The following is a 72,089-nucleotide window of genomic DNA, read 5'->3' as shown; positions in this document are numbered from 1 at the left end:
TCAGGTGACAGCAAATTCCACTAGAGGGTCTAGCAAGGAAGTCCTTAGCCCTTAATTATACTCCCCTTTCATTCACAAAAAAATGATTCAATTATCTTGAGTTGGTTTTTGGAGTTTGCTATGGAATTGACATGCCCAGAGGAATGAAAGAAAATATTTAACACCTTCACGACATATGACGTAAATTTACATCATATGTTGTGTTCCAGACTTTGATGTGGGCTCCGGCTCTGAGCCCGTATCTTTCCCCAAACATGACAGCTGATTTGATCAGCTGTCATGTGCCCCTAACAGCCTCGGGTGGATCCAAGATCCACTATCGGCTATTAATCAGTTAAATCCCACTGTCAATCTCTGACATTGGGATTTAACATACACCAGATGGAAGCGCGCCACAAATCTCGCCTATCGGTGCCACTGTCAAGTGATTGGGGGCTGCCGATGGGTTGTCATGACAGTGGAGGTCTACAGAAGACCCCCGTGCCTGTCATTGTGTATCTCCTATGAACACCGGTCCGTGGAGACAGTGATTTTTGCTATACATAGCAATGCCTAAGCACTACTATGTATAGCACAGGCGATCGGAAGATTGCAGCTTCAAGTCTCCTAAGGGGACTATTAAATAAAGCGAAGAGTGAAAAAAAAAAGTTTTTCAAAATATGAAAAAAATAAAAAAAACACAAAAGTTAAAATTACCCCTCTTTTGCCCCATTCAAAACAAAACAATTAAAAAAACTCCCACACACATATTTTGTATCGCTGCTTTCAGAAATGTCCGATCTATCAAAATATTAAGTAAATTAATCAGATTGGTAAATGGCGTAACAAGAAAAAAATAGAAACGCCAGAATGACGTTTTTTTGGCCATCGCAACATTGCAATAAAATGCAATAAAAGGTGATCAAAACATCACATGTGCCCCAAAATGGTATCAATAAAAATGTCAGCTCAGGGCACAAAAAATAAGCCATCATCCAGCCCCAGATATCAAAAAATGATAACGTTACGTGTCTCGGAATATGATAGCGAATGCAAAAACTTTTTTTCAAACAAATTTCAGAATTTGTTTTCACCACTTTTTTCTAAAAAATAATAAACTATACATGTTTGGTATCTGGGCACTCGTACTGACCTGGTGAATCAGTTTTACCTTATAGTGAAAATGGTAAATAAAAAAACCAAAAAACAATTGTGGAATTGCACTTTTTTTTGCACTGCACTTGGATTTTTTTTCCCTGTTTTCTAATACACGATATGGAAAAATCAATAAAGTCATTCAAAAGCCCTCATATAGCTATATTGACGGAAAAATAAAAAAGTTATGGCTCTTGGAAGAAGGAAAGGAAAAAACTTCAAAAAAACTCAAAAACGGAAAATGGCCATGGAGTGAAGGGGTTAATGCAGGTGCTGTCATTGGTCAGATTTAAACCAACCTAATAACTTAGTATTGGAAGGCAGCATTGCCAACCACTGAGCCACTGTGCAAAGCACAACACTTTTTTGATTTATGTATTCAAGATAAAACCCTGCTTGGCGTAGGCATGTACACTCCTAACCAATACAGAAAAATATTCACTGTTTCTCTAGCAAAACTGTTCCCTGTTGTGAGCGCATAATAAGGTGTTTCTAAGGAGCACTTCACTGTGAGATATTGCCACTGACAGGGCATGGAGCACTTTTGTGTGGCACGTGGCATGGCCCTTTTGAAATATATTAACACCATATTTGGGCTCCACAAGTTCTGCGTATAAGCCGTAAGGAAATGTGATGTTTATTACTCTGGACAAAGAAATTCTCTGGAAAAATTTTAATTTGAAATAATTGAAATAGTTTAAAAACTTTTCACATAGAAAATATCCCCATACGCACTCCCACTCTGCATATAGCTGTGTGGGGCGATTCTCTCACAGTCCAGTGTTTTCTCATGTCTCTTGCTGTTTATCTTCCTGTCAGGTGTTTTATCGGGCTGTCCAGCTGAGGAAGATTTGACCTGCCATTAATATGTTCCCTGGGCTGTACAAACTGTTAGTGTGTTTTCACAAGTGCACTGAACTACCACATGGCTACGACGTGATTAATAGCTCAATGAATCATTCAGTCATTACGGGCACCCTAGTACCACTTATGCCCCCGGAAAATAAATATATGATATATTTTTCCTATGAGTCTGAATTTCCTATATACTTTATAGTGTTATGATATTTGTGATCTTATGACCTACTTCATATCATGTACATATTTCTCTATGTTGCCCTTTTTTCCCTCATATTTATAAACAGTCTCATTAAACGCATTAAAGCAAACAGAGCTAATAAAATGTAAATCATTAAAAGGGTTGCTTTAGGATGTCATGTCCATCTGTTCTTTTAATTTCATCCATGCGACATCATAGACCAGAGGTGGGGAACTTTTTTCATGCCAGGGGCCATCTCCATATTTATATCATCAGTCAGGGGCCATACAAAATGATCAACTTGAAATTCGCCCAGCTATATTTGGTCAAGCATTTAATTACCTCATCCCTAATGTGACGGCTGGAGCTATTTGTCTTTGTTGTGGCTGTGATGTTAGGTGGTATTGATGATGTAGTTACTCGTTATTGCTTTTCCAGATTTGTGTCGGTCTGGAGCGCAGTCGACTCTTCGCGATGAGTTTTGAAAAGAACTCGCAGCAGTAAGTTCTGAACACAGGTATATATTACACTGCAGGTCTCCTCACAGGGGGAATTCGTTGCTCACGTTACATTTATAGAACTCAAGCAGTGGGAGATCTGTAGTATATACATCACATAGGAGACTCCGAGACTGCTGTATATACATCACATAGGAGACACCAAGACTGCTGTATATACATCACATAAGAGACACCAAGACTGCGGCATACACATCACATAGGAGACCCCGAGACTGCTGTATATACATCACATAGGTTACACTGGGGCATGTACATCACAGGAGACACTGGGGCTTGGGCATATAAATCACAGAAGACACTGGGGCATATACATCACAGAAGACACTGGGGCATGTACATTACAGGAGACGCTGGGGCATGTACATTACAGAATACCCTGGGGCATGTACATTACAGGAGATGCTGGGGCATGTACATCAAATGAAACGCTGGGGGCACATACATTACAGGAGACACTGGGGCATATACAGTACAGACCAAAAGTTTGGACACACCTTCTCATTTAAAGATTTTTCTGTATTTTCATGACTTTGAAAATTGTACATTCACACTGAAGGCATCAAAACTTTGAATTAACACATGTGGAATTATATACTTAACAAAAAAGGGTGAAACAACTGAAAATATGTCTTATATTCTAGGTTCTTCAAAGTAGCCACCTTTTGCTTTCATGACTGCTTTGCACACCCTTGGCATTCTCTTGATGAGCTTCAAGAGGTAGTCACCGGAAATGGTTTTCACTTCATAGGTGTGCCCTGTCAGGTTTAATAAGTGGGATTTCTTGCCTTATAAATGGGATTGGGACCATTAGTTGTGTTGTGAAAAAATCAGGTGGAAACACAGCTGATAGCCCTACTGAATAGACTGTTAGAATTTGTATTATGGCAAGAAAAAAGCAGCTAAGTAAAGAAAAACGAGTGGCCATCATTACTTTAAGAAATGAAGGTCAGTCAGTGCGAAAAATTGGGCAAACTTTGAATGTGTCCCCAAGTGCAGTTGCAAAAACCATCAAGCGCTACAAAGAAACTGGCTCACATGAGGACCGCCGCAGGAAAGGAAGACCAAGAGTCACCTCTGCTTCTGAAGATAAGTTTATCCGAGTCACCAGCCTCAGAAATCGCAGGTTAACAGCAGCTCAGATTAGAGACCAGGTCAATGCCACAAAGAGTTCTAACAGCAGACACATCTCTACAACAACTGTTAAGAGGAGACTTTGTGCAGCAGGCCTTCATGGTAAAATAGCTGCAAGGAAACCACTGCTAAGGACAGGCAACAAGCAGAAGAGACTTGTTTGGGCTAAAGAACACAAGGAATGGACATTAGACCAGGGGAAATCTTTGCTTTTGTCTGATGAGTCCAAATTTAAGATCTTTGGTTCCAACCACCGTGTCTGGTTCCCACCGTGAAGCATGGAGGAGGAGGTGTGATGGTGTGGGGGTGCTTTGCTGGTGACATTGTTGGGGATTTATTCAAAATTGAAGGCATACTGAACCAGCATGGCTACCACAGCATCTTGCAGCAGCATGCTATTCCATCCGGTTTGCGTTTAGTTGGACCATCATTTATTTTTCAATAGGACAATGACCCCAAAAACACCTCCAGGCTGGGTAAGGGCTATTTGACCAAGAACGAGAGTGATGGGGTGCTACGCCAGATGACCTGGCCTCCACAGTCACCAGACCTGAACCCAATCGAGATGGTTTGGGGTGAGCTGGACCGCAGAGTGAAGGTAAAAGGGCCAACAAGTGCTAAGCATCTCTGGGAACTCCTTCAAGATTGTTGGAAGTCCATTTCCGGTGACTACCTCTTGAAGCTCATCAAGAGAATGCCAAGACTGTGCAAAGCAGTCATAAAAGCCAAAGGTGGCTACTTTGAAGAACCTAGAATATAAGACTTATTTTCAGTTGTTTCACACTTTTTTGTTAAGTATATAATTCCACATGTGTTAATTCATAGTTTTGATGCCTTCAGAGTAAACGTACAATTTTCAAAGTCATGAAAATATAGAAAAATCTTTAAATGAGAAGGTGTGTCCAAACTTTTGGTCTGTACTGTACATCACAGGATGCATGGGGGCATATATACATCACAGGAGGAGCTGGGGGCACGTACATAACAGGAGGAGCTGGGGGCATGTACATCGCAGGAGACGCTGGGGGCACATGCATCAGATGAGACGCTGGGGGCACATACATTACAGGAGGGCCTGGGGCATACAGTGCCTACAAGTAGTATTCAACCCCCTGCAGATTTAGCTGGTTGTCTCATGTGGAATTAACTTGGCATTGTGACATTTGTACTGTAGATCAGCCTGGAAGTGGGAAATGCACTGCAGCAAATTTTTTTTTTTTTTTTTTTAAACGTAAAAAGTTAATTCAGAGTGTCATTTATTATTCAAACCCTCAAACCACAAGAATTCTGTTTGGTCCCCCTAAAGTATTAAGAAGTAGTTCAGGCACCAAGAATAATGAGCTTCACATGTGTGGATTAAAGATCTCTTTTGCCAGCCTTTTCTGACTATTTAAGACCCTCCCCAAACTTGTGAACAGCACTCAGACATGGTCAACATGGGAAAGACAAAGGAGCATTCCAAGGACATCAGAGACAAGATCGTGGAGGGTCACAAGGCTGGCAAGGGGTACAAAACCCTTTCCAAGGAGTTGGGCCTACCTGTCTCCACTGTTGGGAGCATCATCCGTAAGTGGAAGGCTTATGGAACCACTGTTAGAATTCCACGGCCAGAACAGCCTTTGAAAGTGTCCTCCCGTGCCGAGGCCAGGCTTGTCCGAAGAGTCAAGGCTAACCCAAGGACAACAAGGAAGGAGCTCCGGGAAGATCTCATGGCAGTGGGGACATTGGTTTCAGTCAATACCATAAGTAACGTACTCCACCGCAATGGTCTCCGTTCCAGACGAGCCCGTAAGGTACCTTTACTTTCAAAGCGTCATGTCAAGGCTCGTCTACAGTTTGCTCATGATCACTTGGAGGACTCTGAGACAGACTGGTTCAAGGTTCTATGGTCTGATGAGACCAAGATCGAGATCTTTGGTGCCAACCACACACGTGACGTTTGGAGACTGGATGGCACTGCATACGACCCCAAGAATACCATCCCTACAGTCAAGCATGGTGGTGGCAGCATCATGCTGTGGGGCTGTTTCCCTGCCAAGGGGCCTGGCCATCTGGTCCGCATCCATGGGAAGATGGATAGCACTGCCTACCTGGAGATTTTGGCCAAGAACCTCCGCTCCTCCATCAAGGATCTTAAGATGGGTCGTAATTTCATCTTCCAACAAGACAACGACCCAAAGCACACAGCCAAGAAAACCAAGGCCTGGTTCAATAGGAAAAAGTCAAGGTGTTGGAGTGGCCTAGTCAGTCTCCTGACCTTAACCCAATTGAAAACTTGTGGAAGGAGCTCAAGAATAAAGTCCACATGAGACACCCAAAGAACCTAGATAACTTGGAGAAGATCTGCATGGAGGAGTGGGCCAAGATAACTCCACAGACCTGTGCCGGCCTGATCAGGTCTTATAAAAGACGATTATTAGCTGTAATTGCAAACAAGGGTTATTCCACAAAATATTAAACATAGGGGTTGTATAATAATTGACCCACACTTTTATGTTTAAAATTTAATAAAATTCAACTGAGCAACATAACTTTTTGGTTTGTAAGATTTATGCTTCTGTTCATAAAACCTACTCTAGTTTGTAGTTTGAAGGCTCTAACTTATTTGCATCTTATCAAACCAGCTAAATCTGCAGGGGGTTGAATACTACTTGTAGGCACTGTATATACATCAAAGGAGGGGCCGGGGTCATATACATCATAGGAGACACTGGAGGCATAAACATCACAAAAGTCGCTGGGGGCATATACATCATGGGTGGGGCTGGGGGCATATATACATCACAGGAGGGGCCAGGGCTGTTGTTGTCAGTGGGATTGGAACGCAGAGCACACTGAATATGAAGTACGCCCTGACGCTGGCACGCGTCAGAACGTAATCCTTCATTTCACGCGCCACAGCATTCAGTAGTTAACTCTGCGTGCATGTGCACGAAGTGTCAGGAGCTATTAAAGGGAAGGCAGATGGTGTTTTGCCGGCTGCCGGCCCGAGCACTGCGGTACCTAATGGTTTGTTCCTTGGTGACTCGAGTCTATGCCTTACATGTGCAGTCTTTCATTTAAATGGCTTTTTTCAGGTACATCTCAGAAAATAAAAAGGGATCAAACACTTAATTGTGCAACTCCGGTAATATAACCCACAACTTGCTGGTTTGCTCAGAACTAGGGGAAGGCGGACCAGTGCAATTTCAGGATCTAGTACCTGACCCAAACTTTATTTCTCTCCCTCTCTCTCCGTCTCTCTCGCTCTCTCCCTCTCTACTTACCCCGGAATTGCGAACATTGGTACGGACTTCCGCGGTAAGTCCATGTTCAGCATTTAGCACCGGACAGCAATTGTTTGGTGCAAACACTGAACTCATAAGTTCAGGTTCGCCCTTCTCTACTCAGAGCATGCCAACTTTTAGTGCCTTTTTCAAATAGTGGAAGTAGTGTCCACTGCAGCTGTAATCCAATGTCTACTTTTATATCCATGTAAAAGGGACCTTTTTCTTCTCATGTGTCATTCGTTTTGCCTTCATGTTGCATGTGTATTGTTCTCATCCATTTTAAAACATCAAAGCAGGTAGACTGAAGTTGTATTTATCCACTGACTCCTAACAATGTTTCAGTGTAAGGCCACATACACACATTCAGTATTGATCAGTATTTTGTAACAGTATTTATAAGCCAAAACCAGCAGTGGAACAATCAGAGGAAAAGTATAATAGAAATATGTCACCACTTCTGTATTTATCACCCACTCCTGGTTTTGGCTTATAAATACTGAACGTGTGAACGTGGCCTAATACTGAGGCACGCAGAGAAAAGCGACTTCTGATTTATACATAGGGTAAGATTTCCTTGAGCTGATCTTTTCATCACTTGATGCCATAGATCAAGTGGAAAGGAAAATAAATACCGTATTTTTCGGACCATAAGACGCACTTTTTACCTCCAAAATTTTGGAGGAAAATGGCGGGTGCGTCTTATGGTATGAATGTTGGGTGGGGGGGGGGGTGTATATTTATGTGTGGTGTGGGGGGAGCGGCATCGGTGGAGGAGCGGGGCACAGGAGGCAGCAGCCGCCCGCTGCAGCCTACACTGTCGCCGCTGCTAAAGAAAATGAATATTCACTGCTCCCCACGCCCATGGGGCGTGGGGAGCACTGAATATTCATGCTCCTTAATAGCAGTATACATAGTAGCTGCGCTGCGGCTGCTGCCGCCGGCTATCTCCTGTGCCCGCTGTTAAAGGCATGAATATTCAACCTCTCTCCACGCCCATGGGCATGGGGTGGGGATGAATATTCATGCCCTTTAATGAGCGGGCACAGGAGATAGCCGGCAGCAGCAGCCGCAGCGCGGCTCCGCTGTGTGCCGGCTATGAAGGAGAGTGAAGTCACTGCTCCCCGCGCACACAGACCCGGCGTGGGGAGCAGTGACTTCCGGCAGCTGATCTCTCCTTGTGAGCCGCGCATGGCAGTGACGTCATGCGCGGCTCACATGGAGAGATCAGTGCAGGCAGACAGGACACAGCGCTGGAGGAGAGAAGAAAGGTAAGTATGAGTGTTTATTTTTTTTTAATGTGCAGCCTGATGGGGATTAGGGGTGCCATGCATACCAGGACAGGGATTAGGGGTGCCATGCATACCAGGACAGGGATGAGGGGTGCCATGCATACCAGAACAGGGATTAGGGGTGCCATGCATACTAGGACAGGGATGAGGGGTGCCATGCATACCAGGACAGGGATGAGGGGTGCCATGCATACCAGGAGAGGGATGATGGGTGTCATGCATACCAGGATAGGGATGATGGGTGCCATGCATACCAGGATAGGGATTAGGGGTGCCTGCATACCAGGACAGGGATGAGGGGTGCCATGCATACCAGGATAGGGCTTAGGGGTGCCATGCATACCAGGATAGGGATGATGGGTGCCATGCATACCAGGACAGGGATTAGGGGTGCCATGCATACCAGGACTGGGATTAGGGGTGCCATGCAGACCAGGACAGGGATAGGGATGCCAAGCATACCAGGACAGGGATGAGGGGTGCCATGCATACCAGGACAGGGATGAGGGGTGACATGCATACCAGGACAGGGATGAGGGGTGACATTCATGCCAGGACAGGGATGATGGGTGCCATGCATATCAGGATAGGTATGAGGGGTGCCATGCATACCAGGATAAGGATGAGGGGTGCCATGCATACCAGGACAGGGATGAGGGGTGCCATGCATACCAGGACAGGGATGATGGGTGCCATGCATATCAGGATAGGTATGAGGGGTGCCATGCATACCAGGATAAGGATGAGGGGTGCCATGCATACCAGGATGGAGGGATGTCAGGCATACCAGGATGGGGATGGGGACCACATATAAAAGGAAGGGGGGCGGCATATATACCAGGATGGGGGATATTGTCAGAATTGGGGGACATTACCTTATACCAGTGTCAGCAGAAGACCCCCTCCCTTTTAAAAGTGCATCATGACCACATTTTTTGCTTACATTTTTATTTTTTTTATTTTCCTCCTCTAAAACCTAGGTGCGTCTTATGGTCCGATGCGTCTTATAGTCCGAAAAATACGGTAACTAAGTAGAAGGGTTAAAACTAGCAATTGTAAGTACACAGTGCTATATAATATGATGATTGCAATATACCATATTATATTTTTCAAAAATGGTATCCATGTCCATCTTAAAAATAAAATAAAACGTTGCCCATAGGGACTAGTTAAGTAAAAAATGTAAAAAAACACTTGGGCTATGTTCACACGTTGCGTTTTTGCGGCATTTGTTATGCAAATTTATGCAAATTAAAAGCTGTGTTTTATAGTACCAGCAAAAGCTATGAGATTTCAGAAATCTCATGCACACACATTGTTTTTTTTCCAGACCAAATTAGAAAACTGCTGCATTTTTGAAAACTGCAGCATGTCACTTCTTTCAGCGCTTTTTCAGCATTTTTTTTCACCCATAGAAAGCAATGAGTAAGTGCAAAAACGAAGCAAAAATGCAGCAAAAAAGCAGGTATCAGGTTTTGCTGCGTTTTTAGTGAAAAAAAGCAGGTACAGCAGTATTCAAATAACATTTATTTTTTGTGATTTTCCCAAGATTAAACAATAAGGCGTTGACCATGAGAATGATAGTATTAGTACAGTTTGACTAATTTAATGATGTGTGCAAACTAAACATTGGCTGACCAATGTGTGAAATTGAACAATGCCTGACCAACTCAAGGGCTGACCAAAGTGTGAGAGTAAACAGTGTCCTACAAACAATGCTCCTCCAATGTCTTAGGTAAACTATTCCAAACCTCCCCCACTCTTACTTTTGTAATTGAGTATTTTCATGAACTCATATGAACTTTTTGGTTCAGAATAGTCACTATTTTTCAGATATAAAAACAATTTTCCACTACATAATTTTATCAAATTGACCTTTTTTCCAAAAATGGTTTTATGGTTTCAGACATATCTTGCATTGGTGACCTAACTCCTTGCACTGTTCATGCTTCCGTGGTGGAAGTAAAGCTGAACTTTGGGATCCTGAAAAATGCAGCAAAAAATGCAGCAAAACCTGCTTTTTGTAAGCAGCTTCTTTACTGTCAAGAGAGCATGTTATGACTGCAAAAAAAAAGCAGCAAAAACGCAATGTATGAACATAGCCTTACATATTCAGCCCTCTTGGAAAACTCTAATTTCCCAGGACAACCAGTTAGGCAGCACGGTGGCTCAGTGGTTAGCACTGCAGCCTTGTAGCACTGTGGTCCTGAGTTCAAATCCCACCAAGGACAACATCTGCAAGGAATTTGTATGTTCTCCCTGTGTTTGCATGGGTTTCCTCTGGTTTCCTCCCACACTCCAAAGACATACTGATAGGGAATTTAGATTGTGAGCCCCAGTGGGGACAGGACCTATATTGTCTGTGAAGCGCTGTGGAATTAATGGCGCTATATAAGTGAGTATAATAAATAACTAAATAAATACCTTGAATGCATCAAACACCATAACAAAGATTGGAGAATGGTTATTATCATCTCTGTTTAGGAGTGCACAGCTCCTCTGTTATCCAAGTTTTTTACAGGATGGTGGGCATGGTCCTGCTTGAGTGACATTGTTCAGGGCAGCAGCATCTTCAAGTTTCTGGTCTCAAAGGATGGGCTCGCAGTTGGAGAAAGGTGAGCAGCACTGTAGAACTACTGCAAGACTGCTGTGAATGCCCAGGATCTGGACAAGATTTAGGAGCTAGGATATGTACTCCTGAGATCCCTCAATGACTTCAGTGAAAACATGCTAATAGCAATTGTCACTGGCCCTATTGTCAAAGAGTTGTTAGCAAGAGATAAAAAGAAAAATATTAGAAGAATGGCGGCATATTTATATATTCCCTAGAATTGTCAGTAGACATTATTTTCCAGTAGCCATTGCTAAGTCTCTTAGATTCTGTCTGTTAATGGCCACAATGTGAATGTGCACCTACACAGTGCACTTATATAAACATATGTTCCAGCTCAGATTTTTGGTTTTGGTTTAGTTTTTTGTACTTTGTACATAAGTGACTCCTCCTTTTTGGGGAGGTGCTTAAATAATGAGGTATCAGTCATGCTCTTACCCCGTCTATTTTGAGACCTGCGGGCATATAGAGAGGTAATCTACAAGAGTTAGAGACCATCCCATTTGGGGTACACCTTGTCACAGTGGGATGCCTTTTATGCTCTTTTGATCAAAATTGTGCCAACTAAGTACTCAATGTTATTTATATGTACTATTACTAGTGATGAGTGAGCATACTCGCAAGTACTCAGTACTCGCCTGAGCATCTCAGTACTCGAGATGCTCGGAGCTCACCGAGTACTTGCGAGATGCTCGGGCGGGAGCTCGGGTCCCCTCCTTGCATGTTTGGCACTCTTTACAGAGCCAATGAACATGCAGGGATTGCCTGCAACTCACTGTAATGCCACAGCCATGTTGGTTGTGGCATTACAGTGATTGGCTGGCCACACAGCATCATCAGGTCTATATCAGACCTGGCGCCACCGTGCTCGTCAGTCTACAGCGCAATTAGACAGTGTAGGGAGAGGTGCTGCTGAGCTAGGAAGAGATTTGCTTGTTTATTAGGTAGTGTAGGTAGAACAGAAGCTTCTTACACATATCCATCTCAACAAACAGTCCTTCTGAGGACTAATCCATCTGCAGAGATATCAGGCAGACAGTGCATATAGGCAGGCAGGCAGGTAGTGTAAATAGCAGACTGCAGTGCATATAGCACAAGAGGCTCCATTCCAGTTCTGTCTGCTGCTGCTGTTAGATATTTCTAGACATAGGCCCAGGTCTCAGGGGCCAGGAATAATTTTTTTTGGATCTTAATTCTCATTATTTGCTTAAAAAGCAATCCAGAGAACACCGTTTTTCTGTGCCATTTGCTTGTTGGCAGTGCAGAATACAGCCAGGTCCTTTCCATATTACAGTGCTAAAAATCCAGCTATTTAAAACTGTGGTTTCTCCAGCACATGGATCACATATACGTTTTCAGAAAATACTGCCATATCTGGCCTCCATTAAATTTTTTTTCAGTATGTCAGAGAAGTTTTTGACACCGGTTTGCTGTTCAAAATAGTTACTTACAGGCCAGGTATTTAAAACTGTGGTTTCTCCGTCACACGGATCAAATATAACGTCGCTCCAAATTCAGCTATTTGTAGTGAGCGTGGAAGATATTTTCCCCCATTTCCTCCATTGGTGGACAGAATGTTCTCTACCTCATAAAAGTCCTCAGCGGAGACCGGAGCTGGGGAGGTACCTGGATTGTTGGAAAAAGAATTAAGCACAACTGGTTTGAGGAGAGATACGTGGAAGGAGTTGGGAATCCGTAAGGTGGCCGGGAGTTTTAACTTGTAGGCTACTGGGTTGATTTGCTTGAGGATTTCAAATGGACCGATGAACCGTGGACCCAACTTATAGGAGGGTACTTTGATACGAACATGTTTGGAGGAGAGCCAAACCTTGCCTTCCGGACGGAATTGAGGCGGATCCAGACGTCGCTTATCAGCATGTTTCTTCATCTGCTCGGAGGATTGAAGAAGTGCGGACCTAGTGTCTTCCCAAATGGTGGAAAATTTGCTGACCAGAGACTCCGCGGCAGGGTTGTCCACTGAAGCGGAGACGGGAAACGGAATCCGGGAATGTTGACCGTAGACCACAAAGAACGGGGACTTGGAAGAAGATTCGCTCTCATGGTTGTTATAGGAGAACTCGGTCCATGGTAGGAGCTCCACCTAATCGGTATGGTGAGCGTTGACGAAGTGCCGGAGGAAGCTGGTAAGGATCTGGTTGATACGTTCCACTTGGCCATTGGACTGCAAATGGTAAGCAGAGGAGAAATCCAGGGTGACATCCAGCAGCTTACACGTAGCTCTCCAGAAGCGCGAAGTGAACTGGACCCCTCGATCAGACACAATGTGGAGGGGTAGGCGTGGAGATGAAAGATGTGATGGATGAAGTCCTTAGCCAGCACAGATGCAGATGGGTGACCAGGCAGAGGGATGAAGTGGGCCATTTTAGAAAAGCGGTCAGCAACCACCCAAATGACCGTACAACCGGCAGAAATAGGGAGATCAGTAATAAAGGCCATAGCAATGTGTTGCCATGGGGCAGCAGGTACGGGAAGAGGCAGGAGACGGCCGGCTGGAAGATGTCTGGGAACCTTGTTGCAGGCACAGGACGAACAGGCCGTGACGAAGTCTACCACATCCTTGCGCAGGGTAGGCCACCAGTAATGCCGGGTAATGAGCAGGAAGGTATTCTTCTGGCCAGCATGGCCGGCTAGTTTGGATGAATGACCCCAGTGAAGAACCTTCTTATGATCCGGAACCGCTACAAACGTCTTACCTGGTGGGAGACGAGACAGGTCCAAGGGGGCCACATTCATCACTTTGGAAGGATCGATGATATGCATAGGCTCCTCCTCTTGATCAGAAGACAGAAAGGATTGGGACAAGACGTCGGCTTTAACGTTCTTGTCCGCAGGGCGGTAAGGTAGGGTAAAGTTGAAGCAGGTGAAGAACAAAGACCACCGGGCCTGACGCGGATTGAGTCTTTGGGCATTCTGTAGATATGCCAGGTTTTTGAGGTCAGTATAGATGACCACCGGGTGCAGAGTCCCCTCAAGCAGGTAACGCCACTCCTCCAGCGCCAATTTGATGGCTAGCAGTTCTCGGTCTCCTATGGAGTAGTTGCGCTTGGACGAGGAGAAGAGCTTGGAGTAGAAGTCACAGGTTACCATTCTCCCGGATGGAGATTTCTGGGTGAGCACCGCTCCGGCTCCGGAAGAGGAAGCATCAACCTCCAGAAAGAACTGTTTGTTGCTATCCGGACGGTGCAGCACTGGGGCAGAAGAGAAGGCTTGTTTTAAGGAGAGGAAGGCCTCCTCTGCTTCGGACGGCCATTCCTTAGGATTTGCTCCCTTTCGAGTGAGCGCAGAGATGGGAGCAGTCCGGGAAGAGAAATGTGGGATGAAGAGAAGGTAATAGTTGGCGAAGCCCAGGAATCGCTGAATCGCCTTCAACCCATCCGGATGGGGGCCACTTTAAGACGGCAGAGACCTTCTCGGGGTCCATCCGTAGACCTGTCTTAGAGATAGTATAGCACAGGAACGGAACAGAGGTCTGCTCGAAGAGGCATTTCTCAAATTTTGCATATAGGTGATTCTGCCTGAGCCTAAGCAGGACCTGACGACCATCCCTCTGGTGTGTAGGAAGATCCGGTGAGAAGACCAAGATGTCGTCCAGGTACACCACCACGCAAGAATATAAGAGGTCACGGAAGATGTCGTTAACTAATTCTTGGAAGACGGCGGGAGCATTACAGAGACCAAAGGGCATCACACGGTATTCATAGTGACCATCCCGGGTATTGAATGCCGTCTTCCACTCGTCTCCTTGGCGGATCCGGACCAAGTTATACGCCCCACGAAGATCGAGCTTGGTGAAAATCTTCGCACCTTTAAGGCGGTCGAACAGCTCAGAGATGAGCAGCAGGGGGTATTTGTTTTTGATAGTAATTTAGTTGAGTCCTCTATAATCAATACAGGGGCGTAGTGAACCGTCTTTCTTTTTTACGAAGAAGAATCCGGCTCCAGCCAGGGAGGTAGATTTCCAGATGAATCCCCTAGCCAGATTTTCTTCAATGTACTCCGACATGGCCCGGGTTTCGGCCAACGACAACGGGTAAATACGCCCACTGGGTGGAGTGGCACCGGGTACCAGGTTGATAGGGCAATCATATGGCCTATGAGGTGGCAGTGTCTCGGCCTCCTTCTTGTTGAAGACATCTGCATAGGACCAGTAAGGTGCCGGTAGACTAGGTAAATTAGCCGGAGTAGACGGAGGTCGAGCCTGGCGAACCGGAACCAGGCAGGTCTCATGGCAATCCTGCCCCCAATGGAGCACCTCACCAGATTGCCAATTCAGAATGGGTTCATGTCTCTGTAGCCAGGGTAGACCTATCAAAAGGGAGTGAGAGAGTCTGGAAAGCACATGGAAGGAGATCCTCTCTGAGTGCAGCATTCCCACCTGAAGGGTTACGGGCTCTGTGACGAGCAAGATGGTCACCGGAAAGAGTCTTCCATCCATGGAAGTGACTGCTAATGGTTCAGCCAGAGGTTTGGTGGGAATCTGATACTTCTCTACAAGGGACTGGGAAATGAGATTCCCAGCGGCTCCGGAATCCAGATGTGCGGTTTCAAAGAAGCGGTTCTCTCCACAGGAGATAGAGACGGATAAAGTCAAGAACGGAGAGGATTTACTCTTGCCTAGGATGACCTCTCCGAGCGGTCCTAGACACTGGAGTTTCCCAGCTTCACCGGGCAGGAATGGATAAGGTGCTCCTTACTACCACCGTAGAAACAGCTCCCCTCGGCTCGGCGTGTTTCTTGGCGAGACTTGACCATCTTGGTCTGGTCGATCTGCATAGGTTCGGGCGAGCGTGCCCGGAGAGTTGCTGGTTGGGAAGCAGGTTTGTGGAAAACAGGAACAAAAGACGATAAAATCTTCTCTCCCGGGTAGTCTCCTTAGCACGTTCTAGGAAACGGATGTCAATCCGGGTAGCTAGTGACACCAGGTCATCCAGGGTGGTAGGAATGTCCCGGCCGGCTAACTCGTCCTTAATCCGACCGGAAAGACCCTCCCAGAACGTGGACACCAGGGCCTCATTGTCCCAGTCAAGCTCAGGAGTGAGGGTACAGAACTGTATGGCATACTGGCCCACGGTGAGACTCCTTTGGAGGAGATGGAGCAATGAGGAGGCAGTAGAAATCTTTCGTCCGGGTTCATCGAATACCCTCCAGAAGGCAGTGAGGAAAGCCGGAATATCAGACACCAGGGAATCCCCTCTCTCCCATAGAAGGTTTAGCCATGCCAATGCTTCCCCGGTGAGGTGAGACATGATGAACGCCACCTTGGCCCGGTCGGAGGGAAACTGATGTGCCAGAAGTTCAAAGTGCAGCGTGCACTGGTTCAGAAAACCCTGACATAAGACGAGGTCACCTCCAAAATGAGGAGGCGCAGAAAGCCGGGGTCCTAGGCTGGATGCCGTGGTATTGGTAGGCAGCGGCGCCGCCGGAGCGGGTGTCGCTCGGCTCGAGGCGGACACAGGTGGGACAGACAGCGTGTCCAAGCGAGAGTTGACAGACCGCAGGTAGGTCAGGATGGTTTCCTGTTGGGACCTCTAATGAGAAACCTCCTGGTACAGGTCAGCAAGCGAAGGGGCCTGGGGGCCACCGGGTTCCATGGCCCGTGCAAGCTGTTATGGATCCGGGTGGTGGAACCTCTGTGCTGCGGTGCAAGGTGGGACCAGAGGGGCGTAACTGGGTATCAACTCGGACTGACCAAGGTCGCACGGCGGCTCAATCGACTCCGTGAACCAGGGAAGGACTGAGCAGAGGGACCTGTCCTTGTATGAGAGCAGGTGACTCCCACGGGTAACTGGTAGGAGCCTCCGGGTAGGCACGGCAGGTAACTGACAGGAGCCTCCAGGTAGGCTGACAGATAGGCATGGCAGGTAACTGGTAGGAGCCTCCAGGTAGGCTGACAGATAGGCAAGGCAGGTAACTGGTACGTTCTCCGGGTAGGCAGGCAAGCCAGGCCCATAGACAGACTGGCGGGTTTGGATCGTAGGCAAACCATCAGGCTGGAGAGTACACTTGGCTGGCGGAGACAGGTAGTCAGGCTGGCGGGCTGGACTGGTGGTCAGGCTGTCGGACAGGACTGGTAGTCAGGCTGGCGGACTGGACTAGTAGTCAGGCTGGCGGACTGGACTGGTAGTCAGGCTGGTGGACTGGACTGGTAGTCAGGCTGGCGGACTGGACTGGTAGTCAGGCTGGTGGACTGGACAGGTAGTCTGGCTGGCGGACTGGACTGGTAGTCAGGCTGGCGGACTGGACTGGTAGTCAGACTAGCAGTGGGATCTGAGGGTTGAAGCAGAGTGTAGGACACAAAGCTACAACCTTGCACGGGCACCTCCATTTTGGAGGAGGTGCCTTTCATATGAGAGGTCCTCCGGCCCTAAGCACAGTGCCCGGGAACCTGCGTGCGCCGGCAGCAGCAGCAGCAGGAGCGCCGGGGAATACCGGGTGGGGAGCACTGGGGTAAGAGGGACGGCGTCTCTGCCTGTCAGGGGGCAGAGACGCCGATACTACATTATCTTTATTTAGAGGCCACACATCGCATAGCTGCAGTATGCTATTCTGATGTTTTTGCGCTACAGCTCCCTGATTTTGCTTACAGCCCTGGAAAACTACATATACATTCCTGGGCCGATTTGGTCACTAAACATATGGGTCCCGTTACTGTCGGACTTCACAATATTTCATATTTCATATCGGAGTCGATCTGGATATGGCTGGTGGCCGGGAATTGTTTGTGAGTGCCTTTGAACTTAACGAACCATTTCCTCTTTTCTCCAAACTCTGGCCTGGGAGAAGATGTCAATCTATCTCACATCTGTGTTAAGAGGAAATACATTTGCATTTTAGCTTGTAACACTTCATGGCCGGCATGTTTGTGTAAGGCCTTTTGGCTGTGGGTGATAATTTGCAGGAGGACACTGTATAATTGTCATCTCTCGACAAACACTACAGGAGAGAAGGGGCTAATATTCTGTTAATATGTTCCTGACATTAATGTGTTCCTGACACTCCCGGCGTGCCATCCCCACATTACACAAGCCGTGTGTAGCGCTGGCGTCCCTGCCCTCTGCTAGGCAGGGATGCTGCTCCCCTCACCGCTCTGCTGTCAGCGCGCGCTCCGTCCCGGCGTCCTCTCCCCGCTCTGCTGTCAGCGCGCGCTCCGTCCCGGCGTCCTCCTCCTGCTCTGCTGTCAGCGCGCGCTCCGTCCCGGCGTCCTCCTCCTGCTCTGCTCTCAGCGCGCGCTCCTTCCCGGCCCCTGTGCTGTTTGCACCTGTGTCTCACCTGTGCTTCAGCCCTCAGGTCCCGTTGCCAGTTACCTGCCAGTTACCTGCCAGTTTCCTGCCAGTTTCCTGCTAGTTACCTGCCTGATTCCTGCCTGAATACTTGTTACCTGCCTGCCTGCCTGAGGTCCGACGGTCTGCCTTACAACTCCGGTCAGTCTGTCTAAGGACCAACTTGTCCGCTCACCTGGGAGCGCACATCAGCTACCTGCCTGCTTGCCTGAGGTCCGACGGTCTGCCTTACAACTCCGGTCAGTCTGTCTATGGACCAGCTTGCCCGCTCACCTGGGAGCGCTTCTCCGCTACCTGCCTGCTTGCCAGCCCGGAGGTCCCGTTGTCACGTGCGGTGACCACCAGCTATTCCAGAGACTCTTGCCCGCTCACCTGGGAGCGCTTCTCCGTTACCTACCTGCCTGCCAGCCCGGAGGTTCCGCCGTCACGTGCCGTGACCACCTGCTATTCCAGAGACTCTCGCTTGCTCACCTGGGAGCACACATCTACCATCTGCCTGCTAGCCTACCCGGAGGCTCTGCCATCACAGGTCGTACCTACCCCTTACCCAGAGACTGCCCTGATCACTTGCCGTAACTCCCTGTCCGTTCACCCAGAGACTGCCACCCGCTCCCTTACAAGGGCCGCCCCCTTGTATAGTAGCTCAGAGGTTCCGCCTCCCGGACCCGTTACAGTTTGCTCGGGCCATGGAACCCGGTGGCACCCAAGCTCCCTCGCTCACGGACCTGTGTCATGAACTGTCCCGTCAAAGGTCCCAACAGGAGTCCATCCTGGGTCACCTGCGGAATGTCAATACTCGCCTGGATACTCTGACAACACCACCTGCAACTACGGCCAGTACCATGGTATCCTTTTCCGGACCCCGGCTCTCTGCACCTCCTCGCTTCGGAGGCGACTCCGTCCTGGCTCGGGGCTTCATAAATCAGTGCACCTTGCATTTTGAACTATTGTCCCACCAGTTTAACTCCGACCGAGCCAAAATTGCATTCATCATGTCCCATCTCACCGGGGAGGCTCTGGCCTGGCTAAATCCTCTATGGGAGAGAGGAGACCCCCTGGTGTCCGACTTGCCTGCCTTTCTCACGGCTTTCCGGAAAGCCTTCGACGAACCCGGACGGAGGACCTCATCCGCGTCATCTCTGCTATGCCTCCGTCAGGGAAGCCTCACCGTGGGTCAATATGCCATACGGTTCCGTACCCTTGCCTCGGAGCTGGCCTGGGATAACGAAGCTCTGGTATCCGTCTTCTGGGAGGGTCTGTCCGGCCGTATTAAAGATGAACTTGCTGGTCGGGACATTCCTACCACTCTCGATGACCTAATAACTCTTGCCACCCGGATTGACCTACGGTTCCAGGAACGTGCCAAAGAGGTCACCCGTGAAAAGGGGCTTCCACGTCTGGTTCCTACTTTTCTGAAACCCGTCACTCCTTCCGTTTCTCCCCAGGTACACTCTCCTGAGCCTATGCAGGTCGACCAGACCAAGATGGTCAAATCCCGTCAGGACTTTCGCCGTGCCGAGGGGAGCTGCTTCTACTGTGGCAGTAAGGAGCATCGGATCCGTGCCTGCCCGGAGAGGTCGGGAGAACGCCTGTGTCTAGGTTCGCTCAGAGGACTTGATCTAGACAAAAATAAATCCTCTCCATCCCTGCTGCTGTCTGTCTCAATCATCTGCGGGGAGAATCGTTATTCCGAACTAGCCCAACTTGACTCTGGAGCAGCCGGAAATCTTATTTCACTGTCCCTGGTGGAGAAATACCGCATCCCCACCAAACCTCTGGCTGTACCCTTGTCTGTTGTTGCCGTGGATGGGGGCCTCTTATCTCGCCCCATCCAATTCATCACCGAATCCATTACTCTGCAAGTGGGTATGCTGCATTCAGAGAGTATCTCCCTTCACGTTCTGCCTGGACTCTCTCACGCCCTCTTGCTAGGTCTGCCTTGGCTCCAGAGACATGCACCCGTGCTTGACTGGCAAACCGGAGAAGTCCTTCGCTGGGGACAAGACTGTCATAAAACCTGTCTGGTTCCCGTCCATTCCGTCCGTCCCTCTCCTATCCCAGCTAATCTACCTGGACTTCCGATTCCTTATTGGTCTTGTGCTGATGTCTTTGATATGGAGGAGGCAGAGACATTACCACCTCATAGACCATGTGACTGCCCCATCGATCCCGCCAGAGTAATGCAGGTGGCTCCCGTGAGTCTAAATTGTCTCCCTCCTGGTAAGACGTTCGTATCGGTACCTGATCGGGAGAGGATCCTACACTGGGGTCATTCGTCTAAACTAGCTGGCCACGCCGGTCAGAAAAAGACCCTCCAGCTTATTACCCGGCACTACTGGTGGCCTAACCTGCACAAGGATGTTATGGACTTTGTTTCTGCCTGTGTGTCCTGCGCCCGCAACAAGGTTCCGAGACACCTGTCGGCCGGCCGCCTTCTTCCTCTGCCAGCACCTGCTGCCCCCTGGCAGCATATAGCGATGGACTTCGTAACTGATCTGCCCGTCTCTGCCGGTTGTACGGTCATTTGGGTGGTCGCTGACCGCTTTTCCAAGATGGCTCACTTCATTCCCCTGCCAGGTCTTCCGTCTGCACCCGAGCTGGCTAGAGTCTTTATCCGCCACATCTTCCGTCTTCATGGCCTGCCCCGTCACATCGTGTCGGATCGAGGAGTACAGTTCACTTCTCGTTTCTGGAGAGCCACTTGTAAATTGCTAGACGTCACTCTGGACTTCTCCTCCGCTTACCACCCACAGTCTAATGGTCAAGTGGAGCGGATCAATCAGAACCTGACCAGTTACCTCCGGCACTTCGTTAATGCTCACCATTCTGACTGGGTGGATCTCCTGCCATGGGCCGAATTCTCGTACAACAATCACGAGAGCGAGTCTTCCTCCATATGGGAGAGTACCCGGTCCGCACTCCTTCTGTCATCCGAGCGTATGAAAAGGCACGCTGACAAAGGACGTCTGGATCCTCCTCAATTCCGTCCTGGGGATAAAGTCTGGCTCTCGTCCAAATCTGTCCGGCTCAAGATCCCTTCCTATAAGTTGGGGCCTCGGTTCATCGGCCCACTGGAGGTTATCAGTCAGATCAACCCGGTGGCCTATAAATTGAAACTCCCGGCCAACTTACGGATCCCTAACTCCTTCCATGTATCTCTCCTCAAACCTGTGGTACTTAACTCTTTTTCTAAGTCTACAGGTACGCCTCTTGCTCCGGTTTCTGCTGAGGACGAGTTTGAGGTAGAGAACATTCTTGCCACCAAAAGGGTAAGAGGAAAGACCTTTTTCTTGGTAGATTGGAGGGGGTTTGGTCCTGAGGAGAGAACGTGGGAGCCCCGGGAGAATATCCATGCCCCTCTCATCCTAGCTAAATTTCTGTCTGGCCTAAAAAAGGGGGGGCCTAAAGGGGGGGGTACTGTAGCGCTGGCGTCCCTGCCCTCTGCTAGGCAGGGACGCTGCTCCCCTCACCGCTCTGCTGTCAGCGCGCGCTCCGTCCCGGCGTCCTCTCCCCGCTCTGCTGTCAGCGCGCGCTCCGTCCCGGCGTCCTCCTCCTGCTCTGCTGTCAGCGCGCGCTCCGTCCCGGCGTCCTCCTCCTGCTCTGCTCTCAGCGCGCGCTCCTTCCCGGCCCCTGTGCTTAGGGCGCGCGCGCGCTCCCCTCCTCTTAAAGGGGCCGCGCGCGCCGCCCTAAAGAGTCCCCGGCCAATGGCCGGAGGACTTCATCATATATAAGGCACCTCCTCCAAAATGGAGGTGCCCGAGCAATGTTGTTTGCACCTGTGTCTCACCTGTGCTTCAGCCCTCAGGTCCCGTTGCCAGTTACCTGCCAGTTACCTGCCAGTTTCCTGCCAGTTTCCTGCTAGTTACCTGCCTGATTCCTGCCTGAATACTTGTTACCTGCCTGCCTGCCTGAGGTCCGACGGTCTGCCTTACAACTCCGGTCAGTCTGTCTAAGGACCAACTTGTCCGCTCACCTGGGAGCGCACATCAGCTACCTGCCTGCTTGCCTGAGGTCCGACGGTCTGCCTTACAACTCCGGTCAGTCTGTCTATGGACCAACTTGCCCGCTCACCTGGGAGCGCTTCTCCGCTACCTGCCTGCTTGCCAGCCCGGAGGTCCCGTTGTCACGTGCGGTGACCACCAGCTATTCCAGAGACTCTTGCCCGCTCACCTGGGAGCGCTTCTCCGTTACCTACCTGCCTGCCAGCCCGGAGGTTCCGCCGTCACGTGCCGTGACCACCTGCTATTCCAGAGACTCTCGCTTGCTCACCTGGGAGCACACATCTACCATCTGCCTGCTAGCCTACCCGGAGGCTCTGCCATCACAGGTCGTACCTACCCCTTACCCAGAGACTGCCCTGATCACTTGCCGTAACTCCCTGTCCGTTCACCCAGAGACTGCCACCCGCTCCCTTACAAGGGCCGCCCCCTTGTATAGTAGCTCAGAGGTTCCGCCTCCCGGACCCGTTACACCGTGCCCTCAACAAAGCAGTTATCGGGAAAGTCCACCTAACCACAGACACATGGACAAGTGCTTGTGGGCAGGGACGGTTCATCTTGCTGACGGCACACTGAGTTAACATAGTGGAAGCCGGGACCCAGTCGGACTTTGGGGCGGAACACGTCCTCCCAATGCCAAGGATTGTGGGCACTAGGTCAATCAGGGTTGCCCCCACAGTCTACAGCTCCTGCACCTCATCCTCCTCAGCCTCCTCCTCCTCTTCAGCCTCCATCTCCGAAATGACCACATCAGTCACAAGCTAGAAGCACTGCAGCACTGCCTCGGCAAAGCGGCAACAGACTGTGCAGAAGCTAATATGCTTAGGTGACAAGCCGCACAATGCTGAAGAGTTATGGCTCACACCGCTGAACCTACAACCAGGCATGGTCGTGTGTGACAATGGCCGGAACCTGGTGGCAGCTCTGAGGTGAGGCAAGCTCACACACGTACCATGCCTGGCCCATGTGCTTAACCTTGTAGTTCTGCGGTTTCTCAAATCCTACCAGGAGCTGCCGTATCTGTTTGTTAAAGTTCACCGCCTGTGTGCCCATTTTAGAGAGTCACCTACAGCTTCCGCTGCCCTTGCCGTGTTTCATAAGCGTTTGCAGCTTCCGGCTCACAGACTGGTGTGTGATGTCCCCACGTGTTGGAACTCTACACTGCAGATGTTGGGAAGGATTTGTGAGCAGAAGAGGGCAGTTGTTGAGTACCAGCATCAACAAGACCGTCGGTATTCAGTTCAGACTCCACACATAAGACCTCAAGAGTGGACATGGATGTCAGACATACTGTATGTACCATCCTCCAAAACTTTGAGGACTCCACCAAGATGGTGAGCGGCGATGATGTCATAATTAGCGTCACTATCCCGCTTCTCTGTCTTCTGAAACGCTCTCTGCTCACAATCAAAGAGGATGCATTGCAGGCGGTGTTATGATAGGCTACAAGCACTAAGGAAAGACAGGAGATCTGTCCCTACAATAGAACTAAGCTAGATCCCTACGATGTAACGGGGAACCTGATCCTGCGATCAGACCCGCTAAAGTCCTCAGCTAGTCTGAACGAAGACCTATAGATGTGAGGGAGGGATCCCTACAAGAACTAGGGACTGGGAGAAAGATGGACACCTCCTAGCAGAAATTGTAGCAGTAAAAAGACAAGCACACAACATAGAACATAAAGGTCAAAAGACCTAGCTAAACTGACTGAGAAAGGTTACAAAGCACCTGGCTAGCTTAAGAGTAGAAATTACAATGAAGTCCAGCATGGCCAGAAGGGCAGAGCAGGATTAAATAGACAAAAAGGTCATGTGACCAGCAAAATAGAAAAAACCTAACAGGAGAGTTCTAACAGGCGGAGCACGATGACATGGAGGAAAGAACCATACAGGGTGATTACACACAGCCCAGCCTCATCTCATCCCAACTTGGATTGGGTAACAATGAGGATGAGGAGGAGGAGGAGGAAGAACAAGTGCTAGTCTCATGCGCTATAGACGGTACTACCTGCACAACTGTCATACCGTCTGTTCAGCATGGATGATCTGAGGACAGAAAGGAGGAATAGAGCATGGTCAGTCGTCCTCTTGGTGAGGACACGGAAGTCTTGCCTGTTAGCAGTCTGGCAAGCATGGCTGAGTTAATATTACGCTGCCTTTCCCATGACTCTTGCGTTCTCAAAATTTTGGGTAACAGTCATTACTGGTTGCTGACACTTATAGACCCATGCTACAAGGAGAACTTTATATCTCTTATTCCTGAGGCGGACAGGTCTACAAAAATGGGGCAGTACCAGAAGACCTTGTTGCGGAACTATTTAAAAAATTCCCATCTGAAAACGCTGGCGGTAGAGGTCACAGTTCGTTTGACTACAGGTGAGAGAAATACAACTCCAGTCCAGCAGAGGCAGGGGAACACTGTCAAAGTTCTGGGAGAATTTTCTCAGCCCCTCCCATCGCACAGGCCCTGAGGTGCGGGGAACTCTCACAAGGAGTGCAAAGTTTGGGAAGACGTGGAGAGAGTACCTTGCCGACCGTCCTCCGTGATTCCTCTATGCCTTATAATTATTGGGTATTCAAGCTGGATACATGGAATGAACTGTCTCTCTACACCTTGGACGTCCTGGCCTGCCCTGCCGCCAGCGTTTTATCAGAGCGGGTTTTTAGTGCCGCTGGTGGAATTATAACTGATAAGCGCATTCTCCTGTCAACTGAAAATGCTGACATGCTGACTCTTATAAAAATGAACAAGGGCTGGATTGGGCCAGACTTCTCAACACCACCGAATGATAGCAGCGTAACATAAACTCAAATCCAGTTTCTTTTTTTTGGGTGGTGTATTCCCATGCACCTTTTCACACCCACACATGGGTATATGCTTCCTGATTTTGGCTATTTGCTCTTGTCCTCTATCTTCTCCTCATCCTCATCCTCCACCACCATATCACCAGGGTGACTGTGGTCCGTGATGCAACACCCACATAATTTTTTTAAAGGGTGTTTATGATGCTCTTAAAAAAAAAATGTATACAGTATGTTCATGTATACCCCCCAGGGGTAAATGTTTGTCAGCCCATACACTTAGTGCATGGGCATTACAAGTATAGGAGACCCGTTCCTTTCTAATGGGAACATTTTTTTATGAGGCACTCATCCACGTCTCTTCCAAGGGGCAATGGAGTGCCTCCCAATTTTTGGCAGCCCTTGCATTCACTGCATAGGCCAACACTAAGGGAGACCCACTTCCTAATAATGGGAACATTTTTTCATGAGGCCCTCTACGTCTCTTCCGAGGGGCATTAGAGCGCCTCCCAATTTTTGGCAGCCCTTGCATTCACTGCATAGGCCAACACTAAGGGAGACCCACTTCCTAATAATGGGAACATTTTTTCATGAGGCCCTCTACGTCTCTTCCGAGGGGCATTAGAGCGCCTCCCAATTTTTGGCAGCCCTTGTATTCACTGCATAGGCCAACACTATGGGAGACCCACTTCCTAATAATGGGAACATTTTTTCATGAGGCCCTCTACGTCTCTTCCAAGGGGCATTGGAGTACCTCACAATTTTTGGCAACCCTTGCATTCACTGCATAAGCAAACACAATGGGAGACCCACTTCCTAATAATGGGAACATTGTTTTGAGGAGGCCCTCTGACCTCCACATCTCTTCCAAGGTGCATTGGAGTGCCTCCAAATTTTTGGCAACCCTTGCATTCACTGCATAGACAAACACAATGGGAGACCCACTTCCTAATAATGGGAACATTTTTTTTCAGGAGGCCCTCCTCCACGTCTCTTCCAAGGGGTACTGGAGTGCCTCTCAATTTTTGGCAGCCCTTGCTTTCACTGCATAGGCCAACACTATGGGACACCCACTTCGTAATAATGGCAACATTTTTTCATGAGGCCCTCTACGTCTGTTCCAAGGGGCATTGGAGTACCTCACCATTTTTGGCAACCCTTGCATTCACTGCATAAGCAAACACAATGGGAGACCCACTTCATAATAATGGGAACATTGTTTTGAGGAGGCCTTCTGACATCCACATCGCTTCCAAGGTGCATTGGAGTGCCTCCAAATTTTTGGCAACCCTTGCATTCATTGCATAGGCAAACACAATAGAAGACCCACTTCCTAATAATGGGAACATTGTTTTCAGGAGGCCCTCTGACCTCCACGTCTCTTCCAAGGGGCATTGGAGTGCCTCCAAATTTTTGGCAACCATTGTATTCACTGCATAGGCAAATACAATGGGAGACCCACTTCCTAATAATGGGAACATTTTTTTTCAGGAAGCCCTCCTCTACGTCTCTTCCAAGGGGCATTGGAGTAGGTCCAAACTTTTGGCAGCCCTTGCATTCACTGCATAGGCAAACAGTATGGGAGACCCACTTGCTAATAATGGGAACATTGTTTTCAGGAGGCCCTCCTCTAAGTCTCTTCAAAGGGGTATTGGGGTGCGTCCAAATTTTCAAAGGGATATTGGGGTGCGTTCAAATTTTGGGCAGCCCTGCCACTCACTGCATATGCAATAACAGTGTGAGAACAGCAAAGCATAGCCGGCTGATGGCTCCCTAAGAATAGTGAGGGCCGACTGCTGGCCCTTTAAGAATAGTTAAGGCAGCCTGATGGCCCTATAAAAATAGGCTTTGTAGCTTTCAGGGTCCCTCCTTCATAAATGAAACAGGATGTGTCTGATCATGTCTCACACACCACATGGCCAGATAAGGTTGTAAAATGTTAAAATTACATTTTCTAGTGAATGCATTTGTCACGGTTTAAAGTAATACAAAAGTGCAAAAATGCATCAAAAACGCTACGTGTGAACATAGCCTATGGTGTGGAGGAGTATTTTTGTTTTTGGTTATTTATTTTGCCTTATATATAAGTCATTACCCCGGAAAGGATGTTCCTTAACATATTTCCCAGAAAAATCCATTTTGGCTTCGTTTTTGTATATTTTATTGTGAGTCCGTAAAAGTGGTGTAATACCTCTGACAACGTTGTTGACAGCTGTGACCTGGGAGTCAGAAATGCTTCCAGGGGTCTTCCCCATGCTGTTATCTTGCCATTTAAGCACTGTTCCCATCGATTTGGGCAATTTTTAGGTCCTCTGCAGACCGCCGGGGGGAGCCGCCTGAAAAATGCTCGAGTTTCCTGTAGACTTACATTGGGCTAATTGCTCGGGTCGAGCACCCGAGTATTCCAATGTGTTCGACCCGAGCAACAAGCACCCGAGCATTTTAGTGCTCGCCCATGACTAACTATTACCATTTATTTATTTACTTACTATAGGGTATATGCTCATTTTGTTTTTAACCTAGGTTCTGTCTGTTAGTGGCCACAGTGTGAATGTGCACCTACACATTGCATTTATATCGTGTGTTCCGACTCACTTTTTGGGTTTTGCGTAGGTCTGCACATAGTCTAATTACAATCCTTAGTTTTATTTTTTTTCTATTACATTGCCATTCACCTTCAGCACTATGTGAACTCTCCTACAGGAGGATAATTGCTTATACAGCTGGGAGGTCATCCGTCACAGTACTGTTTGATATTTATATGTTCTTCTTGTAGGTTGACAAGTTTTTATAATTGTAACTTTTTAAAGGGGTAATAAACATTGTAACACTAAATACATGTGGTGATAAGGTTATAATATAAACACAACATTAGAATGGACAATTGTCACTGTGGAGAATATCACTCTCACTGCTGAGCGCACCATTAGCCAAAGGGTGATATCCAGTAGCTTAATAACGGGATATTCGATTTTACAATACGTGACTGAATATGTACTATAAATTTGTTGGAATTATCTCCTAACAATAAAATCTAAATAATCCTTAATAAGCCAGTTGTGGTGACGAAAAGTTAATGTTATTTAAAAAAAATATCATTATTTCTATGAAACCTCATATCTACAGAGAAATCATTTTGACCCCTAGTTACATCACTTTGTTGGCAGAGTCTCATGTCTCAGAATTAATTGCTGTTAAATTTGACCCAAGTGATAAATGATCCATTGTCATAGTTATAAAGTGTCAGCGTGTTCCATAGAATTAAACAAATAGAGGGACAAACACTGAAACAATGGAGACGCATAAGCCCCATTTTATGTCTTGTACCTTCAATGCCACTTTAATGACACTTCTTTTTATCTGAATTTCCAAAATGCATTATGTTCTAGGAATATATGATAAAGAATTAAGAAATTACTAACTGCTGACTGAACCAGGGCCTACATATAATCTGGGTTGAGTTGGATCACTGAAGTATTAAAGGATAGAGATGAGCGAACTTGTTCGGAAACATTCGTCAGTCTCAAAGTTGGCACGAACATTGCACATTCGGATTCTTGTTCGGATCTCCGAACATTTATCTCAAAAACTGCAAAATTCGGTCAAAGTTCAGTAAATGATCAAGTTTCCTCTAATGCTTTTGTTAGGACTTTGGCTAGGATAGTGGTTCTGTATGATGAGCAAGGGGCGTGTTAGATGAGGAGGGGAGAGGTCAGAGGTGCGGCAGACTGTGTTTTTTTATAAACTTAATGTATATAGATTCCGGAAGCCAATCAGGGCGCAGAAATCATCCACAACATCTAGACACAAGTGTCTTTGGCTGCCGAAGTCACATGTCCATCTCCATATAAAGAGCGGACATGTTGTTTTGGCATGATTTTGTCAGTGTAACAGTGCAGAGATGCTGCTCCTGCTGCTGCTACAGGATAGTCAGATAGTTATCTAGGCAGTTGATTGTCAGTCAGCTAGTTCAGAAAGATAGGATCCTGTGTGACTGTGAAATCGCCTTCTTTTGTGCTAATATCTAAATTATTTGTGCTAATAGCATGGTCCAGAAACCAGGTCACATTTCAGCATATAAATCTTTTGTGCTAATATTTTTGCTCCAGCCAGGAGTCCACACCTCAGAATCTAAATCCTTTGTGCTAATAGTATGGTCCAGAAACTAGGCCACATTTCAACTTTTAATTCTTTTGTGCTAATTTTGTGCTCCAGCCAGGAGTTCACATTTCAGAATCTAAATTCTTTGTGCTAATAGCATGGTCCAGAAAGCAGGCCACATTTCAGCATTTAAATCTTTTGTGCAAACACTCTTGCTCCAGCTAGGAGTCCACATTTCAGAATATTAATTCTTTGTGTTAATAACGTGGTTCAATCACGCTATCTCAACAAATAAATATTGATTGGTAATTTAGTGACAGGTGACTGAAAGGTATGGGCCTAGGGTTGTGAAACAGCTGGTTATAAGAGGGGAAGGGTACATTCAACATGAGTGGGAAAAAGCGAGGCAATGGTGGAAGGGGGAATAGGCTTGGTGTTCAAGGTGTACGTGGGGTAGGTGGTAATGTTGCTGAAAGCTCTACTGAACAAACACCATCTCATCCTATCCAAAGACAACTGATAACTTCTGTTACTGGAAGGGCTACTGCACTCCCTTTCTTTGGCAGCCGCACAGCGGTACGCCTTGTAGATGAGGGCCAAAAAGAGCATGTCTTCCAGTGGATGGCAAGCACTGCATCAAGTGGCCTCTCCTCCTCTTCTTCCACCTTAACATCACACACAGCACAGTCCTTAGAAGTGGCAACCCAATTACCCTTGAACCACAGATGGGAGAGTCTGCAGAGCTGTTCACATATTGTATTCCATGGGCATCAGAGGTCTGCTCCAAAGACTCACAGACTCAAGAGGAGGAAAGCATCTTCTCCAAATTTTTTTCAGTTGGATCTGGGACCAGACGAAGTAGGGTCCGAGCAGAATCCAGACCATCGTCACCAGACATTAACCCCCGGGGGTGGAGGTAATCCTGATGAGACTCAGATACCCGAGAAGCACGAAGACTGTACTGTGCTGTCAGGGCAGAAAGAGGAGGAGGGTGACTGTAACATCCCTGGCGGCGTGCTTGCATGGTGCACCACCTCCCACCATGCAAGACCGCAATCTTACCTGTCAGTCCAGGCTACACACTTTGCTCCAGTACCTGCTGTGTCCATGTCTCTTGTCTGATTGCTTAGGGCGTCGGCGCGGCTTTTTGCTTGTTTCTTATAGCTACTGTGTGCACAGTCCTAATGCGTCCCCAGCCTATTGCTGTGAGTCACTGGATACTTAAACCCCCTCCACCCAGTAGGAGGCGCCTGAGCAACACTTTCACTCAGTTTGTTTCTTGGAACTGAGTTGCCAGGTCCTGTCCTGTAGCTAGTCTGTTTCTGCCACCCTGGGGGCTGAGTACCCAGGCTTGTTACCTGTAGCTATGACTCCTAGTTTGTTTCTGCCACCCTGGGGGCTGTATACCCAGGCCTGTTATCTGTATCTGTATCTGTGACTTCTAGTCTGTTTCCGCCACCCTGGGGGCTGAGTTCCCAGCCTAGTTCCTGTATCTTGTTCCTGGTTCAGTTTCTGTCTGTACTGTGTCCTAGCCCGTTACCTGTTTGTCTCTATGTCTGAACCTTCCCTTTTCCTGCAGTGTCTGAACCTGCACCTAACTCCAAATCGTTGTCTCTGTACTTCTGTTTGGGAGTTTTGTGTCCACTCACTACTTCATTGTAAGTAACTTGTGTGTATCTGGTTCTGCTCGTTCTGTTTCCCTGCCTCTGTATTTTCCTCCTGTGTTCTAGCTATCTTCATGTATTTTCCAGTCTGTTCCATGTGAACAGAGCCCAGTCTTGTCTGCCTTCACCTTCTGCTCTGTTCTGCTCTGCTTGTTCACCGCTCCGGCGGTTCCACTCTGCTCTGCTTGTTCACCGAGACTGCGGTTTTGCTCCGCTCTGCTTGTTCAACACACCTGCGGTTTTGCTCCGCTCTGCTTGTTTACCACACCTGCGGTTTTGCTCCACTCTGCTTGTTCACCGCACCTGCGGTTTTGCTCCGCTCTGCTTGTTCACCGCACCTGCGGTTTTGCTCCCGTTTGCTTGTTCACCGCGCCTGCGGTTTTGCTCTGTTCTGCTTGTTCACCATACCTGCGGTTTTGCTCCGCTCCGCTCTGCTTGTTCACCACTCCTGCGGTTTTGCTCTGCTAGTCCACCGCACCTGCGGCTCTGTTCCTGTATCTCAGTCTGTACTGTCCCTATCCAGCCTGCATTCATGCCTGCCTGTATCTGTCTGTCGGCATTCCAGCCGTGCCTGTCAGCACCCGCCTGCCTTCATGCCAGCCGTGCCTGCCAGTACCCACCTGCCTTCATACCAGCCGTGCCTGCTAGTACCCACCTGCCTTCATACCAGCCGTGCCTGCCAGTGCCCACCTGTCTGCATACCAGCTAACCTGCCTGTTCCTGCATTCCCCGTTGTGGGTCAACAGCTGTGACCGGGGTCTGACCTGGAGTAGCACCTGGTCCCTCTGCTCGGTTCCTCCCTGGTTCACGGAGTCTACTGAGCCGCCGTGCGACCTTGGTTGGACCTGGTTGATACTTAGTTACGCCCCTCCAGGCACTCCTCGGTTCATGGTCCAGTGGGATCACTAATCACGCTCACGCCAGTCAGTCCGGGCGCTAGCGTAACAGTTTGCTCAGGCCATGGTCCCTGTTGAGCCCACGGCCCTTCGCTCTCGGAGACATTTGAATCCTTGTCTGGCAAATACGTGCACCAAGGAAGTTTTTTTTCTCAAGCTGAGGTCCAGGCGATTTATGCACCAGCCCAAATGGAGCTATCAGCACTCGTTCCTGCGGACCCACCACGGTACTATGGGGATCCAAAACAAAGCCGTGCGTTTGTGGAGCAATGTATGCTGCATTTCAAATTCTATGCTCACTATTTTACCACTGATCGGGTGAAAGTAGCATTCATGATGTCCTACTTAGCGGGTGATGCCTTGAATTGGATCACCCCCCTATGGAAAGCATGGGATCCTATCGTCTCTGACCTGCAGGCCTTCCTGGTGGCCTTTCTAATGGTCTTCGATGACCCTAACCCTCAGGCTTCTGCTAAAGCTTCCGTTCCCAGTATCCTGGAGCAGCCCCGATGGGTAATGTGTGTAGGTAGCCTACCAGTTCTCCAATCTGAAGAGACTGCTGCCCACACAGAATCCACACAGGATGACAATGCTCCACAGAATACTTCCCTTCCCAACCTCATGAGGCAGTCCAGACATGCAAGGTGTAGAGGTAAACCGTCATGCCAGGTTCTGTCCTCCCAAAGACCTCCTGTTCCCCAGCCTGTAGAGGCAGCTTACCGCACAGAATCCATTACTATGTTCGTCAGACAAAGCAGAGGCCAGAACTCAGTCACATAATCGGATTGCGGTTCCGCTGCGGTTGTTTGGGACCCCCTGACGATCGTTGTCCAGCGAAGGTTGGCGAATCCCAAGACATTAGGTCTGTAGGAGAGGCTGCCCTTGGCTTTAGTGTTTCCTCTCCACAGATGACCATGACTGTTGCCGTGGCAAGTTAAGGCCTCGGATTAACCGGAAGTTTCGGGCTTAAAGCCTTGAAGAGTCGGTGTCTGATTCCCGTCCGACAACTCCAGAAGCCGGTTTGGGCATTGTCAGCGGAAGGACGAGCTCTACTTAGAAACAGTCAAAATATGTCTGTACAAATTAAGCTCCAGATTGGAGCATTACACATGAAGAAGTTCACATTCCAGGTGCTGTCTGGTTTACCCACAGGTCGTCCAGAGCCGAGAGATCTAGTGCCTGCTCAGGTCTGGAGATCCTGCATGGTGTTTCCTGGGGGACTGCTGAGGTACAAGGGGTGTCCAGTCCCCATATCTTCAGGACAGTCAGCAGTTTCTTCTTCTTCTTCACCAGATCTGCTAGTCGCTGACTCGCTGTGCGCTGAAGTCTCCGAAGGAAGGGAAGCGGAGGCAATGTCCCCACACAGTCTCGACGATTGTACCAATGATCTGGCTTTAGGTACTGCCCCGCCTCGCAGACGTGTCATCTCAGAAACCAGACTGAAGTTGGTCCCTAAGCAAGGATCCTCTATCTCTAATAAATCTGGAAATACATTCATCATGGCGGTGGCTACCTCCAAGTCTCTGCACCCCTCCAACCAGGCGGAGGACCTCCAGTTGTCTCCTGAATCCTCCAGGGTGCTACCTGATAACAAATGGAGAGAGACTTTCCTACACCCGGTACCTGGTACTTCGTCCACTTCATCCAGTAAGCTTGGCAAAGTGTACGTCAAGGCAGTGGTTATCCCCGAGTCTCTGCACTCCTCCAACCAGGCGGAGGACCTCCAATTGTCTCCTGAATCCTCCGGGGTGCTACCTGATAACAAATGGAGAGAGACTTTCCTACACCCGGTACCTGGTACTTCGCCCACTTCATCCAGTAAGCTTGGCAAAGTGTACGTCAAAGCGGAGGTTAGCCCCGAGTCTCTGCACCCCTCCAACCCGGTGGAGGACCTCCAGTTGTCCCGTGAATTCTTTGGGGTACTATCTGATATTAACAAAAGGAGAGAAACTTTCCTGTGTCCTGTTCCTGGTACTTCACCCACTTCATCTGTTGCTGAGGGTGGCTCGATGGGAGGAAGTATCCTAGTCACCAAGATGATGAGACCAGCTTTGTTCCCTCTAGTGGACAGAAGAGGAAATCTTCTTGAGGAGACGGATCGGCTTCCAAATTCTCTGCAGAAAATCCTTGCTGGCTGGAGGAAGAGGGGGCGTAAAGGGGGGGGGTACTGAAACATCCCTGGCAGCGTGCTTGCATGGTGCACCACCTCCCACCATGCAAGACCGCAATCTTACCTGTCAGTCCAGGCTACACACTTTGCTCCAGTACCTACTGTGTCCATGTCTCTTGTCTGATTGCTTAGGGCGTCGGCGCGGCTTTCTGCTTGTTTCTTATAGCTACTGTGTGCACAGTCCTAATGCATCCCCAGCCTATTGCTGTGAGTCACTGGATTCTTAAACTCCCTCCACCCAGTAGGAGGCGCCTGAGCAACACTTTCACTCAGTTTGTTTCTTGCAACTGAGTTGCCAGGTCCTGTCCTGTAGCTAGTCTGTTTCCGCCACCCTGGGGGCTGAGTACCCAGGCCTGTTACCTGTACCTATGACTCCTAGTCTGTTTCCGCCACCCTGGGGGCTGTATACCCAGGCCTGTTATCTGTATCTGTGACTTCTAGTCTGTTTCCGCCACCCTGGGGGCTGAGTTCCCAGGCTAGTTTCTGTATCTTGTTCCTGGTTCATTGTAAGTAACTTGTGTGTATCTGTTTCTGCTCGTTCTGTTTCCCTGCCTCCGCATTTTCCTTCTGTGTTCTACCTATCTTCCTGTTTTTTCCAGTCTGTTCCATGTGAACAGACCCCTGTACTGCCTGCTCTGTTCTGCTCTGCTTGTTCACCGCTCCGGCGGTTCCGCTCTGCTCTGCTTGTTCACCTCGCCTGCAGTTTTGCTCTGCTCTGCTTGTTCACAGCGCCTGTGGTTTTGCTCCGCTCTGCTTGTTCACCGCACCTGCGGTTTTGCTCCGCTCTGCTTGTTCACCGCACCTGCGGTTTTGTCCCGTTCTGCTTGTTCACTGCACCTGCGGTTTTGCTCTGCTCTGCTTGTTCACCGCAACTGCGGTTTTGCTCTGCTCTGCTTGTTCACCGCACCTGCGGTTTTGCTCCGCTCCGCTCTGCTTGTTCACCGCTCCTGCAGTTTTGCTCTGCTAGTCCACCGCACCTGCGGCTCTGTTCCTGTATCTCAGTCTGTAGTGGTCCCTATCCAGCCTGCGTTCATACCTGCCAGTATCTGCCTGTCTGCATTCCAGCCGTGCCTGTCAGCACCCGCCTGCCTTCATACCAGCCGTGCCTGCCAGTACGCACCTGCCTTCATACCAGCCGTGCCTGCTGGTACCCACCTACCTTCATACAAGCCGTGCCTGCCAGTGCCCACCTGTCTGCATACCAGCTAACCTGCCTGTTCCTGCATTCCCCGGTGTGGGCCAACAGCTGTGATCGGGGTCTGACCTGGAGTAGCACCTGGTCCCTCTGCTCGGTTCCTCCCTGGTTCATGGAGTCGACTGAGCCTCCGTGCGACCTTGGTCGGACCGGGTTGATACTTAGTTACGCCCCTCCAGGCACTCCTCGGTTCATGGTCCAGTGGGATCACTAATCACGCTCACGCCAGTCAGGAGTGGGAGAACAGAGAGGATGATGATAAGGTTGTAGATCTCACTTAGTGTGAACTCAGAGGCATGCAGATGAGTAGCTCAGCAGAGGAGGAGGAAGACGAGGAGGTTACGTTGCTGCTTCACGCACAGACACGGAGTGGTGCAACCACGACAAGCACTGTATTCTCAGCCACAACTGTAGCTGTGGCCAGCAGCAGTCGCGGGTCTGCAGATCGCAGGGGTGGCAAGGGTTGCCTAGCCTGGGCATTTTTTGAGACAGCAAAGGATGACCCAACTCATGCTATCTGCCAACCTTGTAAAAAACAACTCAGTAGAGGCAAAAATTGCAATCATTTGACTACTACATGCATGAACCAGCACATGAACAATCAAGATGCATTAGTCTGGGAATCTCACTGCGCTAAAATGCGGACTAGTGGGCATTGCCAACCACCGGCCACCCCATCAACCGCATCTGCTGCTTCTTCCTCCTCCATCACCGTGGCAAGTGTTCTTATACAGGTCTCCTGCCGCACAAACTCCACTTGTTTACCCGCTACAGTAGGGGGGAGTGAGAGTCTGTCAGCTGTTATGGAAGTGGACATGCCTGCTGTTTTTGTTTCACTGAGCACACTACATCTTTCTCAATCCAACATAACATTTCCGCCTGCAGCTCACTCACAGTCCAGCAGTTTGTCATGTTCACCCTACTCTACCCTCACTCAGCACAGCAGCCAGCAGTCGGTCCCGCAGTTGTGGTCATTAGTGTTGAGCATTCCGATACTGAAATATTGGGTATCGGCCGATATTCGCGGTATCGGAATTCCGATAGTTAATTCCGATACTTTTACAATATCGAATACCGGAATCGGAAGTTCCCATAATGCCTGCGCTCTGCAGTGTCTCTGAAGGATGACAAGCTGGATGGCAGCGCTCAGCTGCGATCCAGCCTGTCATCAGAATGCCATCCCAGCGTGGGAGAATTCTCCTGATTGTTTAAAAGTCGGCGGCTTTTAAACAATCACACAGCCCCATACTGCTTCCCCGCAGCCTCCCACCCCGATCCTCCGCTCCCCCCATCCTGATCGTAAGTTAGGACCGGGCGGGGAGCACAGCACCAAGGAGCGGGGAGCGAAGGACCCGGGCGGGGAAGCCGGCAGTGAAAAGGCTTCACCGCCGGCTTTCCCGTTCTGTGCTGCGCTTTCCCGCCGGTTATTTCAAATGAACAGCTGAGGTATCAGGTGATGCCGATCAGCTGTTCATTTGAAGTAGCCGCGGTGCCCTCAGAGGGTTCATGTGAGTTCATGCTTGACTGCATTGCATGAACTCACATGAACTTTCCCACAGCCGCACAGGTCAGCCTCACCTCCCAGACCATCAGCCCGTCATGATTAGTGTGTGCGCGGTGTCTGTGCGATGTCTGCGGGTGTGTGCGGGGTGTCTGTGTAATGTCTGCGGGTGTGCGCGGTGTCTGTGCGATGTCTGCGGGTGTGTGCGGAGTGTCTGTGCGATGTCTGCGGGTGTGTGCGGTGTCTGTGCGATGTCTGCGGGTGTGTGCGGTGTCTGTGCGTTGTCTGTGCGATGTCTGCGAGTGTGTGCGGGTGTGCGCGGTGTCTGTGCGATGTCTGCGGGTGTGTACGTGCAGGCAGACATAGGCCGATGTGACACTACTACTCCCATCGGCCTATGTCTGTCCCCCGTCCACTCGTGCCAGCAGGATCAGCTCGATGGGAGCAGTAGTTCCCATCAGCCTGATCCTGCTATTTAAACTGCCCCATGTGCTACTTTTGCCCCTATATGTGTTTTTTTTGGTCCCCAATAAATTTTAAATACATGTCATTGGTGGCCAGTGGTTACCTACAATAAATTAGTTTATACATTACCTGTCCCCGCCGATCGCCACCTAAAATAAAGTAAAAAATAAAAAAATACACCTATACTCACCTAGACACCTAATTCCCCGAAGCCATCGATCTCCTGTAATAAAATGTAAAATAATAAACCACAACCTTATCCTTACCCCTCCGTAGCAGTCCACAAGTGTCCCACGAAGATCTCCAGTTTAGAGCAGCCACATAGAATGTGACCGCTCTGAACCGCTGCCGCCGCTATAATGACGGGGCCGTAAAGCAGCCCCGTCATTGCATAAGCGGGTTCGAAGGAGTTCAGGCAGCGCTGCTAGGGTTAGCTCCTTTACGGCCCTGCTGTACCGTGAGAAATTCCCACGGTACAGCAGTGCCGTAAAGGAGGTCTCCGGAGCAGCGCTGACTGAATGCACTCCGGTGACCTCAGTCAGTGGCTCCCGCTGCCGGGAGCAGACGTGTTCCCGGCAGTGTGAGCTTACAGCAGCCATGCACAGCTGTCACCATCTCCAGATGAGACTGCTGTGCATGGGAGATCAGCGCAGGAACGTGGACAGGTTACTATTTTTTTTTAGTAAACTAAGAATTAAATAAAATGGTGTGTTTTATTTCAAATAAATTATTTTTTTCTGGGTGTAGTGTGTGTTTTCTTTTTAACACTTTGTAGGTTAGTAATGGGGGTGTCTTATAGACGCCCATCATTTCTAACCTGGGCTTCATGGCAGCTGGCGCTGACATGAATCCCAGCCCTATTACCCCACTGCCACCGCACCAGGGCAGCATGGAAGAGCGAGGCTAAGCGCCAGAATTGGCGCATCCTATGGATGCGCCATTTCTGGGGCGGCTGACGGCTGGTGTTTCTAGCCTGGGAGGGGGCCAATATTCATGGCACCCTTCCTGGGCTATTAATATCAGCCCCCAGCTGTCTGCCTAGCCTTTGCTAGCTATTAAAATAGGGGGGATCCCATGTCATTTTTTGGGGGGGTCCCCCGTTTTAATAGCTAGTAAAGGCTAGGTATTCAGCTGGGGGCTGATATTAGTAGCCTGGGGAGCTCCATGGGTATTACCCCCTTCCCAGGCTTCAAACATCTGCTCCAGCCGTCTGCTTAACCTCCGCTAGAGACTAAAATTACGGGGAACCCCACGCCAATTTCTTTTTTAATAAATCCTTTATTTTAACACTAAATAACAAGTACAGTAATCAACACTGTCACTGTACTTCTTATATATGTGACTGACATGTTTCTATCTATCTAATCTATGTGTGATTCTCTATTCTTTCTATTCTAAATTGTCAGGTACCGCTGCTGAATTGCCGGCCGGCTTTTTTAAAGAGACGGTGCATGAAAACACTGTTATTTTTTTAAATAAATCCTTTACACTAAATGACAAGTACAGTAAGCAACACTGTCACTGTACTTCTTATATATGTGACTGACATGTTTCTATCTATCTAATCTATGTGTGAAGCTCTATTCTTTCTGTTATAAATTGTCGGGTACCGGTGTATGCCGCTGCTGAATTGCCGGCTTTTCATGTTTCACTGTGAGCACTGTTCCCATCGATTTGGGCAACCACCTCCCCCAATACATTCTACATTATTGTTAGTTGTTTTCCTTCATGTAGAATTAACCTACAAGGAAAGAAAGGGTTTATTTTCATTCCGACATTTGTGTCCCATTGACTTGCATTGGTTTCCCGTATCAGAATCGGCGATATCCGATACTTTTTGGTTATCGGCCCGATCCAATCCGATCCGATATTTCCTGATATCGGAAGGTATTGCTCAACACTAGTGGTCATGTAAAAGATTGCTTCCTCCTACACGTGCCAAAGCTAAGAGCTTGAACTCCACCATCTCCAATCTGTTGGCAACGGAAATTCTGCCTTTTCACCTGGTGGATACAGACGGTTTCCGAAAGCTGATGGCCTTTGCAGTCCCCCAGTACCAGTTGCCCAGTCGCCATTACTTCCCTAAGAAAGTTGTGCCTGCGCTACACCAGCATGTTGCAGACAACATCACCCATTCCTTGAAAAAATCTATGTCTGACAGGGTGCATTTCACCACTGACACCTGGATGAGCAAGCATGGTCAGAAGCATTACATCTCGCTGAATCACTGGGTGACTCTGGTGGCTGTGGGGGCAGGCGGGAAAGGGGCTGCTCCACAATTCTAGGAATACCCAAGGTTTGCAGGACAAACCTCTGTATCTAACATTTCCTTCACTACTTCTGCCTCCTCCACCTCCTCTAGTGCCTCCATCTGTGCCCTCAACCACTGCCTTAATAAGACATGCATTCAGACAGTGAAGAGAGAGAATCCCCCTCCTCTGTACTGCTCACCCAGGGCTCACCGCAATCAGGCAATGTTTAAATTAAGATGCCTTGGAGATTGCAGTCACGCAGCTCAAGAGTTGTAGACAGCTATCCAGGGTGAGTTTGAGCAATGGCTGTCTACACTGAACCTGGAGCCAAGGAAGGTTGTGTGGAAAAAGGGTGGGAACCTGGTGGCAGCCCTAAGCCGGGGCAACCTCACACATGTGCCTTGCATGGATCACGTCCTTAACCTGGTGTTACAGCAATTTCTCCACCGCTATCCTGGCCTGGATGCCATGCTGCAAAAAGTATGGTCGCTGTGTGCTCACTTGGTGGAATTCCACTCTGCACATGTTGCAGCGACTGTGGCAGTGGCAACGAGCCCTGGTGCAGTATGTCATTTTACATAGCCTGGGCCAATGCAGTACGGACATGGTGCAAATCACGCTTGCGGAGTGGGCACAGATGAAGGATCTCTGCATCCTTCTGCACATTTTCAAAATGGCTACTAAGATGGTTAGTGCTGACGATGCCATCATCAGCATCACTATTCCGGTCATTTACAGGCTGGAGCACACATTGAATAGTCTGCGGGGATGGTGGTCCCAGAGGAAGAGGAGGAAGCAGAGGAGGATGTGGAAGGGATAACAATAACTCTAATTTTCTGACTGTCGTCACACAGGCAGGTGCCAAGGGAGGGTAGATTACAGCAATCGAAGGGAGCTCATGGTACCAGACAAACTGTTAGTGAAGGTTAGTGAAGGTGCAGGAGCCGAGGAACAAATGGAGGAGGATGAGGAGGAAGAGGCGATGGGCGCGCAACAGTCAGGAGATGAAGAGGTTATCCGTGGTTGGTGTGAGGGGACGGAGGAAACAAGCTTGAGTGTTACCCCGCCACCAACACACCATGGACTTGGACCTCATGGAAGCGCATGACACATGAGCGCCTTCTTGCTACAGTATCTGCAACATGATGCCTGTGTTGTTAGGAATAAAAATAGTGCTGACTACTGGGTTGCCACTCTTTTAGATCCATGGTACGAGAGTAAATTTTGCCAGATGCTTCCCTGCATGGAAAGGGATGAACGCATGCTGGAGTATCGAAACACACTTGTAGACAATATTAAGAGTGGTTTTCCCTAAGACAGCAGTGAGGCACACAGTGTGCATCGAAATTCTATACTTCCAACCTCCAACGCCGAGTCGTAAATGCAAAAACATTAGCAACAGCAGCAGTGTAAGAGGCAAAAGCAATTTCTGTGAGTCGTTTCACACATTTTTTAGACCAACCCGTGCACCAGCAGAACAGAGTACAAGTCTGACACGTAGTGAATGACTGGAGAGGATGGAGCAGGAGTATCTCCAGCTCAATATTAATGCTATGGGGGGTTGGACCCTTTTGCATTTGGTCTTCAAAATTGGAAGAGTGGCCTGAGCTCACCTCTCATGCCTTGGAGGTTTTGTCATGCCCGGCAGCCAGCGGTCTCTCAGAACGTGTCTTCAGCACTGCTGCTGGTGGTGTCCTGACAGATAAGTGCATCAGGCTGTCCCCTGAAAGTGTAGACCGCCTAACTTTCATCAAGATGAACAAGTCATGGATCTCCAATGACTTTTGCAGACTAGGCGGTGGTGTAGCTTTTAGTGTACTGCATTGATCTCGCATTATTGCAGTCTGCGACACCTTTGTTGTGGCTTCTGTGCCTGTTCTTGCTACTGCTGCTGATGTTACTAACAATTTTTTGAAATGTGGAGACTCCAAGTTGCGTCTCCATCTGCTGGGTTGCCTGTAGTGGAAGGGGTGTCAAAGCCCCATTATACTATTTATACTCTGGGGAAATTGATGCCACTTTAGTGGTGTGTGGCAATATTTTTTTTTAAATTTGGGGACTCCAAGTTGGGTTTTCATCTGGTGGGTTGCCTGTAGTGGAAGGGGTGTCAAAGCCCCATTATACTATTTATACTCTGGGGAAATTGATGCCACTTTAGTGGTGTGTGGCAATATTTTTTTTTAAATTTGGGGACTCCAAGTTGGGTTTTCATCTGGTGGGTTGCCTGTAGTGGAAGGGGTGTCGGAGCCCCATTATACTATTTCTACTCTGGGGAAATTGATGCCACTTTAGTGGTGTGTGGCAATAATTTCTTGAAATGTGGAGACTACAAACAGAGTGATCTATTTCAAGTGTTTATTTCTGTTTATGTTGATGATTATAGCTTACAGCCAATGAAAACACAAAAGTCATTATCTCAGTAAATTAAATTAATTAACAAAAAACACCTGCAAAGGCTTCCTAAGCGTTTAAAAAGGTCCCTTAGCCTGTTTCAGTAGGCTCCACAATCATGGGGAAGACTGCTGACTTGACAGATGTCCAGAAGGCAGTCATTGACACACTCCACAAGGTCCCAGAGTTACAATTTTCATTTGGAAATCAAGGTCCCAGAGTCTGGAGGAAGAGTGGAGAGGCCCACAATCCAAGCTGCTTGAGGTCTAGTGTGAAGTTTCCACAATCAGTGATGGTTTGGGGAGCCATGTCATCTTCTGGTGTAGGTCCACTGTGTTTTATCAAGACCAAAGTCAGCGCATCCGTCTACCAGGAAATTTTAGAGCACATCATGCTTCCCTCTGATGACAAGCTTTTTGGAGATGGAAATTTCATTCTCCAGCAGGACTTGGCACCTGTCCACACTGCCAAAAGTACCAATACCTGGTTTAAAAACAACAGTATCACTGTGCTTGATTGGCCAGCAAACTCGCCTGACCTTATACCCATAGAGAATCTATGGGGTATTGTCAAGAGGAAGATGAGAGACACCAGACCCAACAATGCAGACGAGCTGAAGGCTGCTATCAAAGCAACCTGGGCTTCAATAACACCTCAGCAGTGCCACAGGCTGATCGCCTCCATGCCACACCCCATTGATGCAGTAATTGATGCAAAAGGAGCCCCGACCAAGTATTGAGGGCATTTACTGAACATACATTTCAGTAGGCCAACATTTCAGATTTTAAAAACATTTTTTAAGCTGGTGTTATAAAGTATTCTATATTACTGAGATAATGACTTTTGTGTTTTCATTGGTTGTAAGCCATAATCATCAACATTAACAGAAATAAACACTTGAAATAGATCACTCTGTTTGTAATGACTCTATATAATATATGAGATTCACTTTTTGTATTAAAGAGCTGAAATAAATTAACTTTTTGATGATATTCTAATTTAGCGAGCTGTATCCGTATATATATGGCCTTATATAAAAAAAAGTTTCAGTATCAATGAGAACAATGAGAGTAGTCTCATAAGTCCAGCAGAGGTAATCAGAGAGTAAGTAACCCCCCGAAGAAGCCGATGCGAAACACGCGTTGGTGTAACGTACAGCCCGCCATCAGGTTGTATTTGATTACACTATGCATGTATATACTTGCTCCCTCTGAGAACTACGGATTGCGATTGGACTAGGCTGCACAAGGCCAGTTGTCTTGTAGTAATAATCACCTGCTGATAAAACACTAATTGTATAGAAGCAAAACACAGGCCACTTAGTGACGCATCACTGTAATAAGGGTCTCTGCGCCTACATTATGATGCTCTCTGATTACATAGGAAAAACCTGCTGAAGGTTAATAACCTTCTTCAAATACTCATAGTCAATATTATTCAATGTACCCCAAAGAGTCTTAGTATAAACGATGTTATCCCAGTTTTCAAAATTGTTAAAATTAAGTACAGCCCAACTTAAAAATGGTCACGGTATTGGTAACTGACTTATTTGAATGGATTTAGGTGTAAACACAATTCTTCCAGCTTTCCAGGCGGAAATGTAGGGTATGATTTTTCCAGGTTCTTAATGGTAATACAGTTTGACCACAGACTTGAAAAGCTGAAAGAATTTTACAGCCTTTAGTAAATCTGCCCATTAATCTGGAATGAACATTTTACAGTTCTCTGGATTTACATCATAGCCACATTGCATCTTTAACAGGCTCTGGTTTGCACCTGCAATTCGAGGTTATAAAAACATGTTATGAACTATTGTATTACTTCAAAAATATAACAAAGGGTCTAATATTTTACTTTAAAAAGTGGCGTAAAAATATCATCAAATACAGATTTTGACAAATACAGCCAAATATTTAATATATTTTCCATTACTTGGCAGTTTTGTTATTCAAATGTAAACCTGCTCTCGATGTTTTTGGATGAAAAGTAGAAAAAAAAATTGAATAATCCTAAAGACTAATGAGGATTATGGGGTGTGATGCTCAAATCAAAGAGATTTTACAGCGTGCGTCCTGAAATATTAATTGTGGTGTATAATGTGTTTGAATCACTAAATTATACAGCAGAAGCTTGTCAGTAGATGAAAATGTATGTTATTTTAGGTACATGTTACTAAATATGGCCAACATGTGAATTATTGAATTATTAATTTGATGATATTCTGGAAAAAATTGGCATAAGTGCACAATTCATTTTAACCCATTTACCCCAGAGGGTTGTTTGCACGTTAATGACCAGGCCAATTTTTACAATTCTGACCACTGTCACTTTATGAGGTAATAACTCTGGAAAGCATCAACGGATCCCCCTGATTCTGAGATTGTTTATTCATGACATATTGTATTTCATTACTTCGTAATAGTGGTAAAATGTATTCAATGTGACTTGCGTTTATTTGTGAAAAAAATCTGAAATTTGACAAAAATTTAGAAAATTTCGTAATTTTCAAAATTTTAATTTTCATGCCCTTAAATCAGAGAGATATGTCACACAAAATAGTTAATAAATAACATTTCCCACATGTTTACTTTACATCAGCACAATTTTGGAACCAAAATTTATTTTTGTTAGGGAGCTATAAGGGTTAAAAGTTGACCAGCAATTTCTCATTTTTACAACAAAATTTACAAAACCATTTTTTTTAGCGACCATACCACATTTGAAGTCACTTTGAGGGGCCTTTATGACAGAAGATACCCAAAAGTGACACCATTCTAAAAACTGCACCCCTCAAGGTGCTCAAAACCACATTGAAGAAGTTTATTAACCCTTCACGTGCTTCACAGCAATTAGTCGAACGTGAAAGGAAAAAATTAACATTTAACTTTTTTCACTAAAATTTAACTTTAGACCCCAAATTTTTTATTTTCACAAGGGTAACAGGAGAAATTGAACCCCAAAAGTTGTTTTGAAATTTCTCCTGAGTATGCTGATACCCCATGTGTCGGGAAAAGCCATTGTTCGGGTGCACGGTAGGGCTCGGAAGGGAAGGAGTACCCTTTGATGCTTTCAACGCAAAACTCGCTGGAATTGACAGCGTATGCCATGTCGCATTTAGAGAGCCCCTGATGTGCCTAAACAGTGGAAACCCCCTATAAGTGACCCCATTTTGGAAACTAGACTCCTTAAGGAACTTATTTAGATGTGTGGTGAGCACTTTGAACCTCCAAGTGTTTCGCAAAAGTTCATGACGTACAGCCGTGAAAAAAGGTAATTTTTTTCCACAAAAACGATCTTTTAGCCGCAATTTTTTTATTTTCACAAGGGTAACAGGAGAAATTGGACCCCACAAGTTGTGTAATTTTTCCTGAGTATGCTGAAACCCCATATGTGGGGGAAAGCCATTGTTTGGGTGCACTTCAGGGCTCGGAAGGGAAGGAGCACCCTTTGACATTTTCGACGCAGAACTCGCTGGAATTGACAGCGGACGCCATGTCACATTTGGAGAGCCCCTGATGTGCCTAAACAATGGAAACCCCCCCACAGGTGACCCCATTTTGGAAACTAGACCCCTTAAGGAACTTATTTAGATGTGTGGTGAGCACTTTGAACCCCCAAGTGTTTAGCAAAAGTTCATGACGTTGAGCTGTGAAAAAAAAATATTTTTTTTCCCACAAAAACGATCTTTTAGCCGCAATTTTTTTTATTTTCACGAGGGTAACAGGAGAAATTGGACCCCAAAAGTTGTTGTGCAATATCTCCTGAGTACGCTGATACCACATATGTGGGAGAAAGCCATTGTTTGGGCACACGGCAGGGCTCGGAAGGGTAGGAGTGACGTTTTGGAATGCAGACTTTGATGGAATGGTCTGTGGGTGTCGTGTCACGTTGGCAGAGTCCCTGATGTTCCTAAACAGTGGAAATGACCAACAAGTGCCCCCTTTTTGGAAACTAGACCTTCAGTGAATTTATCTAGATGTGTGGTGAGCACCTTGAACCCCCAGGTGCTTCACAGAAAATTATAACGTTGACTTGTGAAAATAAAAAAAAAACATTTTTTCCACCAAAATGTTAAAAAAAATTTTTTTTACAAGGGTAACAGAAGAAACTGGACCTCAAAAGCTGTTGTGCAATTTCTCCTGAGTACGCTGATACTCCATGTGTTGGAGAAAACTGTTTGGGCGCATGTCAGGGCTCGGAAGGGAAGGAGTGACGCTTTGGAATGCAGACTTTTTGATGGAATGGGTTGCGGATGACAAATCACATTTTCAGAGCCCCTGATGTGCCTAAACAGTGGAAATGCCCAACAAGTGCACCCTTTTTGGTACCTTCTGAAGCATTCTTTCATGCACAGGCCAGGTTTGTCGGGGCAGGTGTCACATTGATAAATGGTGTCCTTGCATATTCCCCTTTTGTAACACACTCAGCACTTCTTTTGTGACTTCCCTTTTTTTCCGGTGTGAGGGACCTCCCCCGGGTAATGCTGGCCTGGTACAATTCGAGGTCCTTCAGTTCCAGAAGTACCGGAGCCCGCTCTGTCACCACTGCCAAATATCAGGGCCTTGGTCACTACCTCCAGGAAGTGAAGGTACGATGTAGAAGTTTGGCCTGCACATCGTAATAGAAGGAAAGCTTTGTGCATTGCCATCTGTACGATGTGCACGGCCAACTTCTTGTACCACACCTTGGTCTTTCTCAAAGCACTGTACGACTGGAGAACTTGATCAGAGAGACCAACTCCCCCCATGTACTTGTTGTACCCCACTACACAGTCTGGTTTGACGACCCCTTAGTGGAACCTTGTACAGTGCTGAGGGTGCTGCCATCACCATGTATGGTGGTCAAGAGAAGGACATCCCTCTTGTCCTTGTACTTGACCACCAATAGGTGATCGCTACATTGGGCTCTGCGCTCACCCCTTCTGAGCAGCTGCCCAATTAGCGTCTTTGGGAGGCCTCTCTGATTTTTGCGGACAGTACCGCAGGCTGCAGTACCTCGAGCAGAGAGGGACTTGAAGAGAGGGGCACTGGTATAAAAGTTATCCACGTAGAGGTGATAACCTTTATCCAGCAGTGGGTGCACCAAATCCCACACAATTTTCCCACTCACTCCCAGAACAGGGGGGCATTCAGGGGGTTCAATCCGTGAGTCCTTCACTTCGTAAACTCTAAACTTGTGAGTGTGCCCTGAAGTATTTTCACACAGTTTATACAGCTTAATTCCGGACCTGGACCTCTTACTGGGCAGGTACTGCCGGAATCCAAGCCGCCCCTTAAAATGGATTAAGGACTCATCCGCGCAGATGTCCCTTTGGGGCACGCACACTTCAGCAAACTTGTTGTAGAAGTGCTCGATGACCGGCCGAACTTTGAAAAGACGATCAAAGTTCGGGTCATCGCATTCAGGACACCGTGCATTACCGTTGTAATGGAAGAACTTGCGGATGGCTTCAAAACGTCTCCTGGTCATGACCATTCGGAACACTGGAGTGTTATACAAAACGTCAACACTCCAGTATTGCCGAACTTCTGGCTTCTTCAGGATCCCCATATGAAGGGCCAGGCCCCAAAACGTCATAATTTCTACTGCGTCTACAGAAGACCAGTTAGAAAATGATAAAGAGGGGTTTTGTTCCAAAAATTGATGAGCATACAAATTAGTTTGGCACACCATGAAGTTTACAAAATCCTCAGAGAAAAAGACTTTGAAAAAGTCTATTTCTGTGAGGCAGGTGGTGTCAAACTTGATTCCTGATTCCACTACGAAATCAGGAATCAGTGGCTCATACTTTTCAGGGGGCGAAGTCCATATGGGGTCAGTAGTGGGGGGCGCTGGTTCATCTTTTCTCCTGGGACGACTGCGGGGCAGTTCAGCAGCACCTAAGGAGGAAGAGGAGGAGGAAGAAGAGGAGGAAGAGGAGGACGATGACGAGGAGTCAGAAAAATAAAGAAAGGTGGGATCCCCTCCCTCGCTGTCAGTGTCAGAGGCAAGAAAAGCGTATGCCTCCTCAGCTGAATAGCAAGTTTGGGATGAGAGTGTCAGTGTGCTTGGTGCAAACTTTTTTTTTCTCATTTTAGCCCAGTGAGATTTTCAGAATAACGCATGTTGATCGCGTATGTGCCGGTTCATACATTTAGTAGTCAAATAATTGGAATTTTTGCCTCTACTGAGTCGTTTTTTGCAAAGTTAGCAGATAACATGAGTTGGATCATCCTTTGCTGTCTCAAAAAAGGCCCAGGCTAGGCAACCCTTGCCGCCCCTGCGAACTGCAGACCCGCGACTGCTGCTGGCCTCAGCCAGAGTTGTGGCTGAGAATGCAGTGCTTGTCGTGGTTGCATCACTCCATGTCTGTGCGTGAAGCAGCAACGTAACCTCCTTGTCTTCCGCCTCCTCCACCTCCTCTGCTTAGCTACTCAGCTGCGTGCCTCAAGGTTCACACCAAGTGGTATCTACAACCTCATCACCATCCTTTCTGTTCTCCCACTCCTCGCCCTACAAGGTGTACCGCTGTGTGGCTGCCAAAGAAAGGGAGTTGAGTAGCCCTTCCAATAACATAAGTTGTCAGTTGTCTTTGAATAGGACGAATCGGTGTTTATTCAGCAGTGCTTACAGTAACATTACCACCTACCCCACATACACCTCGAACACCAAGCCTATTCCCCCTTCCACCACGACCTCGCTTTATCCCACTCATGTTAGATGTACCCTTACCCTCTTTTAGCCAGCTGTATCAAAACCCTAGGCCCAGACCTGTCAGTCACCTGTCAATAAATTAATAATCAGTATTTATTTGCTGAGATAGTGTGGCTTGATCACAGAATTAGCACAAAAGTTTTATATGCTGAAAAGTGGACTGGTGTCTGGACCACACAATTAGTAAAAAGGATTTAGAGGCAGAAATGTAGACTGCTGGATAGACCACATACAGTAATTAGCAAAAATAAATTTAGATGTTGAAATGTGGACTGCCTGCTGGACCATACAATTAGCACAAAAGCTATAGATGCTGAAATGTGGACTGGTGTCTGGGACGCGCCCCCTGGGCCGTGGGGTACTCGGTAGCCGGGCCGGTCGATGCTGGGGGATCTCACAGTGGCGGTGACCCAGTCCGTGACCCAGGGCGGTCAATAAAAGCGGTTTTAAAGAAATGGGCATATAGTTTTTATATAATGTTCGTGATGCCATTTGTGGTATGCGGCTATATGGAGCTGGTGCTGCGGTGCAGATCTTCTGGAGCTAATGATGACACAGCAGAGTTGGTTCAGCTCTCCACAGGCAGAGCTTAGCTCCAGGGCAGGAAATGGTGACGTTATAGATGTTGCTTTGCAGTGTAGTGCAGGGGATGGCGCAGTTAATAATCAGTCCACAACTTAATGGCGGTTTCCTCTTATCTTTACTTGCGGTGGTTAGGCAGACCGGGGCACAGGTACTAGCTGGTAGAAGAGGTCCGGGCGGCCTGGAAGCAAGTTGGGAATCCACCTCGCCAGGTGAAGTTGGAGGCCTTCCCTTTGCGCTAATCTCTTTGGCCCTGCTGCTTATAGCTGTGCTGTGGCCCTCGTCCCTGAGTAAAACGTCTTTGTGCTCACCCGTATGGCAGGCAGCTCGGGCCTTCCTGGAGTGTCGCTCCCACGTGGCGGTGTTGGGTCCTATGGTGCTGCTGAGCCTTCGGGCGTCTGATGGGGCCAGGAGACCTGCAGTTTCCTGCCCTCTGGTTTCTGCTGCTGGGCCTTCAGTGCCCCACAACCTCGGACTCCGGTGTCCGGTTCTTCTACGCTCCTCTCTAGGGTGAACTGCCATGCAGCTCCACTCCCCAGGTCTTTCCTTGTCGCTGTCCTGTATTCAACTCCTCACACTAACTCTAACTAACCCTGCCTCCAGATTCCAGTTGCTAAGGGGAGGGGCTCCCCTTGCTGGTCTGCAGCCAGTAAAGTGTTGCATTCTAGCATACCTGACTAGGGGACCCCTGCTTGCTTCCAGGCATGGCATCACCCCTTGTGAGGGAGGAAATGCCACTGTGGCAACCGGACCTCTGGGGTGCCACATTCCCCCCTAGTTAAATTCAGTACTCCCGGACTGAGGATACCTTTTTGAATTAACAATTAACAATAACAATTCACATTACAAATAGTTTACAAAGTCAAAAATTACAAAAAACCCAACCAAAAATTTATAGCAGTCATTGCGGTGCTTAGTCTTCACGCCACAATCCGGGGATTGTCTTTTTCCGGATAATTGAAATTTGGCTGGTGGGAACCGCATCAACCCACTTTGTGTATCATCCCTGGGCGTGGCTTCAGGGCACTCTGACGTTGGGCCTGGTCTTGGACCACACCTGCGGTTTATTTTCAAGGCCACTTACTAACTATTTTCAACATTGTCCTGACCACACCTAGTCCTGTCGTCCGATTGTCCATAAATTTAACGACTATATATATCCAAGATTATTTAACGGTTACAACTATATATAACATACACTTTAGTTCCTCCAGCGGGCAGAGAGCTGACCTTTAGTACTCCGGGTCGATCTACGTAGCACATTTGTTGTCACTGACCTACCCTGGTCCCTAGTGTCCACCGCTGGTGTGGTGGGCTCAGTCTGGACTACACTACGGTTAGTCTGAGGTAACACCGGTAGGCTGGGTAATCTCTTACGAATTCTTTGACTCACCCTGGGTACGACAGGTTCACTGCTAGCAGAGGGTAGATTCTCCTGATCTGCTGCTGATGAAGCATCTGTCTCTGGGGCCGACTGGTCTTCCAGATGTCCTGGAGCCCCTGGAGCTTCCGGTGAGGCCGCTTGGAGAAAGGTCAGGACCGGTACCACAATTGCTCTGTTCACCTGCGTCTAAGACCAGGGAAATGCTCCAAGGACTGTCTGGACCGTTTCCTCTACTTTTTCTGTGGGCTGAGGACTGTCTTGGTCTTCTTTGTGTTTCAACTGTTCAGGGCATATCTTCAGCTGGTCTCTTGAGACTGCCGCTGAAGTTTCCCCTCCATCTTTACTGATGAGGCACACTTTGGTGTTATCGTAATTCGAGGGTAGGATGGTGTATGGCTCAACCTCCCACTGGTCATCTAATTTGTGAACTCGTCTCTTCCTCTTGAGTACCTGTTCTCCAGGTGATAAGGGAACTGCAGGTGTGTGCTGATTGTAAGTTTTCTCCTGCTTCTGTCTCGCCTGGGACAAACTTCTCTCCACACATTCTTGCACCTTGCGGTATTGTTGCTGACGCTCTGTATCCCGATCTGCATCTGGTGATGTCGTCTCTGATGTTAAGACTCCCATGTCTAAGTCAATGGGTAACTTGCCATGTCTTGCTCTCATCAGGTAAGCGAGTGTACAGTTGATGGAGCTCACCGGGATGTAGTTATATAGGTCCACAAAATCTGGTAACTTCTCTGGCCACAGGCTACGTTCTTCAAGGGGCAACGTCTTCAACAGGTCTATTACCACCTGGTTCATCTTCTCACACAACCCGTTGGTCTGGGGATGATACGGCGTCATCCTTATTTTCTTGCAGCCGTACAAGTTACAGAATGCTTGGAACACTTCTGCTTCAAAGGCTGGACCTTGGTCGATGAGGACTCGTTCAGGGTAACCGTGCGGGCGACAAAAGTGTTGTTGAAACGCTTTGGCTGCCGTCTGAGCCGTCTGATCTTTCACTGGCACTACTACCAGGAATCGGGAGTATTGGTCTACTATGGTGAGAGCGTAGACATAGCCTGACTGGCTTGGGGCTAGCTTCACGTGGTCCAAGGCTACCAGTTCAAGTGGTTGTTTGGTGATTATGGGCTGCAGGGGAGCCCTCTGGCTATCACGGTTTTTCTGTCTCAGGTTGCATGGACCACATTCTCGACACCATCTCTCGATTGCTTTCCTCATGCCAGCCCAGTAGAATCACTCACGTAGCAGGACTTCCAACTTCTTCCACCCGAAGTGTCCTGCTCCATCGTGGTACGCTTCTAAGACCATTGGTGCATCCCACCTCAGAACTACCACCTGCCAGACCAGTTTGTGTGTCCGGGAGTTGATGCTTCTTCGACACAGCTTTCCCTCGTAGATGAACAGTTTGCCCTTCTCCTTCCACAACTGTTGGGTCTCCGATGGAGCAACTGGATCAGGGTGCGAGTCAGCTTGTGTCAGCAACTCTTTGACTAGGTGGACAGCCGGGTCACTATCCTGTGTCTCTGCCCATCCATGGTGGGGCAATGGGTTGAACGTGGCCTCTCTGTTGGCGGAGCGCTTGTTCCTCACACAGTGGGAGCACTGGGTCATCCCGTGACGGTGGAAAGCGGGTAGCTCTATCTCCTCCCGATCTTCCGGGTCTTCTCCCCCATCTGGCAAGTTGGGCATCCTGGACAGCGCATCAGCATTAGTATTTTTATGCCCCGCCCGATACTTGATGGTAAACTCGTAGTTGGACAGTCGAGCCATTCATCTCTGTTCTAGGGCACCAAGCTTCGCAGTCTCCAGGTGCGTCAGCTGGTTGTTATCCGTGAAGACTGTAAATCTGGAGGAGGCGAGGTAATGTTTGAAGCGCTCTGTTACAGCCCAAACTAAGGCTAAAAACTCCAACTTGAAGGAACTATAGTTGTCAGGGTTCCTTTCCGTGGGCCGGAGCTTCCTGCTGGCGTAGGCAATCACTCTCACTCTGCCCTGCTGTACCTGGGACAGCACCGCTCCCAATCCCACGTTGCTGGCATCCGTATAGAGCAGGGTTCCCCAACTCCAGTCCTCAAGGCCCACCAACAGGTCATGTTTTCAGGATTTCCTTAGTATTACACAGGTGATAATTGCATCACCTGCACAGGCAATAATTCCATCACCTGTGCAATATTAAGGAAATCCTGAAAACATGACCTGTTGGTGGGCCTTGAGGACTGGAGTTGGGGAACCCTGGTATAGAGTGTAAAGGGTTGGCCATAGTCGGGGTAGGTCAGGACTTCAGTAAGAGCCATTTTCAGTCGAGTGAAAGATTCGTCTTCTGGTTTACCCCATTTGAACGGAGGTTTCGGGTTCTTGGCCTTCTTGCACTGGGCCACTAAGAGGTCCTGCATGGTTGCCGCTATCTTGGTGAAACCCTTGATGAATCTCCTGTAGTAGCCTACCGGCCGAGGAACTGCCGCACTTCCTTGATAGTGGAGGGTCTTGGCCAGTCCTTGATCACAGTGACTTTTTCAGGGTCTGGTGCTACACCTTCGGCGCTTACCACATGACCTAGGTACTGCACCTTGGGCTTTAACAGGTGGCACTTGGACGGCTTTACTTTCAAGCCATAACCAGACAGGGCATCGAACACCTCGGCCAGGTGCTCCAGGTGGTCTTCATATGTCTTTGAGTAGACGATTACGTCGTCTAGGTACAGCAGGACGGTTTCGAAGATTTTGTGTTTTAGGCAACACTCCATTAACCGCTGGAAGGTTCCTGGGGCGTTGCAGAGCCCGAATGGCATGCAGTTGAACTCGCTGAGGCCCATTGGTGTTGTAAACGCGGTCTTTTCTCTGTCCGCCTCTGCCAGTACCCACTGGTGAGATCCAAAGTGGAGAAATAGTTAGCTGATCTCAATGCTGCTAATGATTCCTCAATTCTGGGTAATGGGTAGGCGTCCTTATGTGTAATGCAGTTAATCTGCCTGAAATTGACATGCCCCCTGGACTGTGGGGTACTCGGTGCCGGGCCGGTCGTTGCTAGGGGAGATGTCACAGTGGCGGTGACCCGGTCCGTGACCCAGGGCAGTCAATAAAAGGAGATATTTACAGGGGATTTATAGGTCTTATATACAGTTCGTGACACCACCTGTGGTATGCGGCTAAAGGGAGCCGCCGCTGCGGAGCAGGTCCTCTGGAGCTGGTGTGAATGCAGCAGAGTTGGTTTAGCTCTCCACAGGTAGAGCTTATCTCCAGGGCAGTGTAGATGTTGCTGTTATGGAAGTAGCCCTCGTGGTGCAGTGTAGTGCAGGGGGTGATGGCGCAGCAGTAATAACTGACAGATACAGTGGGGTGCAGTCTTCCGGATTTACTCACAGTTCTTACTTTGCTCCTGGTTACAACTGCAGATCATAACTTCCCACGTCGTGCTGTTTTCACGGAGCAGGGGCTCAGCCAACCCTCAGGTACCTCCGGAGTACATAACGGGACCCCCTTCTGTGTGTTCCTTCTGGCTGTCTCCCTGCACCGCACACCTAGTGTCCCAATCCAGTGACTGCGGACCTTGCCGGGCGACGTCTTCTTTGTCCCCTGGGTCCTCTATGGCCACCTTCTTGGTGAGATAGATGTGGCTTGTGGCTGCAGCACCTGAAATGCTGCAGCCTCCGGTTACCTAGTTGAATATTGTAATTCTCACTAGTTAGGGGCCGGTCCCCTCTGCGACCTGATCCCTCCACCGCCTGGTAGACTCGGGCATGCGGGTGGCCTCCAGCACTGCCCGTACCCCTGGGATCCTTTCTTCACTCCTGGAGCCTTTCTCCTGCTCCTCTCTATCTTCAGTCTTGGGCCTCTCTGGCTAGGCCCTCCTCCTGAGCAGAGCTCCTACAGAGCTCCTGCTCGTCTCACTGTCGTCTTCTGACTGAACTTTTCTAGATTGTTCCACCCTCTCTTTTATATCACTTATTACTGAGCTCTCCTGAACTTCTTCCCCCACCCACACCCACTACATGGTTCCCCCTACTTTGGTTCCCCCGTCTCCAGCCAGGGACAGGACTCAGCATGAGAGCGACGCATCTTGCCCCTCCTGCTGGTCTGGAGTAGTGTAGTGTTGGATGCAGGTGTTAGGGTCCCGGGCCATACTCCTTCCTTACCTGAGAGTGAGATACCACACCTCTGGGTGAGATGCAGTACCTCTGTGGCGACTGAACCCGCAGGGGCGCCACATAATCAACACACATCCTCATTGTACCATCCTTCTTTCTAACGAGAACTAATGGAGCTGCCATGGGGCTACAACTACAGTATCTCTGATCACCCCAGCCTTCTTCATCTCCCGTAACATTCCTTTGGCACACTGATAGTGAGCTGGGGGTACAGGCCGGTACCTCTCTTTAATGGGCGGATGATCTCCCGTGGGGATATGATGTTGGACTCCTTTTACCTGCCCAAAGTCTAGTGGGTGTTGGCTGAAGACTCGCTCATATTCTTGGACCACCCAGTATACTCCATGATTTTGGTGCAAAGGGGTGGAGCCAGTGCCCACTTGTAGCTTCTGACACCAATCCTCCATCTGCCCCTTGGAGCCATTATCCTCCGCCGTTTTGGACGGAGGCAAGGGTTCCACTGTCTTTATTGCGTTGTTACTGACAGTAAATAGCTTTGCAAGGGTAGCATACCGGAGTAAATGGACCTCTTTCTCTCCACAATTCAGGATGCGTATCGGTACTCTCCCCTTGCGGACATCGACTACCCCCCTGGCTGTCAAGATGGTGGGCCTACTATCAGAGTACACGGGTTCTACCAGGGCCTGATAATCTTGTCCCCTGAGACCTATTGCTGCCCGACACCATATTACCATTTCACTCATAGGGGGCATTGCAATGGGGAATGGATCACTCATTCTGACACTGCCAACTTCTCCACCAGACAGCTCTAGCTGTCGTCTTTTCATCAGGGCTCTGATTTCCTACTGCAGAACTCGCTGCTGACTGGAACTGGCAGTCTCTGCGACCTGTTGCAACAAAACAATAATTTCTCCAAGACAATTTTCTACCACATTTGTGCCTAAAGTTATCATAGGATGACTTTCTCGGCAATCAATATCAACAATAATCATTCCTTGTGATGGCAATTCTACTCGGCCAACTTTTATGGTCACCTCTTTATACCCCAACTGAGGCAAGGGCTGACCATTGCTGGCATAGATGCTAAGATGTTCATCTGGATGGCGGGTAATGTCTGAATCAGTCCAGTATTGTTTATAAAAGATATATGGCATCGTTGTCACCTGGGACCCAGTGTCCAGCAGTGCGTTCATCCTGATGCCATCAAGTACGACAGGTAGGACCGGTCGTCCTCCCACGTACTTGTCTCGCCAGCTTTGTGGGCCTGGTCGTCTTACTCCTGGAGGTTGGCCCTCTGCCCCAGGGGTTGCTAGTTTAAATTACAGAATCTTGCGTAGTACCCCGCCTTTTGACAGTGGCGGCAGATGGGTTGTCCGTTCTGGTCGTAGCGATCGCTGTTCCTCCCTCTGGTCGGTGGAATTCTCTGTCGTCGCCACGGGACGTCATCTGGACTGGAAGCCAGCTGGATCCTTTCCTTTGGAGACACTGGCATGGCCTGCACTGTTTTGGTTAGTGTAGCCACACTTTTGGTCAGCTCCTGGACCTGAAGGCATAGATCCGCAGGCGGGTCATTTTCTAGGGTCTGCGCGTCAGCCTCCACAGGTGCCGGGGAAAAGGGCGGTATGTGATAGCTGGGCGCTGGAGGGATGCAGTGCCACTTGGGGTTGATTCTCGCAGCACCCGTATGGCTCGGTCTTTAAATTGCGCAAAGTCCAGATCAGGGTTTTGCAGAGCCCTTATGCGCAGCTGTGTCCGGTGAGCGTTAGACAGGAGCCCCTCAATAAACTGCTCAGTTAGCAATCTGTCCTCGTCTCGCACACTGTCGGGGTCTACCTGTTTAATGGCCCGCAGCGCCTCCTGCAGATTTAGAGCATAGTCCCGTACACTGTCCTGCACCCTTTGTTTGCACCCATAGAACTTCATCTTAATTTCTGCTGCGGTGCGGGTGTCAAAGGTATCCATCAACCGGGCCAGTATTTCCTTAACAGTGCCTTTGTCCCTGCCCGGCCAGGACTTCACCTCTCTCTGGGCTGCACCGATTAGCTGGCCTATGAGGATGCTGGCTTTTAAACAAACTGCGCAGTCTCTCCTCAAAGTCGCTCAGGGTGTGCGACTCCCCTGAGTACTGGGGCAACCACGCCGCCCCTGGTATGTATGGCATTGATAACGGCATTACAGTGGTGGCTGAATCCTCTCCCAGGTTGGGCATCCCCCGCCCCCCTAGTGAACCTCAGCCAGGTCCGGGGTTTCTGCTGACGTACCAGTATGCTGCTCTGCAGGCGGGAGGGATCTCTTACCTGGTGGTTCCGGATGGGGGCCTCCTGCTTCCCCTCGGCTGACGGCAAATGACGTGATGACACAGTTCAGTAAAGTCTATGGCGCACAGTACCCGGTTTTACCGGGCTTCGTGAATCCTGTTCGTGACTCCAAGTTGACGCGCCCCCTGGGCCGTGGGGTACTCGGTAGCCGGGCCGGTCGATGCTGGGCGATGTCACAGTGGCGGTGACCCGGTCTGTGACCCAGGGCGGTCAATAAAAGGGGTTTTAAAGAAAAGGGAATATAGTTTTTACATAATGTTCGTGACGCCACCTGTGGTATGCGGCTATATGGAGCCGCAGCTGCGGTGCAGATCTTCTGGAGCTGATGATGATGTAGCAGAGTTGGTTCAGCTCTCCACAGGTAGAGCTTAGCTCCAGGGCAGGAAATGGTGACATTATAGATGTTGTTGTGCAGTGTAGTGCAAGGGATGGCGCAATTAATAATCAGTCCACAACTTAATGGCGGTTTCCTCTTATCTTTACTTGCGGTGGTTAGGCAAACCGGGGCATGGGTACTAGCTGGTAGTAGAGATCCGGGCGGCCGGGAAGCAAGTTGGAAATCCACCTCGCCAGGTGAAGTTGGAGGCCTTCCCTTTGCGCTAATCTCTTTGGCCCTGCTGCTTATAGCTGTGCTGTGGCCCTTGTAGCTGAGTAAAACGTCTTTGTGCTCACCCGTATGGCAGGCAGCTCGGGCCTTCCTGGAGTGTCGCTCCCACGTGGCGGTGCTGGGCCCTATGGTGCTGCTGAGCCTCCGGGCTTCTGATGGGGCCAAGAGACCTGCAGTCTCCTGCCCTCCGGTTTCTGTTGCTGGGCCTTCAGTGCCCCACAACCTTGGACTCCGGTGTCCGGTTCTTCTACGCTCCTCTCTGGGGTGAACTGCCGTGCAGCTCCACTCCCCAGGACTTTCCTCGTCGCTGTCCTGTATTCAACTCCTCACACTAACTCTAACTAACCCCGCCTCCAGTTTCCAGTTGCTAAGGGGAGGAGCTCCCCTTGCTGGTCTGGAGCCAGGAAAGTGTTGCATGCTAGTATACCTGACTAGGGGACCCCTGCTTGCTTTTAGGCATGGCATCACACCTTGTGAGGGAGGCAATGCCACTGTGGCAACCGGACCCCTGGGGTGCCACATCTGGAACACACATTTAGCAAAAAAAAATTAGATGTTGAAATGTGGACTGCTGGCTGAACCACACAATTAGTTCAAAGGATTTAGATGCTGAAATGTGGACTGGTGTCCGGACCATGCAATTAGCACAAAGGAGTTAGATGCTGAAATGTGGACTGGTGCCTGGAACAAAAATTAGTAAAATACATTTAGATGTTGAAATGTGGACTGCTGGCTGGACCACACAATTAGCACAAAGGATTTAGATGTTGAAATGTGGACAGGTGTCGGGAACACACAATTATCACAAAGGATTTAGATACTGAAATGTGTACTGGTGTCCGGACCACACAATTAGCACAAAGGATTTAGATGCTAAAATGTAGACTGGTGTCTGGACCACACAATTAGCGAAAAAAATTTAGATGTTGAAATATGGACTGGTGTCTGGACTACACAATTAGCACAAATGATTTAGATGCTGAAGTGTGGACTGGTGTCTGGAACACACAATTAGCACAAAGGATTTAGATGCTGAAATGTGGACTCGTGTCTGGACCACACAATTAGGTAAAAAAATGTAGATGTTGAAATGTGGACTGTTGGCTGTACCACACAATTAGCACAAAGGATTGATATGCTGGAAAGTCGATTTGACCCAGGATCCTATCTATCTGAACTAGCTGACAATAAACCGCTAGCTAACCATCTGACTACTTGTAGCAGCAGCCTCACTATGCTGTTACACTGACAAAATGGCTCAGAAGCCACATGTCCACTGTTTAAATGGAGACGGACAAGTGACTTCAGCAGTAGAGATGAGCGTTGTTCTACTCGAACTGTTCGCCAATCTCAAATTCGAGCTGTTTTGGGCGGTGTTCGAGCCGTTCGGCGAACACGAACAATTTGAGAAAAATTCGGCTGTTCGAGGTTATGTTCGATAACTGTTCGTGCACCAAAATCATAACTGGATTTTTTCTCAGTAATGATGAAAATTAATGTTAATACGCAGTTTGAGTGTACAGCGGGGTGGGGGGAGGGGCAGGGGATGGATCTCTGCAGGAACAATGAAGATCTCCATTTTTTTTTCTCTTTCCCGCAATTGCAGTGGGGAGGTGCAATCTGTCAGCCTATCAGCAGCGCACACACGGAGCGAAGTGCTTTTTTTCACACAAGCAAGGGCATGTGTCATTGGCAGTGTATGTCACATGTCCTTGCCCTATAAGACCAAGCCATTTTCCCCGTCGCCACCATTTTCTCACTGCTGCAGCTGCGTGTTAGACGGCACCGCTGTTGCTGTGTGCGCTATACCTTGTTAATTTCAAGCCAATTTTCGCACAAATATACAGATAGCTTGGGAGTAGGGAATAGTTGTGATTGCAGTCATTTTAAGCACTAGGTTACAGCATTTCCTACGACTTTTATCAGGGAGGTCTGTGCTCTTAAATAGATAGGTTGTGGGAGTAAAGACTAATTGTAATTGGAGTCCTTTTCAGGACTAGGTTACATCAGTTCCTATCAGTTTTTGCCAGGCAGGTCTGTGCCAGTGCTGTGCAAGTTTTTTTCACAGCATTTGGCTGAATCTAGCAAAGCTAATCCTTTTTGGCCTATTGCAGAGTGTGTTAGTCAGTGGAGTAGCCTATCTGTGTTGCAAGATATACCACCTGTGTATAGAATACCAATTTTTTTACTGCACCTAGTGAAGTAAAATCTTTTGGGCATAGCATCATTCTATTAGTCCATCTATACTGACCTCCATCAGGTTGCAAATTAAAACTAATTTTTATCTGCATCTACAGTACCTCTGAAAAAATATTTGGGCTTCTACCTGTGTGTGGGACTTGTTGTATTAGTCCATCTATACTGACCTCCATCAGGTTGCAAACTGAATATATTTTTTTCCTGCATCTACCTCTGAAAAAATATTGGGCTTCTAGCTGTGTGTGGGTCTTGTTCTATTAATCCATCTATACTGACCTCCATCAGGTTGCAAACTGAATATAATTTTTTTCTGCATCTAGCTCTGAAAAAATATTTGGCCTTCTAGTAGTGTGTCGGACTTTCTCTATTAGTCCATCTATACTGACCTCCATCAGGTTGCAAATTAAAACTAATTTTTATCTGCATCTACAGTACCTCTGAAAAAATATTTGGGCTTCTAGCTGTGTGTGGGACTTGTTGTATTAGTCCATCTATACTGACCTCCATCAGGTTGCAAACTGAATATATTTTTTTCTGCATCTACCTCTGAAAAAATATTGGGCTTCTAGCTGTGTGTGGGACTTGTTGTATTAGTCCATCTATACTGACCTCCATCAGGTTGCAAACTGAATATATTTTTTTCTGCATCTACCTCTGAAAAAATATTGGGCTTCTAGCTGTGTGTGGGTCTTGTTCTATTAATCCATCTATACTGACCTCCATCAGGTTGCAAATTCAAAATAATTTTTTTCTGCATCTAACCCAGCCAATAGTTTTGGCCTAATACCACAGTTTGGCCACTCAGCTCTGCTCGGTTACCATCCATTGTTTTTTTGTGCAAACAACTCCAGAGTTGTGAATTAGTTAACCACCAAAATGAGTGGAAAAAGGCCTGCTGCTGGTGGAAAGGGGAATAGGCGTGTTGGGAAGGGGAAAAAAGGTTGTGTCCGTGGGGTAGGTGTTAAAGCAACAGTAACATCTGCAGAAGAAAGACCATCTTCCAGCCAAACTAAAATGTCTACTTCTTTTAGCGGACAATGTGATAAGATCCCTTTCTTACGGCCACGCCAATCGCTACAAATTCCAGATGAGGCACAAAAACAGCAGGTGCTTCAACGGATATCAAGTGCTCCTTTAAGTGGGCTCTCCTCCACATCAACTTCAACATCACAAATACTCCAGTCCTCAAAGGTGTCACCCAAATCGCACTTGCTTCCTCACAGCTCCCAAATCTCCAGCTGCCCGTCTGAGTATGAGGTAGAACAGATGGTTGAGTCTGCAGAGCTGTTTACTCATACTATAGCCTGGGAATCAGAGGTCGACTCCAGCGCTTCTGTGAATCCAGACGAGGAAATGATCTGCACTGATGCCCAGAATCTTTATGAGTCGGATCCAGGACCAGACGCAGAAGGTTCTGACCATAATGTAGACCCTCATTCCCAAACTGTAACTCCTGTTGGTGGAGACAATGAGGAAGACGATGATAAGACTCAAATACCTGATTGGAACGACAACTTTAGTTTTTTGTCAGGGCAGGAACAGGTTGGCTCTGAGGACGACGGGTGTGATAACGCACAGGGTGATGATGATGAGGTCGGAGATCCCACTTACTGTCAACCCACAGTCAGCAAAGAGATGAGGTCAGCAGAGGAGGTGGAGGAAGATGCTAGTGACGACGAGGTCAGGTTGCGCCTTCCTGGACAGAGACGTAGTACTGGAAGCACGTCAACAACTGCATCCTCAAACACAACTCTGCCTCTCACCACAAGTCGTGGTGGCTCTTCAGGTCGCATGGGTGCTAAGCCTTGCATAGCCTGGGCATTTTTTCAGATCGATAAAGATGACCCAACTCGTGTTATCTGTAACATTTGTCAGCAAAAGCTAAGTAGAGGCCAAAAAATACATAGTTTGAGTACTTCATGCATGAACCGGCACATGGACATGAAGCATAAGTTGCAGTGGGAAGCTCAGTGTGCTACAATGCGGCCTAGCCGGCCGGGCCAACCACCGTCTGCCATATCTTGTGCATCCGCGGCCTCTTCATCCTCTGTGACTGGGGGGACAGCAGTCACACCTGTTTTGGGGCGCAGACCTGCCACCTCTTTACCCGCAACAGCCAGCGTGATTGGCAGGTCATCATTTTCTTTGGAGGTGGTAACACCAGCTGGTGTTGAGCGCTGTCCGACATCGATAGCACCACCTTTGGATCAAGGCAACCTAACATGTCCGCCTGCATCTTCCTCACAGACCGGCAGTTTGCCGGGGACACCCTTATCAACCCCGTCTAAGCACAATAGCCAGCCCTCGGTCCCTCAGATGTGGACAAGTAAAAGACCATTTCCTCCTAGCCATGAGAAAGCTAAGAGGTTGAATTTCACCATCTGCTAGCTCTTGGCTACAGAAATGCTGCCTTTCCGCCTGGTGGACACAGAGGATTTTCGAGACCTTATGTCCGTCGCAGTGCCCCAGTACCAGATGCCCAGTCGGCACTACTTCTCAAAGAAAGGTGTGCCTGCGCTCCACCAGCATGTCGCACATAACATCACCGCTTCTTTGAGAAACTCTGTGTGTGACAGGGTGCATTTCACCACAGACACTTGGATGAGTAGGCATGGACAGGGGCGTTACATGTCGCTGACTGGGCACTGGGTAACTATGGTGACAGCAGGACAAGGGGCTGCTGTCCAAGTCTTGCCGTCCCCACGAGTTGTGCGTCAATCCTCTTTATGTCAAAGTTCCTCCACTGCTTCTGCCTCCTCAACCTCCTCTCGGTCTTCCACCTGCACCCAAAGCCTGTCTGGTCATGCCACAAGCTTTCTAACTGCGCAGAAGAGATCCTGCACACCTCCTTACTATGCTGGCAGTAGGGCTCAACGTCATCAGGCGGTTTTTACATTGAAATGTCTGGGAAATGTGAGTCACACAGCTGAGGAGTTGTGGTCAGCTCTGGAGAACCAATTTCATGAATGGTTGTCTCCACTGGACCTGAAACCAGGGAAGGCCATGTGCGACAATGCTGCAAACCTGGGTGCGGCCCTTCGCCGGGGCAATGTCACACACGTGCCTTGTATGGCTCACGTGTTGAACCTGGTTGTCCAGCAATTTTTAGCCCACTATCCCAGACTAGATGGCCTTCTGCAGAGGGCACGGTCGCTGTGTGCTCACTTCCGCCGTTCGCATCCCGCAGCTCAGCGACTTACATCTCTACAGAAGTCGTTGGGCCTGCCACTTCACCGGCTAAAATGCGATGTGCCTACCCGGTGGAATTCAACTCTGCACATGTTGCAGCGACTGTGGCAGCACCGACAAGCCCTGGTGCAATACGTTCTGACGTATAGCCTGGGCCAACGAGATTCAGAGGTGGGGCAAATCACGCTGGAGGAGTGGTCTCAGATCAGGGACCTATGCACCCTTCTGCACAGTTTTGAAATGGCGACGAAGATGTTTAGTGCTGACGATGCCATTATCAGCATGACTATTCCGGTGATTTACATGCTGGAGCACATGTTAAACAGAATTCGGAGTCAGGTGGTGGCACAAGAGGAGGTGGAGGAAGTAGAGGAGGAGGAGTTGTATGCGGAAGGGCTAACATCTGCAAGGTCCAGACGGTCGGCAGCACCAAGGCGGCAGGCATGTGAGGGTGGGGGAGATGGTTTTACCAGGGCGCATGGTAGCAGCCAAACTAGTGAGGAAGGTGCAGGAGCCCAGGAAGAAGTGGAGGACGAACTGATGGAAGACTCATCAGATGAGGGAGACCTTGATCACATTTCTGTTGTGCGAGGTTGGGGGGAGAGGACAGAGGAAGGAAGCATGATTGTTACCTCGCCACCAACACAACAGGGACTTGGTGCTCCTGGATGCGCAACACACATGAGTGCCTTCTTGCTGCACTACCTGCAACATGACCCTCGAATTGTGAGAATTAGAAATAATCCTGACTACTGGGTTGCCACACTGTTAGATCCCCGGTACAAAAGTAAATTTGCAGAAATTATTCCTGCCATAGAAAGGGATGCAGGAGTATCAGCAGAGACTGTTGCAGAATCTTACATGTGCTTTTCCACAAAATACCAGTGGTGCACGTAGTGAATCTCACAGTTCCAACTTGCCAACCGTGGGACCGTCAAGTGTTCAGCACTCAAACCGTAACAGAACCACAGTATCTGCTGGTAACATCAATTTTGCGGAATCATTTCACCACTTTTTTAGCCCATCCTTTGCAAGGCCACAGGAGACAAGAAGTCTGACACATAGTCAACGCCTAGAGACGATGGTACAGGAGTATCTCCAAGTAAACATTGAAGCCACGACTGTGTCACTGGACCCTTGCTCTTTTTGGGCTTCCAATCTGGATAAATGGCCGGAGCTAGCCACTTACGCCTTGGAGATCTTGTCATGCCCCGCAGCCAGCGTTCTGTCTGAACGTGTGTTCAGCGCTGCTGGTGGTGTGCTGACAGATAAGCGCACGCGGCTCTCCACTGATAATGTAGACAGACTCACGTTCATAAAGATGAACAAATCATGGATCCGAAACGACTTTTCTACCCCTGTGTCATCCTGGGGAGAGTAAAAGCTTGATGATTGGTTAAAATCACCCTACCAACCGTTTTAAGCTTTCAAATTACTAATCATGTTTATCTGTATCTTGACTGGAAAATAATTTGGGCTTTGTAGCAGTGTGCAGCACTGATCCTATTAGGCCATCTATACTAAAACTTCACCAGATTTAAAATTAAAAATAATTTTTAGCTGCATCTAGCCCGGAAAATAATTTTGGGGCTCCGAGATGCGCAAGGCACATAAGTGCCTTCTTGCTGCACTACCTGCAGCATGACCCTCATATTGTCAGAATTCGAAGTAATCATGACTACTGGGTTGCCACACTCTTAGATCCCCCAAACTTTTCGATCAACCTTTTCATTTTAATAAAGACCAAAAAAATGGTCATTTTTGAAATTATAAGCATTAGCAGGTTGTTAGAAACTGAAATCAAACAGTTTTCAACTCAAAACTTTATTCTAGGTGATGTTACATTTTCACATAGGACCCCTTGTTCGAAAGGAGCTTCTGAACTCTCTCGTCCATTGAATTTGTCAGGTTTTGGATGGTTTCTGCTTCAATTGTTTTGCATGAGGACAGAATACCCTCCCAGAGCTGTTGCTTAGATGTGAACTGCCTCCCGCCATCATAGACACTCCTTTTAATGATGCTCCAAAGGTTCTGAATGGGGTAGAGGTCAGGGGAGCATGGGGGTCACACCATAAGTTTGTCCCCTTTTATGCCCATATCAGCCAGAGATGCAGATGTTTTATGTGCAGCATGAGATGGTGCATTATCATGCAGAAAAATGATCTTGCTGTGAAATACACGGTTCTTCTTCTTGAACCATGGCAGGAAGTGCTGTTTGAGAAAATCCATATACATTATGGAGTTCATCTTTAGCGCCTTCAGGGATCCTAAAGGGGCCGACAATCTCTCTCCCCATGATTCCAGCCCAAAACATTACTCCACCTCCTCCTTGTTGGCGCTGTAGCCGTGTTTGCGTGGGGTGTCCATCAACCAGCCATCCTCCACTCCATCCATCTGGACCATCGAGCGCCAATGTGATGAAAGCCGGCCGGTGGGTGCAGCTCTCTGGCGCCCCCTTACCTCTCAGGTCAGTCAAGGTACTGCACCTAGAGAAAGTAGTGCCAGGTAGCTGCAACCAGCGCAGGGAACACGGTAGTGTGTTATCCCTTCAACGTCACTAAACCGTAACGTCACTACACAGCACAACTCGCTAGCGCCCTCTTAGCCTCAGGTCAGTCAAGGAACTGCACCTAGGATAAGCGGTCGCCAGGGAGACTGTCCTGTAACCTACTGGGTATCGGGGCCATCCGTGAACAAAACAGTTTTGAAATCAGTCTTCATGTAATGTTTGGCCCACTGGAGCCGTTTCTGCTTGTGTGAAGTGGATAGAGGAGGTCGACAGGATGGCGCATGCACAGCTGCAAACCTCTGAAGGATCCTGCATCTTGTTCGGGGGACGTTGGAGGCACAAGCAGCTTCAAAAACTTGTCTGCTGCTATGACAAGGCTTTTTTGCCGCTGCTCTTTCAACCTGACGTAATTGCCTGTAGGAAAGAGTCCTCAATTTGCCCTTATCAGCACGCACACGTGTGTACTGTGAATCAGCTACATACTTCTTGATTGCCAAGACACTTCATCCTGATCATCGCACAATGTTGATTGTAGTCATGCCTTGACCTAAACACTCCACAATTTGTTGCTTCTCAGCAGCCGACACATCCTTTTTCTTTCCCATTTTGGCAGAAAATGTAGGCTGCTTAATAATGTGAGAGAGCCTTCTTAAGTAGTCTTGCCTTTCATTGGACACACCTGCCAAACTAATTAGCACAGGTGTCTGCAATTGCTTACAGTGATATAAAGAGCCCTGACACACATCACCATCAATGAGTTTAACTGACAAACAAACAAATTCTTCCCTTATCACTCCTAAACACTTTTTGCATAATAATTTGGAATGCAGTGTACATGTGCTTTTCCACAAAACACCAGTGGTTCACGTAGTGAATCTTACAGTTCTAACTTGCCAACCGTGGTCTGTATGGAGTTGTTCAATAAAGGGCCCAAAATTAAGATAACATAGATGGGAGAGGTCTCTATGAATAGGAATTCCTAAGTATTTGATACCCTGTGAGGGCCAGGCAAAGGGAAAGTTGGACTGGATGGAATCCTATATGGATTTGGGGAGGGAGACATCGAGGGCCTCAGACTTCGCTGCATTGATTTTAAAATTTTACCATGTAACAAAGTGATCTATTTCAGCCATAACAGCATGGATGGATATATGTGATTGAGTGATATATACTAGGACATCATCAGCAAATAGAGAGCACTTGTACTCGGTGCCTCCCACCTCAATCCACCTAATATTGGGGTTATGGCGAATTGATGAGAGCAGGTGCTCCGTCACTAGGATGTATAAGAGAGGGGACAGAGGACATCACTGCCTTGTCCCATTGGTGATTGTGAAAGGTGATGAAAATGTTCTGACGCACCCCCTGGGCCTTGGGACACCCGGAGCCGGACCCTTTTTGGTGGATGCTGGTGGTTGTAGTCTTCGTGGCGGCGATCCGGTTCCGTGGCTCAGGGCGGTCAAACCAGTGGCGGAACTATTTATGTGGTTTTGATGTTTAAATGTCCGACTACGCCACCCGTGGATTGCGGTCAGAGTGAACCGTCGCTACAGGGCAGACCGCTGAGGCTGGTGTTGTGGGTGCAGCAGAGCGTAGCATAACTCCCCACGGGAGGAGTATAGCCTCAGGGCAGTGTATGCGGAGGATGGGGGTGATGGTGCAGGGCAGCAGCAGTAACGACACGGAGTCAGTGATGCAGTTCAGGGCCTTTACTCACAGTTCTTATTATCCAGACCACGTCTGCAGGTAACGGCTGCCCACGTCGTACTGTGCTCACCAGGTGAGGGGCTCAGACAACTCCCAGATAACTTTGGAGCGCTTCACAGGACCCCCTTTGTGTGTTCTTTGTCTGGCCTTTCTTACCAACCCTTCTGTCCGGCTGCCTCGGGCCTCCTCTTGGTAAACTTGGCGCCAGTTTCCCTGACCCTATGTGGTGCCTTCCTAGCGGGTGTAGCGAGGGGCTGCGCCACATAAAATGTCAGAGCCTCCGGTTTCTAGCTGAGGGTCGTTTCCTGCCTCCACTAGTTCGGGGACCGGTCTCCCCCTTTGGCCTGACCCCTCCACGCAGGTGGATTCGGGCGTGCGGTGGCGACTCGCCCGTCCGCACCCCTGGGATCCCTTCATTCCTCGTTCCTGGAGCCTTCTCCGCTCCTCTTCCTTCCTTCTCCCTCTTCCAGGCCTGGGCCTCTGTTACTAGGCCCGCCTCCGGAGCAGAGCTCATGCAGAGCCCCTGCTCCCTGCCACTTCTGCTCAGACTTCTCTGCACTGAACTAAGATGGTGCCCACCTTTTATACTCCCTTCTCAATGCACCCAGGAACTGCTTCCTCCCTGCTCCTGCACTACAGGGTTCCCCTTCCTCAGTGTTCCCTCCCCCCACTCCAGCCAGGGACAGGGACTGTCGTGCCCATCTCAGGGGCATATTGGTCGCCCTGCCCCACGGCAATGTGGTGTAATGCATGCAGGTGTCGGGTCCTGATCCACACTCCATCCTTACCTGAGAGTGAGATATCACACCTCTGGGTGAGGTGCAATACGTCTGTAGCAACCGAGCCCTCAGGGTGCTACAGTTCCATTTATCTTCAGCCTAGGTGACGTATTGTGATACAGGGCCGTGATTTTGGCTATAAAAGGGTCCCCTAGACCCCTACCCCAAGCTTTTTAAGAGAATCATATATGGCGTGCCAGGAGACTCTATGGAATGCTTTCTCAGCATCCAACGAGAGTATCTAATTACAAATTTTTAACTGCATCTAGCCCAGGAAATACTTTGTGCCTAGTAGCAGTGTCTGCTAGTCAGCGGATTATCCCGGCTGTTAAGCAAGCTGCACCACCTGTAGTTTAGACACTTAATTTTTTCAAAGGAAATGCTTCGGGACCATGGGATACTTAGTGAAGAGCATCAGAAGGCACCCCAAGGCATAGGGGCTGGGACTGGCAGTAGGATGCCTTGCGGTGGACAGCCGAGCTCGATCCTTATAAAAGCTTTTTAACTGCAGCAGCTTTAGTGGACGCTACTGGAGCTGGAATTACCGCGGCTGCTGGCATGAGACTTGCCCTCCAATAGATCCTTGTAAATGGATTTAAAGTGTATTCATTCAAATTAGAGAGACAATTTAAATTAAAAAGCTTAGAGCTGCCTCCACCACAGGGGGGCTCGCTCGACCCACCAGCGGACAGGCACCAGTATTGGGAGAGGGGGGCTGGCCGTCAGGGTTCACCGCGGCTCTGGCACAAACCCGGCGACACGGAGGTGGCACGGGCAGGAGCGGACTGGCCGTGTCGGCTTCTCACTTTTTGGATTTTAGAAGGGCATGACATGCCTATATCTGTGTCTCCCCCTCCTTTTACTCCTCCACCTCTTTTATTTTCGCATGACTATATGTACTTGTCACTTTTCCATGTGTTAGTTATGTCTTCTGAGCAGTTTGTCAGCTTTTGGACACCTTTGAAGGTGTTTTCTATGTGTTTCTATGTGTTTTTGTTTGCCTGCCATTGGTTTTAACGGTGTTCGAAGGTGTTCGACGAACAGTTCGACGAACAGTTCGGCGAACACACGGGTGTTCGACGAACCGAACCGAACTCGAACACTACGGGGGTGGCTCAACACTATTCAGAAGTCAATGACACAAGCTCTTGTTTCTGGATGTTGTGGATGGTTTCTGCACCCTGATTGGCTGTCGAAATCTCCACACACTAAGTTAAAAATAATAAAAAAAAAAGAATTCCAGTCCATCCCTCCTCTGACCTCTCCCCACCCCCTCCCCTCATCAAACATGTCCCACCTGCTCATCATACAGCACCACTATCCTAGACATAGTCCTAACAAAAGCATTAGTAGAAACTCGATCATTTACAGAACTTTGGCCAAATTTTGACTATTTTGAGGAAAATGTTAGGGAATCCGAACACGAATCTGAATGTGCAATGTTCGTGCCGGCTTTGAGATTGGCAAACATTTTCCGAACAAGTTCGCTCATCTCTACTTATTACAGGCCAAGAGGCCTGAGTAAATGGTGCAGAACTTTGCTCAGGGGGAAAGCAGGGGACGAGCTCCATAAGAGAACTAAGCTGAAGGAAGGATTCCTAATCTCAGTCAAATAGGCCTTTCAGGCCTATTAAAGGCCTTAAAAAATGATAAGTCTGTAGTCACTCCTGGCCCACTGGCGAGGAGTATGTATAATGCATACATAACCTCAGGTCCTGGGTCAGAAACCGGCAAATCCCCACAGCGCACAGTGCGTGCTCTGGGGGGATTCAGAAGTCTGCAGTCACACAGAGTGACTGCACACCTATCGACTTGGACCAAACAACTCCTTTAAGCAAACAATTATCTATAGCAGAGAAGAAGCTACAGCATCGCCATACTGGGACATGAGTTCTCCTATGGAGAGATGAAGATGCAGTGGCACAGCAAGGAGCATGTGGTCCTCATCGAATGGACACAGAGTACTAGTGTGGAGTCGTACTTATGTACCTCGGCCAATGAGGTCCTCACAAATAAACATGGAGATGAGACTAGCTGTGAGGGGCTGTAGCGACACACCTCAACCCATTCGTTCCTGACAGTGAAAGATGGAACTTCCCATAATGATTTGCTGGACTGTGTAACTTGTAATGAAAGTAATGTACTGTCACTAGTGATGAGCGAGCATGCTCGTTTAACCCTTTCGCCAAGCACGCTCGGGTGCTTACCGAGTATCTTCGGCGTGCTCGTATATTAAGTTCGAGTTCCTGCATCTGCATGATTTATGGCTGTTAGTCAGCCTCAACACAGGCAGAGATTGTTTGTTAGGGAATCCTCACATGTGCTGAGGCTGACTAACAGTCACAAATCATGTAGATGCAGGGACTCGAACTTAATATACGAGCATGCCGAAGATACTCGGAAAGCACCCAAGCGCTGTCGTCGAAAGGGTTAAACGAACACGCTCGCTCATCACTAACTGCCACATGTAACCATACAGTTCCTGTCTCTGCATAATGCCTGCTAACTGATGCATATACTTCTCATCAAATTCTTGTTAAGTAAAGTTTATTTTTGGACTCTGGTCTCTCTCATTCATCTCTACCTCATTTGGTCCTGGCCTGTTAAATCCAATGGCAGTATGCAGTCTGCAGAGGCGTATCGCCAAGGTAACATCAGCACACACACTCAGCCACGACCTCCATTTACATGTAGCGTGGCGGGGCATGGATGATACTCCCCTCGCCCACGACTACCACCCCGCCCCACGTTACACTGGTTTTTCATGAAGTTCATTGACTAACGAAGCAGATTTAAAATTTGAAGAATATAAGTTTATGCTGTCACATATAACCACAGGTTTAGCCCTTTGTAATATAAAGGGTGAAAGGTTCGCTAAGTCTGCGCATTTCCATAAGAAAATCCACATTGGTATTTTTCGTAACTGAAAGGTCTTGAGGGAATGTACCCTCACAGCTTTAGGGTGCATTTACACTGACCGATTATCAGGAACAAACATTTCTAGCAGCACTCATTTTTCGATAATCGTTCAGTGTAAACAGGCTGCAAATCACCCGACGAATGAACCAAATTCATTCTCCGCAACACATGGTCCTGTGTAAACTGGACATATGCTGTTGAGAAAAATAACAGTTATATGCAAAGAACAATTGTATTAATGATTGTTCTGTGCGCATGGAATTTAGGTCGTTCCGTCTAAAAGGCATTAACACTTTCCCAACCGTGCTATATTCCTTTATTACATTTTCGCTTTTTCTTCCCCTACTTCCAGGGCCATAACTTTTTCATTTTTCTATTTACATAGGTCTATGAGGGCTTGTATTTTGTGGGGCAAGTTGTAGTTTTAAAGGTCACCATTTATTTCACCATTCAATATCCAATATTCCAAGTGCAGAGAAATTTAAAAAGTCACACCAAAATGTTACAAACTTACTATAATATTAGGGTAGAGTAAAGCAGAAAATAGTCCTAGACAGAAGTGTTGTATCTCAGCACCAAATTTATCAAACATCCTACAACACTTTGATAAATTTGGTGCAAATGTAAACACTGCAGTCTCCAGAATAACTGACTTCACTATAAATTACCCCAGTTATCATGCTTGTTATTGATGATAAATCAGTAAAATCAGTTCATGTTCCTCTCTCCTTATGTTTGGTAACAGTATTTTAACATAAGAAGTAATGGAGCTTGCAATGCTTTAACCTGTGTGAAAAGTTTGTGTTTTGCAGATGTTGCGATCTGTGGCTGTGGCTCATCCTGGGAGGTAGAGGATTGCACACACTGGTCATTGGCAGCTGATAATGGATACAATTATCTGCTCAATAGGACTGGAGACAAAGCACTAATAAACGGCTTTCATTAACTAATGTAACCATGAATACAGTTCTAATGGAAGAGTGTAAATCCTACTGGCTTCCCACATCAGTGAAAGCAGTGAAAGTGCTTGAGATAAAGACAAACAGAAGCTTAGAAAACAACTGTTACATTGCTGCTATATTCTCCAGCACTGACTAAGATCCTCATTAACCTCCTCAATGTGTTCTTCTGTTCCTTACAACTTCTGGAATCCGTCTGAGGTCTCATAGTTTACACGTCCAACTCCTGATAATGGGTTATATACAAAGCTTGTAATGCATTCCATTATTATTCACCATTAAAGGTTACTTTTTTCTTTTTCCTTTTTTATTTTGCAAATATCACAGCTTTTGTTTCCATTTTGACAACAAACATCACAAAGTTTTGTGTTCCTTGTATTTCAGTTGACAAATGTTTTACATTA

The sequence above is a fragment of the Phyllobates terribilis genome, unplaced genomic scaffold, assembly GCF_046119375.1.
Source record: "Phyllobates terribilis strain yellow unplaced genomic scaffold, ASM4611937v1 Scaffold_1__5_contigs__length_1240528914, whole genome shotgun sequence".
NCBI lineage: Eukaryota > Metazoa > Chordata > Amphibia > Anura > Dendrobatidae > Phyllobates > Phyllobates terribilis.
Note: the sequence above shows the minus strand (reverse complement) of the source record.